Source organism: Neoarius graeffei, chromosome 12 (assembly GCF_027579695.1).
Source record: "Neoarius graeffei isolate fNeoGra1 chromosome 12, fNeoGra1.pri, whole genome shotgun sequence".
NCBI lineage: Eukaryota > Metazoa > Chordata > Actinopteri > Siluriformes > Ariidae > Neoarius > Neoarius graeffei.
In genome coordinates, this window is record NC_083580.1 from 76077676 (window position 1) to 76149764 (window position 72089).

The 72089-nt window shown below is 40.2% G+C and overlaps 3 protein-coding genes across 3 annotated transcripts in view; 2 read left to right on the forward strand and 1 right to left on the reverse strand.

The window, feature by feature from the left end:
- Nucleotides 1-13214: 13214 nt before the first annotated feature.
- Nucleotides 13215-45946, forward strand: hnf1bb (HNF1 homeobox Bb). Its single transcript, XM_060935236.1, has 9 exons — nucleotides 13215-13588; nucleotides 20454-20653; nucleotides 20898-21159; nucleotides 21460-21674; nucleotides 22850-22995; nucleotides 31051-31171; nucleotides 39672-39815; nucleotides 39954-40051; nucleotides 45926-45946. The coding sequence occupies exons 1-9, from the start codon at nucleotides 13230-13232 to the stop codon at nucleotides 45944-45946; spliced, it is 1566 nt and encodes a 521-aa protein (XP_060791219.1). The 5' UTR covers nucleotides 13215-13229.
- A 3716-nt stretch (nucleotides 45947-49662) lies between these two features.
- Nucleotides 49663-56780, reverse strand: tlr22 (toll-like receptor 22). The gene is made up of 2 exons (XM_060936429.1): nucleotides 56713-56780; nucleotides 49663-56217 (listed from the first exon to the last, which is right to left on the reverse strand). The coding sequence occupies exon 2, from the start codon at nucleotides 56187-56189 to the stop codon at nucleotides 53253-53255; it is 2937 nt and encodes a 978-aa protein (XP_060792412.1). The 5' UTR covers nucleotides 56190-56217; nucleotides 56713-56780; the 3' UTR covers nucleotides 49663-53252.
- Nucleotides 56781-60338: 3558 nt separating this feature from the next.
- ddx52 (DEAD (Asp-Glu-Ala-Asp) box polypeptide 52) overlaps nucleotides 60339-72089 on the forward strand; it is a 45113-nt gene continuing 33362 nt past the window's right edge. The window contains exons 1-4 of the mRNA XM_060936430.1: nucleotides 60339-60633; nucleotides 64253-64439; nucleotides 64581-64729; nucleotides 69576-69761. Coding sequence (XP_060792413.1) covers nucleotides 60547-60633; nucleotides 64253-64439; nucleotides 64581-64729; nucleotides 69576-69761 — 609 coding nt within the window. The 5' untranslated portion in view covers nucleotides 60339-60546. The remainder of the gene's footprint in view (nucleotides 60634-64252; nucleotides 64440-64580; nucleotides 64730-69575; nucleotides 69762-72089) is intronic.

Sequence of the window (72089 nt, forward strand, 5' to 3'; positions counted from 1 at the left end):
GTGTCACTTTTCTGGTTTTGACCCTGTTTGTGTTTTTGGACTGTGAGTATTGTATTACCTCCGATATCCTTTCTCCGTCTCACTCCACCACTGCCTGTTTTTCAACTCTGCCTTTGTATCCATTTTGTATCTGTTTGCTAGCATGATTTCAATAAAACTCTTCCTGCGACTACATCCATCTATCACCCTTACATGACAGAATCTGTCAACTGTCCGACAAGCTAATGGACTAATAAAACCGTTTTAACTAGCTTTATATGAAAATATTGTGAATATTTTCCATTAAATGTGTTCGTAAATAATCCCACATTATTTAAAAATAAGCACTGGATAAAAACCCATCTCTCTCATGTCAATAAAGATAGCAATTTCGTTGCCCGCTGGTCAAGTGTTTATGAGATATGCTGCCTTGCACTTACGATCGGGTTCCCTGTAGTGGTACACGTACGTCATTTGGTTGCAAAAGCCATAAAAAATCAGGTCAACGCATTACCACATTCTCTTAAGTGCGGATCTCTTGATGTGTTACGATATCAAAAGTCTGTAATAAACTCAAGATGCCACTTTGGCGTGTTAAATGCTACTACAGCTTGTAGAATAATGTCTAAGGGGCATCTTTACTACATAGCTAATTATGTAGCTAAAACATGAGCTAGCTAGCGAAGGAAACAAACATGCAACCGAATCCTGAACAGCTTTTGGTGAGTTATTTAGCTTGGCTAGTAACTTACTGTACTTATCCAGCTAGTATTAGCGATCTGTACAGACTGTTGATAATGGAGGTGGTGTTCATTTCAGTGTGGCTCACTTAGGTGGTGTTTACATTAGACCGTATCCGTATCGTTTTCATTGCAGATGCACTGTCCGTGCACATTAAAACGCCGGAAAACGACTCCACAGGCGGAACAGTTTGAATCCGCCAGGGCCCACGTATTCAACCCAATACATATCTGATCCGGTGCTGTGTAAACATTGAGGAACGAGGATACGCAGTGCTGAGCTCTAGCTGACGTCGTCATTGGACAACGTCACTGTGACATCCACCTTCCTGATTTGCTGGCGTTGGTCATGCCACGTTGGTCATGTGAATGAGCAATACAGGAAGTGTGTTGAGGAAGTCATTAAGTGAATGAGCAATACAGGAAGTGTGTTGGTTACCGTAGCACTAAATAGTCTTGTTGTAATCACAAAAAACGGCCGTTCTGCGAGGTGAAGAGTGTACCGAACACTGTTAGATCCTTCTAGCATAAACACGAAGGCCATACACGGTGTAAAAAAGGCGTCATTGTAGTACCAGTACCGCCGATAACAGACTGGCATACTTCATTTTTTACAACGGCATCCTTCCACTTGCAAGTGGTGAGTGACTTGCGCATGCCCGATATGCACTGGGATCATGTGACGTGCCGTCTAATTAGTCATTTGATTAGCGTATCCGTGTATTGGCGTTGCTGTGTGCACGGGGAACGGTTTTGTTGCGGGCACAGAAATTTTGTGTGTGTACGCGAATCGTTTTAAAAACGTTAATCTGATGATCCGCTGGTTCGAATTAATGTAAACAGGGCCTTACTTAGCTAACGTAGTTGTTCCTCACAGATAGAACCTTTTCGGATTAGTTGCGTCACTTGTAGACATTTCAAGAAGTCATTCGCTCATTCGACTTCTTTCGTCTGACTTGAGTCATTTGCTATTTTACTGTTTCTCAAGTGAATTACAACAGTTCTGTCAGTGCGTGTGTGTGTGTGTTTTTATTCCTTCCGCCACTGCATCCTGCCATGTTGTCTGATCATGTGAATTTTTGTTTTAAACACGATTTCTCGCTTTCCTTTATGGTCGTTTCTTTTATATGTGCCTTCTCCAAGCCAGAGAAGGAACTGCGAAATCTCACACTGTAAGCCGTAATTGTTGAGCTTTACTTCAGGTCTTTACTGTGTCGTAAAATCAGAGCACACCGTTATCACATTTTAGTATAACAGTGTTGCTTGGTGTCATTGGACTTGGACGAACAATAAATGCTCTATACATACCGACGCTGTATATATTTTCATGCCTGGTGCTTTGTGACAAGGATTTTTATTTGTATGTTGAAGAGAATGTGTGTGTGTACACTGTAGTACCACTGACCCATGTGTGTCCATTTCACTGTCAAAAATTTGTCATTTTTTCCGTCATTAGTCGAAGCATATTTCATCATTCAATACTCTCATCCGCCTGATATTCTGGGAAAATAGTTCTACTACTAAAAGATTATACTTCTTCAATGTGAATAACTGAGTAGCTACTGCTGTGAATGTACGCTATCATTCACTTTAATGTAAAACTGAGTTGCTTTTACCTGAAGCGACAAAGAAAGCTAGCAGAAAAGGCAGCTAGCTAACTGGAAGCTGAAATTCATCTAACATTTTATCATTCTAAGTTTTAATTGAAAAGAAAAAAAACAAAAACAAAACAAATAATCCATAGCGTTTTCTATTATTTTCGCAAGACTAGTTAAAAAGCAAGGAAACGCTGAGTCACCGTAGCCTAGCTAGGTAGATTTTTGCTAGCTAGCATGATGTTTTAAATATATAACTAAATTTTTTTTAATTATTATTATTGTTTGTTTCAGCTTTGACTTGATTGTTAACTTGATTGACAATATATTATCTTATGTTTATTATTATTAGAGCTGAAATGAAATGATGATAGCCGTTTTTTTAAATCAGATTCTTGAAACTTTAGCAATAAACGAAATGAAGCAGCAGCATTTACTCGAATACACCGATACCAAAGTGGAGACCTGAAAAAAAAAACAACACTTAGTTTTTTTAAATATACAATACGATGTACGATTACTGTAAACAAACAGTTCACTATGAATGCTGCAAATATTAATCACAGTAATCTGGAACTATCTGAATCTCTGCTCCCAGGAGGATACTGTACATATACAAAGCAATTTCTTTACCCTCTGATGACTGATGAATAATATACAGTACTAGTCAAAAGTTTGTACACCCCTACTCGACTCATTCATAGGTGTTTCTGTATTTGGACCATTTTCTACAACACTGAAGACATCAAAACTATGAGATAACATCTGGAACATATATATATATATATATATATATATATATATATATATATATATATATATATATATATGTGTGTGTGTGTTATTTACCAGCTGGGAGATCCGTATGGTGAAATACTGTGACCGAGATCTTGAAAGTACTGAGCGAGGCCCTCTGGGCCGAGGTCAGTATTTAAGGCCGAGGTCACAGTATTTCACCATATGGACCGATCTTAAGCTGGTAAATAATATATTTATTTTTTCTTTACCAAATTCTAACAGAAAACGAGAGCGCCCGAAAGGGAAAACTGACCCAAGCTGCCATTTTGAATCCTCATTCACAGCTGTAATGCAAATGGCTTCCTCCTCGGTATACAAGTGCACTTCCATGGCAGGAAAAAAACCTACATTTTGCCGCCTATGTAGTCCCCTATTTATACAAAATTGAGTCATTCAGGATTCAGCCATGTTTTTGCTTGGCGTTAGCAACAGTTACAGGTTTTTAGCTTTCTCCTGTACGGAAGCCGAGAGAGGCCGTTCATATAATCCTTTTTTTAATTCACCTTGTTATCCTGAGATAACGACATAATTAATTCAGGATCTCGAGAAAACAACACAACTAATTCGAGATCTCGAGAAAACAAAACCGTTATTTCGAGATCTCGAGAAAACAAAACAATTATTCCGTGATCTCGAGTAAACAGCTGAGAAATGGTTCATTCAGGTGCGCCAAGAGACTTGTGATATGCTGACTTTGGGGCTATTTCTCATTCTGTATAGACGCAACTTTGGTCATTAGAATGTCTGGAATAATCGATCACCTAATAAGGCAATATTTTGATCAGGGGTTGACACAGGGAGAGATTGCATTAAGTCTTTTAATAAGGGATGATTTCAAAATTAGTCCGCGGCACCTCCGCAGAAGACTGGCCCGGCTTCGTCTCTACCGACGGAGATACAGTGATCCAGCTGAGATCATGAAATAATTGTTTTGTTTTCTCGAGATCTCGGAATAATTGTTTTGTTTTTCCGAGATCACAGAATAATTGTTTTGTTTTCTCGCGATCTCGAAATAACGGTTTTGTTTTCTCGAGATCTCGAATTAGTTGTGTTGTTTTCTCGAGATCCTGAATTAATTATGTCGTTATCTCAGGATAACAAGGTGAATAAAAAAAGATTATATGAAGGGCTTCTCGCAGCTTCCGTACTCCTGAAATGTTTTCTTTTATTTCTTCTTCCTCAGGGTAGTAAAACTCACTTTCGCTGTGAAGACTGTCATTATTGCTATCCATGCTGTGAAATTAATGCTGTTCTCCTGAGAAATGCAAAAATAAATGTTGACAAAAATTGCTACTATGTTTGTTGTTGTTGTTGTTGTTGTGAACGAGTGAGTCGCCAGAGGTCCGTAACTGGGGTTTGTACCGTAGGATGCAGACCTGCTCGCCAGCCAATCAGAGCACAGGATTTGATGGAAACTGGACCGCGAAAAAAATAAATGGAATTATGTGTTAAACAAAAAAAAAATATTAAAAACAAAATATATTTCATGTTTTAGGTTCTTCAAAGTATCCAGCATTTACCTTGATGATGCTTTGCACATTATTGGCATTATCTTAACCAGCTTCATGAGGTAGTCACCTAGAATGCTTTTCAATTAACAGGTGTGTCTCGTCAAAAGTTAATTAGTGGACGAGTTTCTTGCCTTCTTAATGCGTTTGAGATCAAGCAGTAATTATTCTATCCACATTCACTGGATATGAGCAATCGTGCGCTCTGATTGGCTACTCTACTACTAGGATATCAGCTCATATACCGTGAGTAGAGAAAAACAAAATGGCGGATTGTATTACTGAACTAACCGAGGACGAAATAAAAACTCTACTCAAAAACAACCCCCCCCCCCCAAAAAAGCAACAAAATATTTAATAAAAGTATTTGATTATAAGAACATCTTTTTTTTTTATTTCTCAAGAATGATTATTATTGCAGTTTTTCACAAATTGCTCCTGTCATTTCGCCGGTTTGTTAACATTCTAAGTGGAAATTGTTTTGTCGGATGTTTTGTATAAAGTTTTTATTTATTGAATTTGCAAAAAAAAGCTCTTTTTCTCAAAATCCAGTGAATGTGGATAGAATAAAACAGTTATTCCACTCAATCTTGTCGTACACGGCTTATAGACAATTCGGTGCTACGAACCCCGTCGGCGATCAGCTCATGTACGACTCGATTTCATGGAATAATTAATTGTTAAATAGTAAATAATAAAAATACAGTAAATATCCCTGTTCCACACCACAACTGTAGTAATCCATGCAGTATTATATCAAGAACTGAACAACTAAGTAAAGAGAAACGACATCCATCATTACTTTAAGACATGAAGTGACTTTTAATTCATAAAAATAAAGAAAAGACATTGAATTAGAAGGTGTGTCCAAATTTTTGACCGGTACTCTGTATACAGGAAAGCCAGAACTGTTATTTGATCAGGTCACATAATGTTGTCAGATGATAGTTCTCAGAAATATTCTGCAGTCCATCTTCATTAATATGAAGTAAAAGGTAATAATAAATACACAGGCCAATAAAATCTCAGGGGGAAGAAATACTCAGGATGACAGATATACAATAAATGCACAGGACAACAAAAACATACGGACAATAATTACTCTGGAAAATAAATACACAAGAAAATAAAATATTCACGATAATAAATACTCAGAACAATGACAACACAGGGCAGTTCATACTTATTACTGATTACATTTTATAATTCTTAAAACAATAAATACACAGGACAATACACTGACCGGCCACTTTAATAGGAACTTGTTGTTGATTCCAAGATCCCTGTTCTTGGCTGCAGGACTGGAACCCAATATGTTCTTCTGTTTTCTGTTGCATGCTGAGATGCTTTTCTGCTCACCACGGTTGTAAAGAGTGATTATATGAGTTACTATATCCTTCCTGGAAAAAAGCTCGAACCACCTAGAATCTGGCCATTTTGTGATCTCTAACCTCTCTTATCAACAAGGCCATAGAACCTTTCCACCCATAGAACTGCCACTCACTCACTGAGTGTTTTTTGTTTTTCGCACCATTCTGTGTAAAAACCCCAGGAAGGAGATCAACAGTTTCTGAAATACTCAAACCACATACTCACCAACACCCATGCCACAGTGAAAGAAAGTCACACTTCACTGTGAGATCACAATTTTTCCCATTCTGATGTTTGAACATCGTGAACATTAATGAACTGAAGCTCTTGATGTGTATCTGCATGATTTGCTGCTGTACACAAGACAATAAATACACACTACTCCAATACTCAGGACGATAAACAGACAGAAGACAATTGCAAACAAATGTTTATAACTATAGACTTCTCTATTAGTGGGCGGCACGGTGGTGTAGTGGTTCGCGCTGTCGCCTCACAGCAAGAAGGTCCGGGTTCGAGCCCCGTGGCTGGCGAGGGCCTTTCTGTGCGGAGTTTGCATGTTCTCCCCGTGTCCGCGTGGGTTTCCTCCGGGTGCTCCGGTTTCCCCCACAGTCCAAAGACATGCAGGTTAGGCTAACTGGTGACTCTAAATTGACCGTAGGTGTGAATGTGAGTGTGAATGATTGTCTGTGTCTATGGCTACATCCACACGACAACGGCAACAAGATGTTATTTAAAAATATATCGCGTCCAAATGGGCAACGATCAGTAAAATATCAGGTCCATATGGCAACGCAACGCTTGCTGAAAACGATGCAATACACATGCCACACCTCTAGGGGCGCTGTAAGACGGTCCCTTCGGAGACACCAGAACAATAGAAGAAGTAAGGACGCATGCGCATAAACTATTATGCGCGAGACTTCATATTAGCCACAAAGTCAGGAAAATCTGTTCGTAAAATTAGATTATAATGACCAAATACAATGAAAAGTATTTTTCCAGTCTCACCTGTGAAAGGTAATCCCATGTGATCTCGTTTAGACGGCAAACCTGTTAGTACAGTTAAACGCAGCTAATCTTTATTCTCCGCTTTGACCTATCCAATATGGCGGCGAGGATGACGTATGATTCTTCGCGGAAGGCGGCGTCTTTAATGGTCCGGAATAAATTGAATGCTACACGTTGATGGATTAATTTGCTCCTCTACGCCCTTTTTGAAGAATGTATTGTCGGACTTAAACCAACATCTGAAGAGGTGAGATCGCTCCTTTTTTTCCCTATTTTTGCTGGCGGGATTGACTCTCTCTCTCTCTCTCTCTCTCTCTCTCTCTCACTTTGCACCATTACACAATAAATATTCACAGTGAAAATATTTTGTAAGCGCGTTTCATGAACCAAGTTATAGGATTTGTTGACAACTCGCATCGAGTTCGTTACACTTCTACCCGGCGTGAAGCACATGTGGTTGTGACGTCATCATAAACAAGTCTGTTCTACTCATCCAGATGACTTCACAACGGCAACGTTGCCAGATCTTTCCACTCTGGAACCCGTTCTCAAAAAGATTGCGTTTTGGGCACCCAAAACGCCGTGCCGTGTGGACGCCAGGCCTAAACGATAAGCAATTGTATCGGAGTCACCTGAATCCGTTGCCATGTGGACAGGGCCTATGTGTCAGCCCTGTGATGACCTGGCGACTCGTCCAGGGTGTACCCCACCTTTCGCCCGCAGTCAGCTGGGATAGGCTCCAGCTCGCCTGCGACCCTGTAGAACAGGATAAAGCGGCTAGAGCTGGATAGAAAATTAGATGAAGACAGTGGAGCAATAAGATCTGTCGTAAAAAAGAAAATGGATGTGGGAAAACAAACAGTTGAGACTTTTCTAAGGTTATCATGTGGCAGAGAATTAAATGCTCACAAAAACCTTTTGTATAAACTTTTATTCAAATACTGAGGATAAAATACTTAAGCTTGGTGTTCGGCCTTAAGTCAAGTTTATTTTTATTGCGCTTTTAACAATAGACATTGTCGCAAAGCAGCTTTACAGAATTTTAATGACTTTAAACATGAGCTAATTTGATCCCTAATCTATTCCTAGGGACCTTCAGGGATTGGTCCAGCTGAGTTTATGTACATAATGTACCAATTATTGATAACAATCGTGTATAAAATAGCCTGCGTATAGAATAAGAGAGAAGCACGCACCCTTTTTTGATTCGGTTAAATATTTCTGGCCAATTATGTCTCAACCATCATGAATGAATTACCAGTATAGCTCCATCCTGCTCGATTATGCATTAAGTGAACTGAAGTTAAATGTAATCTAACGTTTGCTCAGTATACTGTATCTATTATAGCTCGGAAAGGAAGATTTGTTTAGGGACACAAGCGTAGGATTTTGTCATTATGCCATCTTATTTACCTCATCTACCTCAAGGAAAAACAGCTTCAACGAATCATTCATCCAGCACCGTTACGCTCCACTGATCCTTTCGCAATGAGGTGAGTTTCACATCCTGGAAAAAAATATGTAATTTTGTTAAGTTTGGTATTAACTACTGTTAATCATTGAGCATCAACCTCTCGCTGCCAGAATATGTGAGAAAGGTAGACGAGCAGTTCGAAGTCGTCTATCGCAGTGCTGTATCAGTGTCAGTCGGTACGTGATGAATCCAAAAAGAGCCCCCCCCCAATAAAAAAAAAAAAAACTGTGTGGATATCATCAGAAAATATTCAGCTGTATTTGTGCATCATTAAAGCAGTAGATTTGGTTTGCTATCTCACTGCAGGACATGAGTAGTGGTCTAATAATTACTATACAGCTTGTGTTGTTAATAGTGGATCACTAACTTATTACTAAATAGAAGCGAAATTTAACATTTAAGCAGGGAATGTCGCTCAGTAACAAATGATTTCGGTTTTCTGTCGGGATTTGTTCATTTATTTATTTCCTAGAGCCGTAGGACATTAATTAACCTAAATATTGGAGGGTTTTTATAAATCATGATTGATTGATGTTCTAAGGACAGTATTATATTTTGTATATATAGTAATGTGTAACTAATTCTTTATCCATAAGTGTACGTGATCTACAGTATATACAATTAAAACTTGAATGTAAATTGAATGTTCGCATTCACATAAGCGCTAAGCTACATCATTTTTATATTATACATTAAATCAGTGATATTGTGGTTGTGGTTGTTGTTGTTGTTGTTGTTTATACAGTATAACTTTAATCATTCGAATATTAGTAATACTTTTACTGTCCTTATTTTCTTATCTATTTAATTGTAGGAGTAATTATAGGCTTATGTTATTTTATCTGAAGTTTATACATGTATGTACAGTAAAACACACTAAATGAAACAAAAGTAGAATTCAAAGAGGATTTTCAGTATGTAGAATTTTGTGCTTCCTTTTATTATTATCTGTAGTTGTAGTAGTAGTAATACTGCTGTTATTACTACTATTATTATTATTATAAATGTTACATTATTCAGCTGGTACTGTATGTATCACAGTATATTACACAGACACGAGTGTTTTACTGGGAAATACGCCACTCGTATTTTTTATCCGAGCTCCATCCGGGACATGGAGAACCAAAACCGGGACAGAAATCTCTATATGTCACTCATGAAGAAATCGATGAATTGTTTTGATAAATTTGGGTCCTTTTTGTTTGTGAATGCCTTGATATAATAAAAAGAAAATCACACGTCGGCTTGAAGATATGAAGTTTATCTTCTCGTGTTGAAAAACTCGCATTTTCATATGAAATACATCGTGGATCTGAGGGACATATTTAAATAATATTGGCTGGCGTTGAGTGGTATATCAGATAGATATATCCCATTCAGCTAGCATGGTACTGAACGAGTTGAAGACGAGTAGCTGAATGGAATATATCTGATAGACCACGAAAAAACGTCAGCCATTATTATTATTCTCATCTCATTATCTCTAGCTGCTTTATCCTTCTACAGGGTCGCAGGCAAGCTGGAGCCTATCCCAGCTGACTACGGGCGAAAGGCGGGGTACACCCTGGACAAGTCGCCAGGTCATCACAGGGCTGACACATAGACACAGACAACCATTCACACTCACATTCACACCTACGGTCAATTTAGAGTCACCAGTTAACCTAACCTGCATTTCTTTGGACTGTGGGGGAAACCGGAGCACCCGGAGGAAACCCACGCGGACAACATGCAAACTCCACACAGAAAGGCCCTCGCCGGCCCTGGAGCTCGAACCCAGGACCTTCTTGCTGTGAGGCGACAGCGCTAACCACTACACCACCGTGCCGCCTATTATTATTATTATTATTATACTACATTCCTTTCGGGTGTTCAACGCGTCTTTCTCCTTCAAAATTCTCTCAAAATCTTCCGTATTTAACAAAGCAAACCTGGCGGCCATGTTTGTTAACAAATTGTCCCAGTCGCTCGCTAGCGTGGAAGTTTTACATCTCCGACGTGTGACGTCATGTTGTCTTGACAACCATGCAATATCGTAAACCATATTCAACGCTCATTCTCCATTGGGTAAAGTGACGTAATACACGTAGGATAAGCGATACGCTAACAATATTGCATGCTATCAAACCAAATGAATGAAACCTGTTACAAGAGAATAGAACACGTTTTTATTCCATCGTAAAAGTGCCCTGTATGTATAATAATTCCTGATATTTCACTCCGATGATGTCACTCCCAGTGTTTTCTCGCTGACTGGATGCGCGTTGTCAAAATGGTGAACCGGTTCAAAATGAAACTTCTTTTGATTAACTTGCTTTTTTTTTTCATGGATGTGTCCATATAGTATAAAGAACATTACACAGTGGTGCGAAGATATGAAGTTTTTCTTGTCGTGTTGAAAATATTTTCACTTGTTCACTTTGCTCACTCGTGAAATATACATTTCCCACTCGAACATAAACTTCAAATCTTCTCGCAACCGTGTAATATCCTATATATGAGGGTAAGTCAAAAAGTTCTAAGGCAAATGAAAAAAATCTTTATTTGTGAAAATAACAAAGCTATTTCTCTACATAGCCTTCATTTAAGTCTAAACACTTCTGCAAACAATGTTTCCATCGGAGAATTCCTTCTTTGTATTCCTTTTTTGAATTCTTTTGAATTCCTTTTGAAATTATAACATCGGTCTTGGAACTTTTTGACTTACCCTCGTGTGTGTGTGTGTGTGTGTAATATATATATATATATATATATATATATATATATATATATATATATATATATATACACACACACACACATACACACACACACACTGGCCCACCCACTTTTTGGGAAAAATCTAGCACAGGATCAGCTCCATCGCAGGGTACCATGGTAATGAGTTTTAAAAATATTTTTTAAAAATAATATGGAGTATTTTCCCATGAAATTGTGTGAGAGAGAGAGAGAGACCGAGAGAGCTCATTCTTTACTCTGACAAAAGCACTGACTCGCTTTTACAGCTGTGAGCTGGAGCCGGGCCTGACAGTGAGACCCATCAGTCTGAAAACCTGCTTTGGGAGATCTGAAAAACACAAGGCAAGTATTTGCGAATTTAAGTGCTTGGTGAACAGGTACAGTAGGTCTTTCGACAGCCAATGACTTTAAATACAAAATAAATGCCCCACTGTTATCATTTTATATGAAGAAATCATATTTGTGATCAAACTTGCCTCATATACACTACATGGCCAAAAGTTTGTACACTGTAAAAAAAGAATAGTTGAGAATACTTGAAATTTCAAGGCAACAGTCTGTATTAAGAATTTTATGTTTTGCCAATGATGTGCCCATGATAATCCAAACTATGATAAAACTGTTATCTTTATTAAGAATTCTTAATTAAGTCAATTTTCAATTCCTCATTCTGCCAACATAGATTTCTCTTTTTGCTGAACAGTGGCATTCACAGTAGTACAAAAAGGCAATTGAGGTTATCAGACTTTTTTCACCTTTATTTGGATAGGACAGTGTAGAGACAGGAAACGAGCGGGAGACAGGGACAGGGAGGGATCGGGAAATGACCTCGGGTCGGAATCGAATCCGGGTCCCCGGATTTATGGTATGGCGCCTTATCCACCTGAGCCACGACACCATACCCATGATGTGGGTTTTAAAAACTTTATTTCAATATTGAAGTTTTGTAATTGTGTAGAACAATGAAAAAAGGCATGTATAGTTTAATGATAAATTGTGATAACCTCAGGGGCGTTGTGGCTCAGGTGGATAAGGTGCCATACCATAAATCCGGGAATCCGGGTTCGGTTCCGACCCGAGGTCATTTCCCGATCCCTCCCCGTCTCTCTCTCTCCTGCTCATTTCCTGTCTCTACGCTGTCCTATCCAAATAGAGGTGAAAAAAGCCCCAAAAAAATCTAAAAAAAAAAAAAATTGTGATAACCTCAATTGCCTTTTTGTACTACTGTGAATGCCACTGTTCAGCAAAAAGAGAAATCTATGTTGGCAGAATGAGGAATTGAAAATTGACTTAATTAAGAATTCTTAATAAAGATAACAGTTTTATCATAGTTTGGATTATCATGGGCACATCGTTGGCAAAACATAAAATTCTTAATGCAGACGGTTGCCTTGAAATTTCAAGTATTCTCAACTATTTTTTTTACAGTGTAGACACCTGACTGTCACAGTCATGTCCTTGTTGAGCATCCTGATCCAAATTCAGTCCTCATTTGCTCTAATAATCAGCTCCACTCTTCTGGGAAGGATTTCCACTAGATTTTGGGGCGTCGCTGTGGGGATTTGTGTTCATTCAGCCATAAGAGCGTTAGTGAGCTCAGGTACGGATGTTGAGAAGGTTCCAGTTCATCCCACAGGTGTTCAGTGGGCTTGAGTTCAGTCTGCAGGACACTCGAGTCTTCGTGGAGTAGAAAAGGGAGACTGTAATGCTACAGAATACTAAGCCATGGTGAAGAAGAGCCATTGATGGGTGTGATGGACAGGTGTCAACAAACTTTAAATAGGTCTGTTCTGCTGATGAATGCATGATCAGTAGCAACAGAGGAGAAGGCAGAGGTGTGGAATTTGCGGTTGTGCGTTAGCCCCGCCCACAGCACAAGTTGCTCCGCCCCCTCGGCAGGTGCGTTATCACACCACGCTCACGAGTCCAGAGCAGTCTCTCTCTCTCTCTCTCTCTCTCTCTCTCAGCCCCGCCGCGCGTCCCCGAGTTGCGGGATCTCCTCTGCGCCGGCTTCATGTTCGCTGACATGGTGTCGCAGTTGACGTCTCTTCAGCAGGAGTTACTGAGCGCCTTGTTGGACTCGGGACTGACCAAGGATGAGCTCGTGCGGGCGCTACACGACCTCGAGCCGCGCGCGCCCGGTTTCCCGATCAAAACCGAGAAGCCGCTATCCCCGGCCAGCGCCAACAGCGCCAGCGACACGGACTCCAAGCCGGTGTACATGACCCTGCAGGCCAGAGGGAGTAAAGTGTCCGGGGATGAAGGCTCCGAGTCCGGGGAGGATTTCGACACGCCGCCCATCCTGAGAGAGCTGCAGGCGCTCAACACCGAGGAGGCGAACGAGCAGCGCGCCATGGTGGAGCGCATGCTGGCGTGAGCGCGCATTTCACTGCAATACTTCACCACACTCAGCTCACCACAGCTCACACCAACACCGAACACACTACAAACAAACACCGAACACACTACAAACACACTACAAACACCAAACACACTACAAACACACTACAAACACCAAACACACTTCAAACACACTACAAACACCGAACACACTACAAACACCAAACACACTACAAACACCAAACACACTACAAACACACTACAAACACCAAACACACTACAAACACACTACAAACACCAAACACACTACAAATACCAAATACATTGCAAACACACTGCAAACACACTACAAACACCAAACACACTACAAATACCAAATACATTGCAAACACACTACAAACACCAAACACACTACAAACACCGAACATACTACAAACACACTACAAACACCAAACACACTGCAAACACACTACAAACACCAAACACACTACAAACACCGAACACACTGCAAACACACTACAAACACCGAACACACTGCAAACACACTACAAACACCGAACACACTGCAAACACATTACAAACACCAAACACACTACAAACACCAAACACACTACAAACACTGAACACACTACAAACACACTACAAACACCGAACACACTGCAAACACACTACAAACACCAAACACACTACAAACACACTGCAAACACCAAACACACTACAAATACCAAATACATTGCAAACACACTACAAACACCAAACACACTACAAACACACTAGAAACACACTACAAACACCGAACACACTGCAAACACACTACAAACACCAAACACACTACAAACACACTAAACACACCAAACACACTACAAACACTGAACACACTACAAACACCAAACATACTACAAATGCCAAATACATTACAAACACAGACACACTTCAAACTACAAACACGTGACAAACACCAAACACACTACAAGCACCAAATACATTACAAACACAAACACACAACAAACACCAACTACATTAAACACCAAATGCACTACAAACACAAGCACACTACAAACACCAAATGCATTACAAACACCACACACACTACAAATACAGAATACACTACAAACACCAAATATACTATATACACAAACACGAACACAAAACACACTACAAACACGAAACACCAGACACACTACAAATATGAAACCCACTACGAACATCAACACCACACATACTACAAACACCAAATACACTACATACACCAAACACACAGGGATAAATAACTTCATTCAGGATAAATGTTTGTTTCTTCACCTGTTTAAAGTCTTTCTTTTTCTGTAAAGCTGCTTTGTGACAGTGTCTGTTGTTAAAAGTGTTCTACAAATAAACTGACTTGACTACAAACACCAATGCCAAACACACTACAAACACTAAATAATGTCTTCTCTCCTACTTACCTACTCACTTACTTACCTGAGTAACACTTTACCTTCAAGAACACACATCCATGACGTCCTAAAGTCTGGATCCATAGGCAATTATTTATGTGCCTTCATTACTTATGTGATGCAACAAGATCAGTTCTGATGCATTAAGAACCGTTCAGCGTTTTCATATTCAGCTTATACACACGCAGGTGTTGTGAAATCTAAGGCCATCCATCAATTTGAGCATTTGTTGTAATATCTGCATTTAAATAAATAAATAACTGCCTATGGATCCAGACTTTTGGGACAGCCAATATAGCGGTTAATTAATGTCCATTTCTTTGCGTAAATCCTTATTCACTATGTATTTGCTCCATAATTACACATCTGTTAGATAACAGTGATTAATTATTGCGTTATTAGTTGATAATACACTTGTACAGTACAATCGATTCATTCCTTATTGTTCTACAAACTACAGAGTATGAATTAATAGCTGGAATATTTAGTTAAGCCCTAATAAAAGTTGAATAAATGCAGTATAATACTGTATACTAATAAATATTATATTCTGAAGTAGAATTGTAGTTATCAGTAAGATATTTTTAATAAATGCCAGTCACTTGATGCTGAATGTAAAAGAAATAAGATGTGAATTTAGATTATTGATTCGTTCTCAGTAGCGTCGAAGTTTTAGGAAAGTGTTTGAGAATGATCACAGCTAATAATGTAGTTCTTCGTCACTAGTGCAGGTCGTTATGAATAAAAAGTAATACACAGTGAATAAACGGGTTACTAGTGTCCAATAACAAGTAGCATGATCATAAATAACCCGTCATTTGAAGAAGTGTTACTTAAAATAAAGTATTACTCAAACATAGCCTTTTTAAAAACACATCTCTGTTTGAATACACAGTAAGAACTTTATTTTGAAGAATGTCGACCTGTCATTGAATAAAAACCTTTTTTTTTTTTTTTACACATAACATAATTCTTAATCTAACTTTATACAGACACAAAGGTGTGACGAGCTTAGTTCCTTCAGAAGAGTAGACGTAGTAAAAACCTGGGCTAGTAGCGGGCCTATCGTGATTGAATATGTAATAAATATAAACCATGTAATAAACATGGTACATCCAGTACCATAGTAAAGTCACGGTAGTATCCTGGTTCAGACACTGAGACCCGTGTCTGTGTCATAAAGTAAAATCATAGTAACACAATAAAGCAATAGAGAAAAGTGTGTTTTTGTCAGAACCTCTAATGCTGAATTAAGTTTTTTATTTGTTATTTTATATAGTGTTGAATTAAAGTTGATTCAATCTTACGGTGTTGAACGAGCACTGATACCAAATTCACCAAAATGCATTAAACTGACACATACAGGGTATATTTATTACTTTAACAATATTAATTTATTATTCTTTTTTTTTTATAACTTTAATTAACTCTTACAGCATTGACTCGTCTCCAAACTTCACATATCACCTATTTTCTGTTTAATATCTACATTAGTACATTGGGAATATTTTAATATTTATTTTTATCAACTGTTTTTTTTTTCTTCTTCTCCTTTTTGCTTGTTGTAGAAAAAAAAATCATATCGCGATTCGTTAACGGGTTTCTGCGATACGAGACGTGTCACGATGTATAGGTTTGCTTACAAAGTTATATAAGTGGTGTTGCGTTTTCAAGAAAACTTTTATAAATAATAATAAATGACTGATTATTAATATTCTGAATAGACACATTTCCAATGCATTTTATTTTTATTTTAAAATTTAAAATAAGCATTTTTATTTATTAAAAAAAATGATTAAAAATGTTGAACACTGAAAAGAGTTATTTTTTTACAATTTAAAATTTTTACAGTTTTAAAGATGAGGTACATCATTTTAACATCAGCTGCTTCAAGTCAGTTTATCGTTATAAATTATATAAAATTGTTCAATTTAATAGAAAAAAACAAACATGCATATCACGGTATGCATGATCTCTCAGAAAAGTGTACCGTAACATAGTTTATGATGACATCGATATCGGATCTTTTTTACTCCCACTCCTGCTTTCTCTCGAAGGAGTTCTGGACAATTCCCGCACGCTCCTGCAGTTTTTATTTATTTATTTATTTTTCTGTTGTTATTTGATTCTGCTTCTTAAAATATAATCAGATTACTAGTTGAGACCAAAGCGAACGCAAAATAAATCATCGACCAAAGATGATTTAAAGATGAACGAGCGTGTTCAATGCATCACGAACGCCCCGCTGCGTCCAGTTCGCGCCCGTGTTCATCACCGTGGCCTTTTTTTCGTCGTCTGAGTTTCAGACCTGAAACTGTCACATGCTCCTGATTGTATGAAATTAAAGACCCTGGGTTTTTTTTTTTCTTTTTAATTTTGGTTTTCAGTCTCGATCCATGTCTCTGGTGAAGACTGTGAGTGTTTCTGCACTCGGCGCGCCACCACGTGCAGCTGTGTTTGTTAATTTATTTCTATAAATCGTAAACGGAAGGATACACAGTCTCTTGATTGGAGAGAAAGGACGTCTGTTATTCATTGTCTAAAGCTGTGTACATTAATCAACACGCTTTTGAGATCTTGTTTCTTCAAACAAACATCAGTTGTCCATACTGAGCCGCTGTAATACAGATTCTATTATTATTATTATTATTATTATTATTATTATTATTATTATTACCACCACCACAATACCTCCCTCACACACACTGTAGTGTTCTGAGGTGCGTTTTTCAGTAGCGGTGAAAAGTAACACCAGGAAAAACTGTTTTCCAGAAAATGTACTGAATAACCAGGAAACCAGATGGATTTAACCTAACGATTTCGAAAAGCTTTTTGTTTGTTTGTTTGTTTCCTTGTTTGTTTTTAAAATGATATCCATTCCTGTTCTTTTTTAATACTACTGTATTTTTATTAAATATTCCTAATTCTACAGATTTATTAAATAATTCCTGCGTACATAAGAATACATTCACTGTGGCTAACGGCCTGCTTTGGACGACAAAACACAGTGATCGTATTCAAGTGAGAACATTTAGCTGTACGCTGTAAATGAATATTTCATATTACAGACTAAATCTTATGTATGTAAACATTACGTAATAATGTAACACATGCGTATGTATACATATATTGTCAATTAAGTTTATTATTGTAGCCTAAAGACACGACAAAGAAATATTTTCTGTAATAATAACAATAGTAATAATAAAAGAATGATCGCTTGATGAACATGATTGATGCTGAAAGAATAATTCACGGTGTGTAGAATGTAATCTGAAATAAACGACCTGTAGGTTTATACAGTATATTATAATACATCTTATATCACCTGATAGAGTATTGTTATTACCGAAGTGTAGATTTACAATATTATTTGCGGTAATACTAATAAATATGTAATAATACTTAAAGTACTTATTGAAGGTTTAGGTAATACGTGTATGTTGGTATATGTTAATATTTTCACAAGAAAAGAAAAATGAATAGATTTTATGCAGTTGTGGGTGACAGATGATTGGATATTACATTTATTAAGCAAAGCATCAAAGCAAAGCGTCATAATAAACTGTTTACTGTACACGGATCTTAGTTGTTTTTTTTTGTAGTGTATAACATCTAGTATGTACAGTATATATACAGTACTGTGCAAAAGTCTTAGGCCCCCTATTGTTATACCTCCGCTCCGAAGGAAAGGGGGTATACTGGTTTACCTCTGTCCGTCCGAAACACCAAATCATAGCCACTTGGTACAGAGCTTCAGCTTGGGGTTCTATACCGTGTGTACCATTTTCAGGTCTGTCGCACATCGACTTCCTGTTTGCCGACTGAATGTATTTACAAAACCTATAGCGTGGATTTAGAAAATTTTCCTAACAGTTTTCTCAGCAACTACAAGTCACAACTGCTTGATATTTGGTATTGAGCTTCAGCTTGGGGTTCTATACCGTGTATACCATTTTCAGGTCTGTCGCACATCGACTTCCTGTTTACCGACTGAATGTATTTACAAAACCTATAGCGTGGATTTACAAAATTTTCCTAACAGTTTTCTCAGCAACTAGAAATCGCAACTGCTTGATATTTGGTATTGAGCTTCAGCTTGGGGTTCTATACCGTGTGTACCGTTTTCAGGTCTGTCGCACATCGACTTCCTGTTTACCGACTGAATGTATTTACAAAACATATAGCGTGGATTTACAAAATTTTCCTAACAGTTTTCTCAGCAACTACAAATCACAACTGCTTGATATTTGGTATTGCGCTTCAGCTTGGGGTTCTATACCGTGTATACCATTTTCAGGTCTGTCGCACATCGACTTCCTGTTTACCGACTGAATGTATTTACAAAACCTATAGCGTGGATTTACAAAATTTTCCTAACACTTTTCTCAGCAACTAGAAATCACAACTGCTTGATATTTGGTAGCGAGCTCCAGCTTGGGGTTCTATACCGTGTATACCATTTTCAGGTCTGTCGCACATCGACTTCCTGTTTACCGACTGAATGTATTTACAAAACATATAGCGTGGATTTACAAAATTTTCCTAACAGTTTTCTCAGCAACTACAAGTCACAACTGCTTGATATTTGGTATTGAGCTCCAGCTTGGGGTTCTATACCGTGTATACCATTTTCAGGCCTGTCGCACATCGACTTCCTGTTTACCGACTGAATGTATTTACGAAACATCTAGCGTGGATTTTGACGCTACTTCAAGAAGCAAAATGCTATTTCAGAATGACGGTTTACCAGGATGCTGTTTGAAATCCCTGGGGAGAGACGCTGCTCTTTACTGACTCATCTCAGGGTTCATTATTGGTTGAAGTCAACATTCATAATAAGTGTCCTATTCCTTCGATTGCTCCGCGTGGGTTTCCTCCGGGTGCTCCGGTTTCCCCCACAGTCCAAAGACATGCAGGTTAGGTTAACTGGTGACTCTAAATTGAGCGTAGGTGTGAATGTGAGTGTGAATGGTTGTCTGTGTCTATGTGTCAGCCCTGTGATGACCTGGCGACTTGTCCAGGGTGTACCCCGCCTTTCGCCCGTAGTCAGCTGGGATAGGCTCCAGCTTGCCTGCGACCCTGTAGAACAGGATAAAGCGGCTAGAGACAATGAGATGAGATGAGATGAGATTCCTTCGATTGCTTGCGTTCTGATATAAGCGAGGGGGGGGGGGGGGGCGATACGTAAGTGACCAGTAGCTCACGGTTGAACTTGTTTTTAAAGCAATGCAGAATTGGTCTCACACTACATATTGACTTTGTTTCATTTATTATGGCTTGCTGCTTACTACTTATAGTATTTTTTTAATGTTGAAACATTTAATTTCATTATTTAAGTCATTTTTGGTCCACAGTATTTCTTTACATGTACCTAAGACTTTTAGACTAGTAGTAGTGGTAGAAGTAGTAATTGTATCCCTATGATCCCTGATTATTGTTTGTTCTGTGTTCGATGGTAGTGAGGACCCATGGCGCGCAGCTCGCACTATTAAAAGCTACATGCAGCAGCACAACATTCCTCAGCGCGAGGTGGTGGACGTGACAGGTTTGAATCAGTCTCACCTCTCGCAGCACCTGAACAAAGGAACGCCCATGAAAACTACCAAACGAGCCTCGCTGTACGCCTGGTATGTCCAGAAACAACGAGAGATTGACCGGCGTAAGTCAGCCATTATCCTTATCATGCTCTAAAATGGTGGGGTTATGGATCAAGTTTCATAAACTAGCTTTTGTCTGTTTTTTATATATTATTATACTATGTCATATGAATAATTCCCCAATAACATATAATAATGTAATGATCCTAGAACGTACTGTATTATTTCTTGTCGTTTGATCCAAAGCACGTTGCAACGCTTACATTCTCGGTATACCTTGTGATATATCATGTCTTATTTTCACAGAGTTTGACCGTGTTCAGGGCTCCAGTGACTCAGGCAGTCAGGATCAGGTCCTGTTTTTTTTCCCAGAATTCCACCACGGTGGGCAGAACACGAGCTCTGCGTCAGGGACCGTCACGGACGAAGGCATTCCGGGCTCCAAAAGACTGCGGCGGAACCGCTTCAAATGGGGACCGGCGTCTCAGGAGATCCTGTACAAGGCTTACGAGAGGCAGAAGAACCCCAGCAAGGAGGAGAGAGAAGCGCTGGTGGAGGAATGCAACAGGTACGCTGCAGTACGTCACACAATCCCGAAACACAGTCCAAGAGCGTGTAATAATTGCCTGCGAGGATTACTGTCTCCTTGATGATTGTCTGAGGTCATGTCTGTGTCACGGAGGTGTTTAGAATGGCAGCATACGTCTCTGTGGAAACCAGACTCCATCCTCTGCATTTAGTCGGTGTCTTGTGATGGAGAACTAGCCTTATTGGGTGGAATAAAATAAATACAGACTAAGAAATTAGAAAAATATTTATCAGGAATGTGATGAGATTTTGTGTGTGTGTGTTTTTTTTAATTTCTCAGAGCTGAGTGTGTACAGAGAGGTGTGTCACCGTCTAAAGCTCATGGTCTCGGCTCTAACCTGGTCACAGAAGTTCGCGTCTATAACTGGTTCGCTAACCGGCGTAAAGAAGAGGCTTTCCGACAGAAGCTGGCGATGGACACGTATCCTGTTCACAGCTTGAACCCGTTACTTCCTCCGGCACACAGCCAGCACCATCACAGCAGCCCAGATACAAGTGAGAGTCACTACCAGGCCTGTGTTTGTGTTTTTTATAGATTTATCACAGTCAAAATGTTTTTTTTTAACACGTTTACATCTTGAAAAACAGAATAAAAGGAAAGGCTGAGAAAGAAAAAGGAATGCGCTTAAAAAAAGCACGTTTCTGTTGAATATTTACTCAACTGCAGCTTTACTAGAATTATCGGCACCCTTGTAGACACTGTATACACGCTAGATGGGATATACATGATTCACGCATGCAGACGGACAACGTAACATAGCGAGCCTACCTACTAACGTGTTTGTGTGTGTGTGTGCCTGGAAGTGGAGTGTTTCTAAATGCAGTGTTTCTAGATTTTTCAGTGTGAGCTTGAGTTAAGTAGCCACAAAGACATTTTTACCCTTTTAACAAGGGTGCAAATATTTTTGGAGCTGAATGTATTCGAAAGGGGAAGGCAAATGAGCCAGAGAGCACACTGAACAGTGTGTGTGTGTGTGTGTGTGTGTGTGTGTGTGTGTTTTCTTTCAAAATTCCTCTCTTGGTTAACACACAAAGCCACACCTTTGGACACCTTTAACAGCGGAGCACATAAAAGTCTTGGGGTCAGACTTCGGTTAACTCGGGAATCAGGGCTTGGCAGATACGAGTCAACGCGCTCGCACACACACACACACACACACACACACACACACACAAATCACTCACTTTAAGAATCAGTTTTAGGAACTTTTCAACTCTCAATGAGTTCTTATATGTCTACAAAGCGTTATTTATCCCTTGAACGTCTCCACCGCTGTATAATATGGCCGATTTCATTGAATGTTTGCAGTCGGATTGCGTGTTACGTCAGAGGACTGTGTGTTTACTTGTACTGTGTATTCTGCAGCCGTCCATGATCTTAGATGGTGTGCTTGTGTGGTCAACTGATTAGAGAAACGGAAATGACGTTTGTCAGGGTTGATTTATTTAGAAATATCACGGGATAGAGAGAGAGGGAATGTTTAGAAGAAAGAAACTGAAAGTACACTGAAGAAAGGTTGGAACTGACAGGTAGGTGTGTTTTTGTTTTTTAGTACTGACTCATTAAGCTGATAGTAAGGTATGTACAGGTACATTGGACCATGACTCCGTCTGCGAAGCAAAAACACTTCCTCGTGCTCTCGGTGACTAACGTTTCTTTCTCAACGCAGAACTCAGATACAGCCAACAGGGATCCAGCGATGTCACATCCTCGACGAGCATCGGTCACCATGGCAACAGCCAGTCGGTGTTACAGCAGGTGTCTCCGCCCAGCCTGGACCCCTGTCACAGCCTGTTGTCCCCGGAAGCCAAGATGGTGAGTCAAGATGGAGGGATTGTACAAATTCATATGAAGCCTCGGTCTCGCTCGTGTTTACTGTCCACATCTGGCCACAGCTGTCAGTCTCATCACCTACAGGTGATCGCGCATCCGTGTGACGGTTTTTATCAGGCTGAAGTTTTAGACACCGTGACATCCTTTTATTCAGAGTAACATATTTAACAGTTATTCCACGAAATCGAGTCGTACATGAGCTGATAGCCGACGAGGCGCGTAGCACCGAGTTATCTATAATCCATGTACGACGAGATTGAGTGGAATAACTGTTTTGTTCTATTCACATTCACTGGATTTTGAAAAACAGAGCATTTTTATTTCATCTTTTGCAAATTTGATATATACTACTCTACTTTATACAAAATGCCCAACAAAATCTTTTCCGCTTAGGACGTAAACCAACTGGCGAAACGTCAGTAGCAATTTGTGAAAAATGCTATAATAATAATTCTTGAAAAATAAAAAAGATATGTTCTTACCATCAAATACTTTCATTCCATATTTTGTTGCTCTTTTTTTTATTTTTTGAGGTTTTGTTTTTGAGTAGTTTTTATTTCGTCCTCGGTTGGTTCAGCAACACGTTCCGCCATTTTGTTTTTCTCTATTCACAGTATATGAGCTGATAGCCTAGTAGTAGAGTAGCCAATCAGAGCGCACGATCGCTCCTATCCAGTGAATGTGGGTAGAATAATGCTGTATATAGTCACTGAATTGAAAAATCACAGCATTTCCTATTTTTTAATTTGCTGTTATAACAAAACCCGATTTGGTGACAAATCAACACAACGTTAATAATTATACATGGACCAGAAAACTATAATGAATTGTTCTTTAGTAAAAACTAATTATAGCTGGCAAATTTTCAAAGTATAAATGGAATAAAATTCATCAGTACATGCTGTCATTGGAAAATAGTCCACTTTGCGACAGTGGTAACGATAACTCCGCTTCTGATCCATCCTGTCATTGATTGTTTTCCTAAAGCAAACAACGATTCAGTCGGCGTGCAGGATCACACACTTGGCGATTGTACAGAAATGTTTTTTCTTGCATGAGCAAATGTGACTCCAGAGCCAAACAAACCTCAAGGTGGACCAGCGTCATCAAAAAAGAAAACAAAGATAGTTTTGCAGAAAGTTTGAGAAGAAAGTCCTGCAAAACGTATACAGTACCAGTTAAAAATTTGGACACAGCTTCAAATTCAGTGTTTTTTCTTTATTTTTATGAATTAAAAGTCACTTCATGTCTTAAAGTAATGATAGATGTTGTTTCTCTTTACTTAGTTGAGCGTTTTTTTTTTTTTTCGAGTAGAGTTTTTATTTCGTCTTTGGTTGGTTCAGCAGCACGCTCTCATGGATTAAAGTTTTCCGTCGTGTGACCGATTTCCGTCAACTGAACTCTCCCAAGGCCAAATGTGAGGTCGGTGCTGATCCGAGGAGCATTAAAATGACGGGTGGTTGGGTAGACATTGGGTTATAACACTGATGTGTTGCAACACCATCAACTATCAGCAGGGTTTATTTAACTTTTTTGTTTTTGAGCCATGCTTTGTGTCGTTCATTTCCTATGTTTGATCATGTTTAAACGTTCACTGTCTACGGTGCGGCATTAAAAAAACACGCGCTGTCAAAATTGGCAAAATACATTCCCATGTGCTTGGCGTGCTTGTGTCTGACCATTTCTGTTTTGTATTAAATTAAATCTTGCCAAAATGACTTAGTTCAAACTTGGACATAGAGAAATAGAGCATGTTAAAAAAAAAAAAAGAAAAAATAAACCCCGGAAAGCCTGCTCCTCTGCTTCAGCCAGACTTGAAGACCCGACGGTGCAATATCTGTGAAGATACTCAGTCGTCCAGGTACATAGTAATCTGTGGTTGGTAGAAGAGAGCAACTGGACTTGCTTGAAAAGTCTTGAAGACGTTTCGCCTCTCGTCCGAAAGGCATCATCAGTTCTGTCTGTCTAATAGGGAGTATCAAGTATTTATCCTCTCATGGATCATAATAGAATCCAAATCAGAATGCTGATGGCTGCATTGAAGGTGGCTGATAGATGTCATAGACCCCACCTCTGCCTTTCGGACGAGAGGCGAAACGTCTTCAAGACTTTTCAAGCAAGTCCAGTTGCTCTCTTCTACCAACCACCGACGGTGCAATGCTTGCAGACTGTCAGAAGTAATTAGACCTAAATTTATAACTAACAAATCAGCAGACGCCCCAACAATTATTATTTTCGTTAGGCCAGTGTGTAAGGTATGTTAGAACCGTGCCTTATAGCCTACGTTATATCACAATTTAAAGGACGTTTGAGGAGTTGGAGGCTGCGAGCGCAATGATGTTCCGACATGCGCTAAACTTTATTCCCTGAAAATCATACACCAGCGTTCAATGCCCCAAACAGTCAAAATGTCTAGAAGACTACGGTTAAATAATAATCATAGCCTACTAAGTTAAATTACGTCAAAACATCTGTTTCTGGCCGATGAAATGATGGAGGAAAATGAGAACGAACGCAAAGTATATAGCAGCCAACTTCACGCGATCTTTTAGGTAACTTAACACTCGTGTTGGCCACAATATTTCTCTTAATAAAATCTTGAATTGTTTTTGAAGTCGTATTCAACACAAAGTAAGGTCAAACCCCAATTTTAATTTAAGTGAAGATCCAAACTTTTTTCTATATTGACGTCGAGCATAGAGGAGCACGTCATTCTGCTTTCGGTTTCGGCAGCATGGATGCACTTTACATGAAAGAAGGCACTGATGTGTCTGCCATCGATAAAGGTGTAAAAAACAAGTGGAGGTGGGCTCGGCTGTACGAAATAGGTGAAAACGGAAAGCAATTTAGTTCATAGTGCAAAAAACTAAACATTCCAGGCGCTTGCATTTGTGTGGTTTGCCACAAAAAAAAAAAATATATACAGAAGCAATGGAAAGAAAGTGCAATAAATTGAATATATTAATCCATTAATTAATTGATAATAAAGTTATCAGTTCTAAGTTAACCATTCTCAGAATTTCATCGAAACCCACCCATAACCTAGTCTGGTTAACACCAGACCATATCACAAGTGAAATATGGTCTGGAATCCGCCTATTGAATTTCTCGTAGGGGAGGTGTGGTTTATGATTGTCAACGGCCGTTTATTGGACGTTGCGAATGTCTATCATTTGGCGTATACGTAGCCCATGGCCAATCATGGCAGTTGTACCCGGGTTAGAGCGACGAAGAAGACGAAGAGGTGAAGAAGAGAAGGAAAGAGAAAGAGAAGGCAAAACAAAAACAGGAAAACAATGGCACCGAACGATTACTGCCGTTTGTGCAAGACAAATATGAGAGAAGCTGGACCCTCCGTATTTGGACATCCGTAAACAGTCCCAAATAAACTACAAGCTTCCGTTTGTCGAGTAGTACGCGTCACCGTCTTTCCACCCCTCCCCACTCTCTGATTGGCTCCCTAACTCAGGCGAGCCTTTAGACCATAGTTTCCATGCTGTCTTTTCAGATCGGAACGATTGTGCAAAGCAGCATGGGATTTCACAGGCTACCCATAACCCCCCCTGTAAATTTTCTCTTCTCATCTCATTATCTCTAGCCGCTTTATCCTTCTACAGGGTCGCAGGCGAGCTGGAGCCTATCCCAACTGACTACGGGCGAAAGGCGGGGTACACCCTGGACAAGTCGCCAGGTCATCACAGGGCTGACACATAGACACAGACAACCATTCACACTCACATTCACACCTACGCTCAATTTAGAGTCACCAGTTAACCTAACCTGCATGTCTTTGGACTGTGGGGGAAACCGGAGCACCCGGAGGAAACCCACGCGGACACGGGGAGAACATGCAAACTCTGCACAGAAAGGCCCTCGCCGGCCACGGGGCTCGAACCCGGACCTTCTTGCTGTGAGGCGACAGCGCTAACCACTACACCACCGTGCCGCCCCCCGTAAATTTTCAGTCAAATAATTTTTTTTTGCTTTAATCCATGCGCTCTGCCATTTTGTTTTTCTCTACTCACGGTATATGAGCTGATATCTGAGTAGTAGAGTAGCCAATCAGAGCGTGCGATTGCTCATATTCAGTGAACGTGAATAGAATAATATGAAGTACTAGATTTGTCGAATAGGGCTATTAACTGATTTATTTCGTATATTTACTATTTACTATTTGATCTCAAACACATTAAGAAGGCAAGAAACTCATCCACTAATTAACTTTTGATGAGACATACCTGTTAATTGGAAAGCATTCCAGGTGACATCATGAAGCTGGTTAAGATAATGCTAATAATGTGCAAAATGTCATCAGGGTAAACGCTGGATACTTTGAAGAATCTAAAATATCAAACTTTTTTTAACACTTTTTTAATTTACCACATAATTGCATATATGTTCCAAATGTTATTTCATAGTTTTGATGTCTTCAGTATTGTTTTACAATGTAGAAAATACAAAATACAGATCAATCTATGAATGACTAGAGTAGGGGTATACAAACTTTTGACTGGTACTGAATATCTTTTTTTTTTTCCCCCTCAGTCACATCTCTTCTGTTTTGCACGTTTGATATTTAGGCTCGGATCGAGTCAGTGTTGTTACGTCTGTAAACCTCTCACACTCCAGGATTATTTGGGCAGAGGATAATAGGTTCAGCTTCGAATCTGGAACGCCTTTTCGATTTTCAGAAGGCACGAATCGGACCCAAAATCCCAATCCTGTCCAAATATACACAAGGTTTTCTCATCACTAACCGTAATACATGGAACAGCGTTATGTAATTAAGATAGAAAAAGGTAACTGTATTCCGTTAAACACCTCTCTGGTCTCGAGTGAAATCAGAGCTAATCTTAGAGTTGCTAATTCATTCTCATGGCCTCTCACGGAAAAAATTCTTTCACTGGGTGGAAATTTCACCATTATTTTGCCTTTAAAGCAGAAAAGTGACCGAGCATGACATTTATTACAGTGTAAGTTACGCCTTCCAGCTGTGTAAACGCCGTCATCGTCCAAGGACATCTGATTTAATCCAAAAGCAACAAATTGATCAAGTCGCATTACTTTAATATAGGGATGTTGAACTTGGATTAGATTACTGACTGCATTTTTTAACAGGCAATTAGTAATTATTTAACAGTTATTCCACGAAATCGAGGCATACATGAGCCGATAACCGATGAAGCGCCGAGGAGTTGTCTATAAGCCGTGTACGACAAGATTGAGTGGAATTACTGTTTCGTTCTATCCACATTCACGGGATTTTGAGAAACAACATTTTTACTTTTTGCAAATTCGATCAATAAAAACTTTATACAAAACGTCCGACAAAATAATTTCCTCTTCGAATGTAAACAAACCGGCGAAATGACAGGAGCAATTTGTGAAAAATGCGATGATGATGATAATAATAATTCTTGAAAAATAAAAAAATTACGAGCTTACCATCAAATACTTTCGTTCCATATTTTGTGGCGCTTTTTTTTGTAAATTTTTTGGGTTTTGTTTTCGAGTAGAGTTTATATTTCATCCTCGGTTGGTTCAGCAACACGCTCCGCCAGTTTGTTTTTCTCTGCTCACGGTATATGAGCTGATATCTGAGTAGTAGAGTAGCCAATCAGAGCGCACGATTGCTCATATCCAGTGAATGTGGATAGAATAATATTGGAATATATTTTTAAAGGGATTCTCCGAACCCTAACAGTTTGATAGCGAAGTTAGTTTCGCATGTTGGTTCTTTTAGCTTTAGAAGCTAGCTAGCTGACGAATATCACTCGTGACTGGTCTAAATCAGTACAAATATTGTGACATCACTACTCATATTTTACACTTTTTCAATAAAATGCAAGTGCTCAGTAAAAGCAGATGGTCAGTTAAGACAGTCGGACAGGAAAAAAACATTTCTTCAGGATATACACTACCGTTCAAAAGTTTGGGGTCACTTTGAAATGTCCTTATGTTTGAAAGAAAAGCACTGTTCTTTTCAATGAAGATCACTTTAAACTAATCAGAAATACCCTCTATACATTGCTAATGTGGTAAATGACTATTCTAGCTGCAAATGTCTGGTTTTTGGTGCAATATCTACATAGGTGTATAGAGATCTTGCAGTCACGTGACCGGAAAGTTAACAGCTGCCATCTTGTCGGTAAAAAACACCGCTGAATACTGCTGCACTCGTGTACAGAATGGATCAATTTCAACTGACGGACTACACGGCTCATTTTTCTAATGAACAGATAACTAGATATATGTCTAAAATAAACGACCTACAGATTAGTGACCCTTATGGCTTACCGGACGGAGTTTTCACCTCTGGCAGTTCCATATCAGTGGATATGGAACTGCCAGAGGTGGAACACCCAGACGTGTATAATTACCTCATTAACTTTCCCTTGCTGTTCAGTGGTGAAGCATTGCATGCTTATAAATCTCTGGACAGTTATCTTTACAGAAATTCAGGATTTGTCAGCGACTTAGATGTGGCATCTTGTAGACAAGAAAATAACAATCCTCATTGGACGGGTAAGTCACTTAAGTATTGAGTATAGCACTGACCAGCCGATTATAGAATAGAATAAGGTAATTCCAGCTGTAATTCCAAATCGTCCGTCTTGTTTACCATGGATCTGGTGTTGGAGAGATAGAGGCTTGGCAGTGGAGGTTTGAGTGGCTGTTTTCTGAGCTTAGTCAACAGGCCGGCTCTGCCTGCAGCCTCGCTTTTGCTTCCGCTCCCGGCGCCGCCTCCTTCGCCTGCCAGACCTGATAACAATCCACGGAGACCCCGCTGGTCTCGCTATCTCGTCCGGAATGTTGTGCATGCGATGGAAATCGCTACAAACCGTCATTTTCTGCTGGAAACCAATGTCCAGTAAGTCCATACGGTTGTAGTGGATATTGAAGTCCGGTACAGACGAACAACACGCAAAAATGCACACAAAAAACATAAAAAACGTGCACAGGTAGGGAGAGCTTGTAGCCGCAGCCGTTGTAGTAGAATTGTATATAGGGTTTTCTAGAAGTAGAAGCAGAAGTAGAACCAGAAGTAGAAGGCGGAATATGGCGTTTGACCGACAAGACGGTGTCTGTCACAATCTGGATCGGCTGTGGCGTCACATGCAAGTGCTCCATAGAGGCCCATTTCCAGCAACTCTCACTCCAGTGTTCTAATGGTACAATGTGTTTGCTCATTGCCTCAGAAGGCTAATGGATGATTAGAAAACCCTTGTACAATCATGTTAGCACAGCTGAAAACAGTTGAGCTCTTTAGAGAAGCTATAAAACTGACCTTCCTTTGAGCAGATTGAGTTTCTGGAGCGTCACATTTGTGGGGTCGATTAAATGCTCAAAATGGCCAGAGAAATGTCTCGACTATATTTTCTATTCATTTTACAACTTATGGTGGTAAATAAAAGTGTGACTTTTCATGGAAAACACAAAATTGTCTGGGTGACCCCAAACTTTTGAACGGTAGTGTACGTTAAATATCAACATTGTGTCGCAAGCATGTGATGCACATCACTGTGTCCTTCATTTGACCTTCATTCGACCTTCACTCGAATGCTCTGTATGCCACATTCTGCAGTCATTAAACCACGCCTGCTTCTAACACCATGCTATTTGAATAGAATAGGATTGACATGTAATAAATGATTCGACTTCTTTCGAAAAATTGATCCGATCCCAGTTCACTCATGAAGTTTGTGCTTTTTGGGTTCTTCGATCGGACTTCCGAGTGGTACGAGCATTTTCAACTTTAGGCCAGTTGCTTGTATTTGGTGTTATAAAAGTTATTTCTCAGACAACGCCGTGCGTCTTGTTTTGTGTGAACTGGAGAATGTGTGGGCAGAGAACATAGCACCATAATATCATTACTGAGCTTTATGGCTGGTGAATGAGCCTCTAATAAACATGACTCACTGCTGTGTTTCCTCACCTCAGGCTGCTCTTCCTCAGTGCTCGAAGGTACACAGGGTATTTTTTCTATAAGGAGTAAAGAACCCAAGCATTATTCTTGTCTACTTTGTGTGTGTCCAGATTTCAGCCTCGGGTGGGGTCTTGCCCCCTGTGAGCACCCTGACTAACATCCACAGCCTGTCCCAGGCGTCTCACCATCACCAGCAGGCTCAGAGTCTCATCATGACCCTCGCTGCTCAGAGTCAGTGTTGCACCATTTCACCCCTCATTCATTACCACATTTATTGACTCATCACTGCGGCACTGGTTGAGTTAATGCAATCATATGTAATGCGTAATAGGCAGTAGGAATATGTCAATAGTGTTCAGGTTCTTTAGCCCTATTTGTCCTATAGATTAATAAGAAGAGCTAAATGTGTCTACAGTGGATATAAAAAGTGTGCACACCCCGTTAAAATCATCGGTTGTTCTGATGTAAAAAAAATGAGACCACGATAAATAATTTCAAACCCCCCCCCTTTAATGTGACCTATAACCTGTACAATTCATTTGAAAAACAAACAAATCTGTTAGGGGGAAAAAAAACGTACAATAAACTGGTTGCGTAAGTGTGCACACCTTTAAACTAATACTTTGTTGAAGCACCTTTTGATTTAATCACAGCATTCAGTCTTTTTGGGTTCACACCTGCCATCAATTAAAACTAGACTGCATTTCCGCAGAGAAAATGCAAAGTGTGCTTGCTGAGCTGTAGCAGAACAGCTATCATGCTAGCATGCTAGAAGCTAGCATGCCAACATGCTAATGCTAACAGTCAGCATACTAACATGCTAACAGTCAGCATACTAACATGCTAACAGCTAGCATACTTGAGTGGAGGAGCTCCTTATGACATCATCACTCCAAAGTTCTACCCATTCATTTCAATGGCACGGAATTTTGCCGAAAAACGGGAATACCGAACGAACGACAAGGGGTAGTGCAACCATTTTAAAAAGTGCGCCATTCCAGATCGGGCCCTACGTTTCAGTGTTGGAACGGTGTCTCTATCTCGAAAGCCCTAGGAGGAGTAGTGGATCCAAAAAATGGGTGAAATGGAATAATAATAATAACTAGACTGCATTTCCGCAGAGAAAATGCAAAGTGCGCTTGCTGAGCTGTAGCAGAACAGCTATCATGCTAGCATGCTAACAAGCTAGCATGCTAACAGCTAGCATATTAACACTCCATTTGAATGGGGCCAAAAATCAATGGAAGCCTATGGAGGGAAAAAAGGATGTGTGAAAACCAAGAAAAAGACGAGTGCAGGTCTCAGATGAGGGGACGGGTATGTGTGGGGACTTGCCCTGAGGCATCATATGAAGTCTCTTGAAGTTTGGTCACTCAGTTAAAAAATTTGACGGAGACTGAAAGCTTTTTTCCCGAAACGCCATTCATTTTCAATGGGGCCAAAAATGAATGGAAGTGAATGGATGAAAAAGTGGTGCATGAAAAGAAAGCAACAAATGAGTGCGGGTCAGAACCGAATGCATATAATGTGTCTGGGGAGTTGGCCTGAGGTATCACACGAGGTTTGGTGCGTCTGCGATGAAGCGTGTCCAAGCAGGACGATTCGATTCGTGAGCCTTATTCATTCTCTATGGGAAAAAAATGACAGAAAAACGGCAATAACGAGAGAACAGGTGTGTCGATCCAAAAGCTGAAAACAAGCACGCCATTCCAGATCGGGCCCTACGTTTCAGCGTTGGAACGGTGTCTCTATCTCAAAAGCCCTAGGAGGAGTAGTGGATCCAAACAACGGGTGAAAATGAATAATAATAATAAAAATAAAACCTAAGAAGAACAATAGTGTGCTTTTGCAAGCACACTAATGACTCTGATTAACTCCAAATAAAGTTCAGACATTTCCTCAGTTGCATCCTCCAGCAAAAGCCAGGGTTCACAGAGAGCTTACAAAGCGTCAGAGGGATCTCATTGTTGAAAGGTATCAGTCAGGAGAAGGGGACAAAAACATTTCCATGGCATTAGATATACCATGGAGCACAGTGAAGACCGTCATCAAGAAGTGGAGAAAATATGGGACAACAGTGACATAACCGAGAACTGGACGTCCCTCCAAAATTGATGAAAAGACGAGACGAAAACTGTTCAGGGAGGCTGCCGAGAGGCCTACAGCAACACTGAAGGAGCTGCAGGAATTTCTGGCAAGTACTGGTTCTGTACTACATGTGACAACAATCTCCCATATTCTCCATATGTCTGGACTATGAGGTAGGGTCAAAGAAAAACATCCAGGCCTGGATAAATTTAGAAAAAAAAAAATACATCAACTCTCCCAAAAGCATGTGGGAAAATGTGTTCTGGTCTGATGAAACCAAGATTGAACTTTTTGGCCACAATTCCAAAAGGTATGTTTGGCGCAAAAACAACTCTGCGCATCACCAAAAGAACACCATACCCACGGTGAAGCATGGTGGTGGCAGCATCATGTTTTGGGGTTGATTTTCTTCAGCTGGAACAGGGGCTTTAGTCAAGGTGGAGGGAATTATGAACAGTTCTAAACACCAGTCAATTTTGGCCCAAAACCTTCAGGTGTCTGCTAGAAAGCTGAAGATGAAGAGGAATTTCATCTTTCAGCACGACAATGACCCCAAAAAGTTTTGGAACGGCCCAGCCAGAGCCCAGACCTAAATCCAACTGAAAATCTGTGGGGTGACCTGAAGAGGGCTGTGCACAAGTGATGCCCTCGCAGTCTGACAGATTTGGAGCGCTTTTACAAGCAAGAATGGGAAAATAATGCCAAGTCTAGATGTGGCAGGCTGATAGACTCCGACCCAAAAAGACTGAACGCTGTAATTAAATCAAAAAGGGCTTCAACAAAGTATTAGTTTAAGGGTGTGCACACTTATGCAACCAGCTTATTGTACGTTTTTTATTTTTTATGTTTTTCTCCCTAACAGATTTGTTTGCTTTTCAACTGAATTGTACAGATTATAAGTCGCATTAAAGGTGGGAAAAGTTTTTAAATTATTTATCATGAGCTTATTTTTTTAACATCAGAAAAACCTATCATTTTAACAGGGTGTGTACGCTTTTTATATCCACTGTATATCTTACCATAAAGTTCAAGAAACTACTAAAACATCTCTACTAGTACAACAAGAACCAGACATAACCTTCCTCTATATCATAACCTCCTGTTAAAAATAATGCGAATGATCTATGAATGAATATATGCATGGATATTCAATTTAGAAATGCTGCACGTCAATTTCAAATTCTGTCACTACCACAATGGTATTTAAAGATAGAGGATATTACAAGGTTGTGCGAAGATATGAAGTTTATAAACTTCATATCTTTGTGCCACCGTGTAATGTTTTTTTTATATTATATGGTCACATCCACAAAAAAAGCAACTTAATCAAAAGAAATTTATTCTTGAACCGGTTCGCCATTTTGACAACACGCATCTAGTCAGCGGGAAAACACTGGGAGTGACGTCATTGGAGTGAAATATCGGTGATTATTATCCATACAGGAAACGTTTTCCATGCAGTAAAAACGTGTTCTAGTCCCTTCTAGCGGGTTTCATTCATTTGGTTTGATAGCATGCAATATTGTTAGCATATCGCTTATCCTACGTGTATTACGTCACTCTACCCAATGGAGAATGAGCGTTGAATATGGTTTACAATATTGCATGGTTGTCAAGACAACATGACGTCACACGTCAGTGACGTAAAACTTCCACGCTAGCGAGCGACCGGGACAATTTGTAAACAAACATGGCCGCCAGGTTTGCTTTGTTACAAAATACGGAAGATTTTGAGAGAATTTTGAAAGAGAAAGACGCGTTGAACACCTGAAAGGAATGTATAATAATAATAATAATAATAATAATAATAATATTGGCTGGCTTTTTTCATGGTATATCAGATATATTCCATTCAGCATCTCGTCTTCGACTCGTTTAGTATCATGCTAGCTGAATGGAATATATCTGATATACCATGAAAAACAGCCAGCCAGTATTATTTAAATATGTCCCTCAGATCCACGATGTATTTCGTATGAAAAATGTGAGTTTTTCAACACGAGAAGATAAACTTCATATCTTCAAACCAACGTGTGATTTTCTTTATATTAAATCGACACATTCACAAACAAAAAGTCCCCAAATTTATCAAAACAATTCATCAATTTAATCACAACTGACATATATATATATATATATATATATATATATATATATATATATATATATATATATGTTATTTCCCAGCTGGGAGGTCCTTATCGTGAAATACCGTGACCGAGGTCTTGAAAGTACTGAGCGAGGCCCTCTGGGCCGAGGTCAGTATTCAAGGCCGAGGTCACGGTATTTCACTATACAGACCGACCTTAAGCTGGTAAATAATTTTTTTTTTTTTTCTTGTGAGTTGTGAGTCGGGAACTGAAGAAATGTCGGAGAGTCGTAATTATTCGAGCCAGTCGTTTGGATTTGCTGTTTTACTGTCATAACTAATTTGCATAGAGTTGAGAAAATCTCAGTCACTTGTTGCGCTGTTGCTTTGTGACTTCCCATTCTTACTGAAATCTCGACTCGGTGTCCTGCATGCACATAGACAATCCCTGTGTCCAAAATCACTCCCTCGTTCACTACTCCCTACCCCCTATATAGGGAATTACTGTATAGAGGACTATATAGTGAGCTCATTGGTAAAATGAAAAAAACACTTTCGGACACTAGTCCGTCGCGCTGGTATTTACATCATTACTGTCGCACAATTAAAATGTGCCAGGTCAGTCGGCTGGTGGGTTTTCAAAATAATAAATACATGTATGTTATTTCCCAGGTGGGAGGTCTGTGTCGTGAAATACCGTGACCGAGGTCTTGAAAGTACTGACTGAGGCCCTCTGGGCCAAGGTCAGTATTCAAGGTCACGGTATTTCACCATACGGACCGACCTTAAGCTGGTAAATAATATATTTATTTTTTTCTTTACCAAATTCTAACAGAAAACGAGAGCGCCCGAAAGGGAAAACTGAGCCAAGCCGCCATTTTGAATCCTCATTCACGGCTATAATGCAAATTGCTTCCTCCTCGGTATACAAGTGCACTTCCATGGCAGGAAAAAAACTACATTTTGCCGTCTGTGTCGTCCCCTATTTATACAAAATTGAGTCATTCAGGATTCAGCCATGTTTTTGCTCGGCGTTAGCAACAGTTACAGGTTTTTGGCTTTCTCCTGAAATGTTTTCTTTTATTTCTTCTTCTTCAGGGTAGTAAAACTCGCTTTTGCTGTGAAGACTGTCGTCATCGCTATCCATGCTGTAAAATTAATGCTATTCTCCTGAGAAATGCTGGCAAACATTTTAAGATTTTTGATAATCTTATAAATAAATCGTATAAAAAAAGATAAATGTTGACAAAAAATGCTACTATGTTTGTTGTTGTTGTGAACGAGCGAGTCGCCAGAGGTCCGTAACCGGGGTCCGTAACTGGGGTCCGTGTCGTAGGATACGGACCCGCTCGCCAGCCAATCAGAGTGCAGGATTTGATGGAAACCGGACCGCGAAAAAAATAAAGAGATTTATGTCACGGTTTTGGTTCTCCGTGTCCCGCATGGAGGTTGGATGAAAAATTTGAGCGTTGTATTTCCCAGTAAAACGCTCATGTCTATATAATGTATAGTTTTACCTTCTTTTTAAACATATTGAGCATCTCCCACAAGTTTGTACTTCTCACAACGTATGATTAAACTTTCCCAGGTCATAAAATAAGCCTATTCTCCTCTTCAAACACAAGCCATGCATGTGGTCATGCGATAAGGTGACCTGGGTGTTTTCAAACCATCAAAACTTTGTGTATTTTCAGGAGCTGAAAGAATACTCCAGTCCTCCATTACAAATTATTTAGGAGGATTCTTTAGGCTATACAGACTTTCAACGTTTTGAAAAGACCCACGTAACTGTAGCATGTTCCAACATTCCAACATCTCTCCATCTTCCTTCCCGAACAGCTAAAACGTATGATGTTTGCTCACATTTGTCTCTATAGACATAAATCCTCGAGAGGATTTCAGTCTCGTTATACTTCTCAGTGGTTTATTTATTTCACAGTATATCTCATCTCATCTCATCTCATTATCTGTAGCCGCTTTATCCTGTTCTACAGGGTCGCAGGCAAGCTGGAGCCTATCCCAGCTGACTACGGGCGAAAGGCTGGGTACACCCTGGACAAGTCGCCAGGTCATCACAGGGCTGACACATAGACACAGACAACCATTCACACTCACATTCACACCTACGCTCAATTTAGAGTCACCAGTTAACCTAACCTGCATGTCTTTGGACTGTGGGGGAAACCGGAGCACCCGGAGGAAACCCACGCGGACACGGGGAGAACATGCAAACTCCACACAGAAAGGCCCTCGCCGGCCACGGGGCTCGAACCCAGGACCTTCTTGCTGTGAGGCGACAGCGCTAACCACTACACCACCGATTTCACAGTATATGATCATGCTAATGTTGAATTCTCGATTTCTGATTGGTCAGAGTTTTCTACAACAGAACCTTCGGCTGCAAGACAGATCACAGGTTTATATTAATGCACTCACAATGGTGCGTTGTTATTTATTTATTTCAGTGTAATTTAGCAGTTATTCCATGAAATCGAGTCGTACATGAGCTGATAGCTATAAGCCATGTACGATGAGATTGAGTGGAATAACTGTTTTATTCTATCCACGTTCACTAGATTTTGAGAAACGGAGCATTTTTATTTTTATTTTTTGCAAATTTGATAAATAAAAACTTTATACAAACTGTCCGACAAAATCATTTCCGCTTAGAATGTAAACAAACCGGCGAAATGTGAAAAAATGCAATAATAATATCATCTCATCTCATTATCTGTAGCCGCTTTATCCTGTTCTACAGGGTCGCAGGCAAGCTGGAGCCTATCCCAGCTGACTACGGGCGAAAGGCGGGGTACACCCTGGACAAGTCGCCAGGTCATCACAGGGCTGACACATAGACACAGACAACCATTCACACTCACATTCACACCTACGCTCAATTTAGAGTCACCAGTTAACCTAACCTGCATGTCTTTGGACTGTGGGGGAAACCGGAGCACCCGGAGGAAACCCACACGGACACGGGGAGAACATGCAAACTCCACACAGAAAGGCCATCGCCGGCCACGGGGCTCGAACCCGGACCTTCTTGCTGTGAGGCGACAGCGCTAACCACTACACCACCGTGCCGCCCCGCAATAATAATAATTCTTGAAAAATAAAAAGATACGTTCTTACCATCAAATACTTTCATTCCATGTTTTGTTGCTTTTTTGTGTGTATTTTTTGGGGCTTTGTTTTCGAGTAGTTTTTATTTCATCCTCGGTTGGTTTAGTAACACGCGCCGCCATTTTGTTTTTCTCTACTCACGGTATATGAGCTGATATCCTAGTAGTAGAGTAGCCAATCAGAGTGCGCGATTGCTCATATCTAGTGAACGTGGATAGAATAAATAATACTGATATGATAAGGAGATGTTTAGTTTCCATTTATGGAAGGAGTCTCCAGTGTCAGTGCTGTTTTTTTTTCAGGACAAAAGAAGTAGCCTTTTTTTTTTTTTGCAAAGAAACGACTGATTACAGCTGGTGTAATGAAACGATAACAGGAACTAACTTGTTTTGTGAATGTTCTACAAGATTAAACGCAACCGTAAACAGATAAATGTTAGCATGTGTCATTCTTTAACAAAGAGTGTTCTTTATGTTCTAAACCCCACACACACTAGTCTGGCTAACGCGACTGCAAAGCTCTACGAGCTATTGGTCTGGCCAAGATATTAAGCCCAACCGTTTCCCAGAGCCTGTGGTTGACCCGCCTCCCTGAAATGCCTCAGTTTGCTACTGGTCGAAGCCAGAAAAGGCTGTGACGAAGCTTAAACCAATCACATCACTCTTTCCTCTGACGTATGTGACGCGACGGGGCTAACTGGTAGATTAAACTCTTACCGAAGCCGGTCGGGAGCAAGGCGAAAACGTCCTTCCTTTCAATAAATACCTCCAGGGCTGCTCTTTGCTCCGTTTTCAATGAGAACTCGCTCCATGTTCGTAATGTTTCTAGTGAATGAAGCGCTTCCGGCATAGATTCTGTAAACAATCTATGGCTTCCGATCGCAGTTCTACTACGTCACTGCCTTGAACACGCCTCTACCCAGGGCCGTTGGAGATGCTCAAAGTTGATTGGTTCCTGATTTTTCGGGAGCTTGGAAGAGCTGTAGATAGCTTGCCTGGCCAGACTAAGCTTGCAACAGGCCCTCATGTTGCGTCACGCTTAGGATGGGTGGGCCCAGGCTACACACACACACTCTTCAGTAATAGCACACAGTATTATGGGATTTTCAACTCCAGTCACATGTTACTTACAGTAAATTAGCCGAGTTAGTTAGCTGGCTAGCTTTAGCAATCATGTTAATTTCAGTAATCACAAGCCAAACTACCATGCTCATGCGATCATGCTCATTCTATTAGCTTCAGAAGCTATTTAGCAGAGTGATATCACATGTGATTGGTCCCAATCTATATTATCTCATGACATCGCTACTCATACAACCAGACAAGGAGTTTTTGTCTTTAAGGATATTTGAAAGAGCACAGTGTGCAGCCTGATGCTACGTATGCATACGTAGCATCAGTGTTGTTAGAGTACGTGTCTTTCCCTCAGGCCTGAGTGCTCCTCCGTCTCAGAACGTGCCCATCATTAACAGTGTGTCCGGACTGACGGCGTTGCAGCCCATGCAGTTCCCACACAGCCCCAGTCTCACACCACTTACGAGTGCACACTCGTCTCAGCAGGCCTACACACACAGTAAGTACACTGCACAGACGAGCTATCATTCACTGCCATTATATCCCTCGAACCACTAATCAGGCAATAATGCTCATGAATTCCTGTTCAGTTTTGAGTTAATGATGATAATGACTCGTTTTTTGGTGCCTTCCCAAGTGTATTCGCCCAAGCAGGAGCCTCCTCAGTACTCTCACCCGTCCCGATTCTCCTCCATGGACGCCAGCGCCATCTCTCATCTGGGTTCCAGCAAGCAGGTAACACTTTATACACTTACTGCTAAAAACCGTACCGCTCCGAACTTCCAACAGAGGATACAGTATACACATACAGTACCAATCAAAAGTTTGTACACCCCTACTCTACTCATTCATAGTTTTTTTTTCTGTATTTTGTATTTTCTACATTGTGCGATGTATGGTGTACATTCTACACTGGCGAGTGGCCTAGTGGTTAGCGTGTCCGCTTCTCGATCAGGAAATTGCGAGTTCAACTCGCCGTCGGGTCATACCAAAGACCATCATAAAAATGGTGCCTACTGCCATCTGGCAAGGCACGCTGCAATACAGATGTGAGTGGGGAGTCAAACTCTCGCGGTTACCAGAGGACACGCCCCCCGAGGGCTATGAAACGGAGATCGGCGCCGCCAAATGCGCTATGAATGGTGCATAAGGACTTTGACATTGTAGAACAATACTGAAGATATCAAAACTATGAAATAACATCTGGAATATATATGGAATTATGTGGCAAATTAAAAAAAAAAAACTAAATATGTTTGATATTTTAGATTCTTCAAAGTATCCACTGTTTACCTTGATGACGCTTTGCACACTATTAGCATAATCTTAACCAGCTTCATGAGGTCGTCACCTGGAATGCTTTTCAATTAACAGGTGTGTCTCGTCAAAAGGTAATTAGTGGACGAGTTTCTTGCCTTATTAAAGCTAGACGGCCTTTCGAGTTCATAAAATCGGTGAAATTTAGTTCCCTCTGAAATCTGGCGATTGTGATATATGTTTATTTCTGTAATATCGCACAAAATATCAGGCCATTCTGTGGCTGGGAAGTTATTTAATTTGAGGGGATTAAAGCAAATAATGTGCATGAAATCGCTCGCTTGGCGCAGTCAAGCAGACATAGGAAGTCCGTGTGTGTGCGCATGCGCAGGTTTACCTTTGAGCGTGCACTGACAGTTCCATCATTCTGTCGCTAAACGAACAGCTGATCACACCGAGGTGCTCGCTGACCGCTGATATTTATTAGTTTGATATTTCCTGCGTTTCCTTTCCTTCATATATAACATAATGTCTTTTCTTCTCGTTTTCTTTCCGTTACTGTAGTCGGTCTTTCACGGTTCTTTCGCACACTCACGTCCTCCATTTTTCTCTCCTGTTTCTAATTTGTATCCCACAATGCCTTGCGCGAACGGGGAAAGCCCACCACGTGACGTGATGCATGACGTCGTATCTTGAATTGGGTCACGGTGAAGCAGGAAAAAATAGCGGAGAATTTAGGGTCACATGGCCTTAAATTCATTAATTGTTCCATTTTTAAAAAAACTAATGAAATTGGAAGTCTGTGATTCGAATTCAGTAGCTTTCAGTCCACTAAACAAAAATAATTGGGTGTCGGGGAAAATTCTTTTTTTATGACCTAAACTTGAAAAATCTGAAAGGCGGTCTACCTTTAATGTGTTTGAGATCAAACAGTAAATAATTAAAATCCTAAATATAATAAATAGCCCCATTCCACCCCACCCCAACTGTAGTAATTCATACATATTATATCAAGAACCGCTCAACTAAGTAAAGAAATTACATCCATCATTACTTTAAGACATGAAATGACTTTTTTAATTAATAAAAATAAACAAAAAACATTGAGTTAGAAGGTGTACAAACTTTTGACTGGTACTGTATGAGAAAGATAATACAACTGAGCAGCTGAAGGTTAAGGATTTTGCTCCATGTCAGCGTTGGGGTTTAAAGTGCAAATCCTGGACTAATTTTGTTTTTTTTTAATATGAAAGTATGTCCCTCTACACACTCATCCAGAAGGGTAATTTTGCAGAAGGCCATCTGTCTACAGCAGAAAAAAATAAAATAACAAAACGCGTCTGGAAAAATCCCAAGGGAGTCTGGAGCCAGATTTGTGACGTCACCTGCGGAAGCGCCAGCAGGCTGCGCGAGCTTGCACGGTTTCAGTGCACAGCCTGTGTAGACCAAGTTTAGCAGCTAACGATTTTGCACTGAAATATGGAATTGTCACCTGAGCGCGATGTTACTTCACCTTTGGATGAAGAATATAATGAGATGTCAGAATTATTTCTTACCCTGATAACAGTCAACTTATGAATTGCCGATTTTCTTGGTCTTTTTCTCGGCTCTGCTTGGTCCTCGGCTTTGAGGTCCTCAGTGGATGCGGCACTTCGCCTTCTGTCAGGGGAGACGAACACGGCTGGCTCCTTTGGTGACGCTGACGCAGATGGTGTTGCTTTGGGCGTTCTGACAGATGGAACTGTGTCTTTTTTCAGATCAAGTTGCCTCGCGAAGCCCATTTCCCACTGCAAATAGTTCTCAAAGTCGTCGGGCCTTGTGAAGTGAGCACCGCAAATAATGCTGTAGTCTGTACGGTAGCTTGTAGCCAATTTTTCCGGGTGCCTCGCACAAAGCGCTCCCATTTCTCTCTCATTTGCCTCTTTTCCACCAAAGCAGTTCCAGGGCTGGTTCGGGACCAGTGTTTAGTTTGGAACCGGGTTTTCTGTTTCCACTGACAAAGAACTGGCTCTGGGGCCAGAAAAACCGGTTCCAGGCTAGCACCAACTCTTTGCTGGGCCAGAGGAAAGAACCGCTTACGTCAGCGGGGGGGCGGAGTTGTTAAGACCAACAACAATAACAAGACCACGAAAGATCGCCATTTTTAAGCGACGAGAAGCAGCAGCTGTACAAACGTGAAGTCATCCATTATTATTATTGTTGTTGTTGTTGCTGCTGCTTCTTCCGTGTTGTTTTTGCTTCGATATTCGCGCCAAGGTTTATGCAAACGTAGCGACATAACTGACGTATACTGCGACGTAACTGACATATACAGCGACGTAATGACGTGGCTTCCCTTAGCACCGTGAGCTATGGAAAAGCAAACTGGTTCTCAGCTGGCTCGCAAGTTGAACGAGTTGTGAACCAGCACCAGCACTGGCCCCGAACCAGCCCTGGAACTGATTTGGTGGAAAAGGGGTGACTGTCCGGTCTTTTGGAAAACGATGAGTACTAATCCCATCAAGACTGGTGTTGCTACACCCTCCAACGATACATCTGTTAACCATTTTAATAATTACGCGATAACGTTGAAGAAATTTGCAGAAAACCACCAGTTCGTTTTCTCATAAACAAACGAGCGCTGACGTAGGATTCAGAAGGAGGCGTCCCGTACGTGACGTCACGAAAATCAAATGTTTGCTGGGAAATCCAAATGCCAAGTTTTTTCAGAGGCGGACCAATTCGCCTCAAATGGCTTGACTTCAACTGAATTTTTCTGGTATTGCGCAAGGGAAAAAACCTGCACAAAATGCAAAATGTGACAGATAGTTGACCAAAGTTTAATATAAAACAGGAGAATTACATTGATCTTGCTCCTGAATTTACCCGTGATATGCACTTTAAACTCATGACCTTCTGATCTGAAGTCTGCAACTTACTCGCACTGATTCAACCATCTCTAATTACCATTAAATTAACTCTCATTAAAGGACAGATTTCAGTGTTTGACGAAACCAAAGGTTAAATGGGGGGAAGCCATGGCCTAGTGGTTAGAGAAGCAGCTTTGAGACCTGAAGGTTGCTGGTTTGATTCCCTGGACCAGCAGGAATGGCTTATCTATAGTTTTACCAAAAATTACATTTGGTTCATCCGTCTATGCCGCTTCTCCTCCAGATCTTAGTACCGTCTAGAATTTCCTGACATGCTGCTACAAACGCAAGCACGTTTCCCAACCAATCACTATCTCTGACCTTGTAGAAAAATCAGATCTTTCTCTTTTCAATAGAATCTCAAGTAAGCATTGCCGTCCTCTTTTTCACCTTTTAAAGACAGTTCCTAGCACCTTAGATAAATCCGGGAAGTCTACTAACATATGTTAATACTGAACGTTTTAAGTCTCACATTTTTTTTTTTTAACAGATTGCATTTTCAATATAAGTTAGCTTTGTAAAAGTTTCAATATTTTTAATGTTTTATTTTAATTATTGAATAATAATATAATAATAATCAGTTCAAGTTGTATAGCGCCTTTCTCACACCCAAGGTTGCTTTACAATCGGGGGGGAGAGAGCGAGAGAGAGTCCACTAAAAGAGGGTCAGGATGTAATTCCAATGGAGTAGCCACCACCACAGTCCCACCAGGTGCGTGAAGATAAATCCCATGCCGCCTACATCGCTCAGAACACCGCGCCAAGCACAGACGCACCGCCGCACAGAGCGCTGGACAACCCTGATGTTAAAAAGAGCAACGAGCTCACTGCAGTCCATAGCGAGGAGCGCAGGCATCACCCACGGCGCACCAAGGCCTGAAGGGAACGGACGCTAAAACTGGGTCTGGAGCTACACCAGAACTAGCGGACAAAACACTCAAACAAAAAACAAACATCAAGCTATACAAACACAACAAAGAAAAAGAAAAATGACAAGCTAAGGTGAGAAGCGGCAGTCGAAATGCATACGGCGTACTCTCAACTGGAAACGGAAACAGAAAAAAAAGATATTTATGCATTTATTGCTACTTATTGTTTTATATTTCATTGTAAATATTTTCATGATTTGACTAGCATTTTTTTTTTTTTTGCAAAGTCGTAAGAAAGACAATCATTCATACATTCATAGCACTGAAATGCCATTAATGTCGTGTAATGTGATGTAAACTGGCCATGCTTTCTTGGTGAGAGGGACGGTGTACTCTCTCTCCGCTGTCAATCAGAGAATCACACTGAGGCTACATCCACACGACAACGGCAACGAGATTTTTTTTTTAAATATCGCGTCCACATGGGCAACGGATCAGTAAAATATCAGGTTCATATGGCAACGCAACGCTTGCTGAAAACGATGCAATACACATGCCGCACCTCTACGTGCGCTGTAAGACGGTCCCATCGGAGACACCCGAACAATAGAAGAAGTAGACGCATGCGCATAAACCCCTTCTTCTGTAGCATCAGCCACATAAAGTTTTGATTATTAATCAGTAGCGTAAAACGAAAGACGCGGAAAGAGGAATGAACGGGGGTAGATGGAAGCCGGTACGCCAACATTCTGATATCCTCCAGAATTCTTTAATGGTCCGCCCTTTTTGAGGAATGTATTGTTGGACTTAAACCAACATCTGAAGAGGTGAGATCGCTCCTTTTTTTTTTTCCTATTTTTGCTGGCGGGATTGTTTTTGTTTTTGGAAAGCGCACGGGCGGTGCGCGGTTTTGGTTATACTGCTTACGCATTGTTTGGACTAAAGACTCTGCCCTAAGGGCTATTCTCTCACTCTCTCTCTCTCTCTCACTTTGCACCATTACACAATAAATATTCACAGTGAAAATATTTTGTAAGCGCGTTTCATGAACCAAGTTATAGGATTTGTTGACAACTCGCATCGAGTTCGTTACACTTCTACCCGGCGTGAAGCACTGACAGTCATGTGGTTGTGACGTCATCGTAAACAAATCCGTTCTACTCATCCAGATGACTTTGCAACGGTGCCGTTGCCAGATTTTTCCACTCTGGAACCCGTTCTCAAAAGATTTCGTTTTGGGGCACCCAAAACGCCGGTGCCGTGTGGACACCAGGCCGAAACGATAAACAATTTTATCAGATTCACCTGAATCCGTTGCCGTGTGAACAGGGCCTGACACAAGTGAGCTGGTGGATGCGAGTCGGTAGGTGGGAGAACAAAACATGAAATAAAAATAGGCCCAACTAGTTACTAAAATTAAGCCACAAAAATAAGCCAGTAATTTCCATGACTGGATGTTAAATATCCTACTGCTGTAAAAGCAATTAAAAAATGCCTGTATTTCTGGACGCGTAATTTTAAACGAGCACGTTCATTCCCCGGACTGTTTTAATATGTTCTTTTCTTTGCTTCAGTGCCCTTTGCAGGCTTGGTGACATTATCCAGGTGTGAAAATACTTCCTCAGCGGCTAAGCCTTACCGCAGTAGCCTTGACGACCTCTCAAGCCAAAGAACCATTACGAAGAGCACTGTGATCACAATAAAGCACTAAAGAACTCTGAATCGGTATTTCACACACCCAGACAAGAGGGTGATGCTGGAAGAAAGCACTGGGATGTTTGGATGACGGACTCTGCAGCATAAAACATGCTTGTTACGGGCTCCGACGCCATTTCCTGTCCAAAACGTAAACATCAGAGCGAGCGAGCGAGCGAGTGATCTCTGGACTGATTGAACTCTCGAACGTAGCATGTGTACACTATAAACCTACACTAGGGTTCAAGGACTCCCTGAAAGTGCGTGAATAAGTTTTACTCAGTGAAATCGATTGCGTCAGTGTAAATAGTCCAAAATGTCTGTTTAATTTCAGGTAGAATGTGGATTGAGATCAAGCTTGAGGTCAAGCAAGAAAAGAAAATAACGGTGGTAGTAGCCTACAATACTGATATCGCCGAGACAATGAGTTCTGTATAATTAAATTTCTTTCTTGTAGTTTTTCTTTCTTTCTTTTTTTTTCCACGTTTTCCCTTAGTCCTTTTCTCAGGGACTGATTTATGCTTCCATCCGAGCGGGGGGAAAAAAAAAGTTGCTTCAAAAATCCGTTCTGTAAAACTGTGTAAATTAAATTGCAATTTCTTTCAAGAATATGATCATTATATCATCACTGATTTGTCAGTGTACGTCTTATATCTGTATCATCATACATCTATCTATCTATATTATCTATATCTGTAGCTTAGAGGTTGATATATATGTGTGTGTGTGTGTGTGTGTGTGTGTGTGTGTGTGTGTGTGTGTGTGTGTATATTATGCTTTACCTGCCGTACTGGAGTGATGATATTTCCCAGGATGCCCAGCTTGCTAATTGCTTGAGGGACATTGTGAGAAAGTGCGCTCTGTAGGGAGGGATGTTTATTTTCGATTCAGTCCATTAGGTCTATTTCCTCTGACTCGGACCTGGTCCTGTGCTCAAAGGGTGTGAGAAATCATTGAGCAAGCACTCCAAGGAAGTGAGCAAATTAAGTCATTGTGCTTTTTTTTTTCCTTTTATTGTTGACTTTTCCAGACTGTGATTAAAATAGATGCATTTCCCAAGAGAAAACCACATGTCACTGATATAACCTGGAAAAAAACACCACCAGCACCGCCACCACAGCTGGTATGAGAGCATATGGACTGGATATTATGACTAGAAATGCTGATTATGTAAAAAAAAAAAGTGTCACGTTTTATTTGTCTTATATTGTCTTCACTGAACCACTTGTAGGATGTACATTAGACACAAAGATAAGATAATAATGTATGGAATACTGTATAAAAGCTGTAATAAGATAATTACATTCCTGTTTTGTTGTTTTTTTCCCCCTTTTCCTTTTTTTACGAATTATTTTCCAAGAGGTACAGTACTGCGCAAACGTCTCAGGCACCTTATTTATTTTTTTTTAATTTCTATTTTATGATGTCTACATTATCAAATCAAAACATTACAAAAACATTTTAGAAAAGTTTGTATCTGAGCAGCATGTTCCATAAGAGAGCACTTTTATTTTCATGATTAAAAAAGAAAACATAATGAAGGCTACTGGGTTTCGGTGCAAAATGAAGACGCGAGTGTGACGGTCAACGTGTCCAGAAGAACTGGGGCTGGTTCTGTAAGACGCTCAGTAAAACCTGCAGCTCATTTCCGCATAAAACTGCCCTCACTGGACCTCAGACTACTATTGTTTTTTGTTTTTTTTTAAAGCAAAGGGTCGTCTCACATCAAATATTGACTTTGCATTTATTCATTTATTATGGCTTACTGTTTATATTAATGTTGAAACATTTCATTTTATTATTTTTTAAGCTATTTTTGGTCTACGGCATTTCTTTACGTGTGCCAAAACTTTTGCACAGTGCTGCACGTCTACCAAATATTGCACAGTATGTTTTAAACTGCCTTAGGTTATTATTATTATTATTTTTTAAATATGAATTATCCTTTTTTAATTCACATCATTTATTAATCACTGACATTTTAAAATATATTTTAATAAGAAAATTGAGCGTTCATACAGTCACCAACAGGGGACGCTGTCTGTATGAGAGAGAGAGTGTGTGAGATAGATATATGCCAATAGACATATTCACAGACCTTTTTTAGATTATCTCCTTGTATCGACTCCATCTCTTTCTGTCAAATGTGGAATTATTATTATTATTATTATTGTAGATTAGAGAGAAGAGAAAAGCAAGTTAACGCTTAGACTTTAACTCTAGTTATTAACTTTATTCCCAACTCAGATTGGTCAGAAGGTGTTGATTAATTTTCTATCACAGCAGCATTATCACTTCTATAATGACAGCTCTTTCACATCAATGGATTAAAAAAAAAAGAAAATAGTTGATACGTTGAAGTTTTCTGAAAAGAAAATATTTATTTAACATTTACGAACGGAGTCTTGAGCATCAGGAATGGTTTTGTAACAGTCAGAGGTGAAATTTTAACTTTTTTTTTTTAGTTTTCCACCGTGGGAAAGTCTTCAGGGTTGTTGATGCGTATTTCTGGGTGGTAAAAGTAGCTCTGCTTCACATCGGGTCATGTTGCACGCTGTTGTTGGTTAGTTTCCCATGAAAGCGCACCTCACCTCAAGTGTTTTATCTAACCGTCTGTTCTCATTTAACTGCCATAGTAGTTTTGGGTCATGTACATTCATGAAGATTTGTTCATAGTGAATGATAAAGTTGTACACACACATATCATGATCTGAACTTCTTTCGACAATTACCGTTGAATTTGGATGAGCAATAATAACTTGATTTGCGGGATCTGCTGGTTGTGTAGCCCTGATTCTGATTCTGCCATATTCTATTAACTGCAGCGTTGTAGTCGAGTCACTAAACCTCGAGTCCGAGTCCAGTCTCGAGTCCCCAGTGTTCACATACATGTCAACCTATACGGAATGTCCGTATTTTATACAGATTTGATTCAATAAACGTAGTATACGGGTGTATAAATAAAGTTATACGGATTCTTTAAAAAAACTTCAATATTTATTTAGAGCTATAATCAATTCCCACGATGATAAAAGAACGCATAACATTTACAAACGTACTGTACGCCACAGACAGCCAGTAAAGAGTCTTATGAAATCGCGCGTTATCTTGTGGTAGCGAGACTTCGTTCCACTTTTGATCATGCGCACACCGCATTGCGAGAATCCCGCCAACCGGGAAGTCATAGACATATAAACATAGACGCCGCCTTCTGCGTAGAATCATACGTCATCCTCGCCGCCATATTGGATGTGGTAAAGTGGAGATTCTTCAACCGTCTCTGGCCGAGAATAAAGACGCCTCATTCATGTGCTGCGTTTAACTGTACCAGCAGGTTTACCGTCCAAACGAGATCACATGGGATTACCTTTCACAGGTGAGACTGGAAAAATACTTTTCATTGTATTTGGTCATTATAACGTAATTTTACGAACAGATTTTCCTGACTAATATGAAGTCTCGCGCATTATAGCCGCTCGGTGAAACCTGTCTCCGAACAACGAAGTATTTCCTTCGTAACTACGCTGATAACACTTTGTGTTTTTGTCAAACATTGGAGCTTTGTATTCATTCTGAAGGTTTATTGTTATTAATATTGAATAAAAAGTAACTGGGATATATCATTGTTAATATTATCATTCAAATTTTAGGTAAATGATTTTAATTTGCATCTTATACGGATTTTATAAGGGAAATACGGATTTTGGAGGTTGGTTATACAGGTTTGATTGACCAAAGGTTGACATGTATGTGTTCAAGTCCAAGCCATTAAAGAAAATTTCGAGTCGAGTCCGAGAACAAGACTCCAACCGCACCATTTGACGGTGTCTGTCGCTGCCTTTATGTGAAAGCGTCTCTGCTGCTGTCTTGGACTAACGTTCCTGCTCGACTGCACCGTTTTAGTTAACAGGCTACAGACATAAAGCTTGTTCATCGCTCAGCAAGCCCCACCCACTATCAACAGGGCAAATAACATGAGAGAGGGTTAACACTAGCTAGTTCATCGCTCAGCAAGCAAACCCCGCCCACCATCAAGCATGTCACTTCCTTCTCTGGGTGGAGTCTTACCAAATGACTATTGAAGTTCGAGGTCGTCCCCGTCGTCTCCTCGATAGTTCTTCTACATATAGAACACATACTGTAGCAGTGCATTTTTTTCCCCACTGCACGAGAAATCTGTAGAAGCAAAGCGGACAATCCTAGCGGCGTTCTCTCCAGGCATTTTAACGCCATTAACGTCAGTTTGTTCCTGAACATGACGTCTGAATTCTCTTTCACGAAATTAGTATTAAAATTAATGTAGATATAAATATCTTATGCCAAATTATTATGTCATGTTACAAAAAAATAAAGAAAAAATCTGAGTCCTTGTGTCCAATTTACGAGTCCGAATGCAGTTAATGCACAAGTCCGAGTCACAAGTCCTTAAAATTAGGGTACGAGTCAGACTCGAGTACGACAAGCCTAATTAACTGTGAACTTTTTTGTAAGATGTAAGCAGCGATAAACAGGAGACAAACAGGAAAATTCACAAGTGTTTGCTAGTTCATAATTTATATAAACCTTCGTAATTTACTTCCTAAATATTTGAGCAATTATTTTACTCGGAATTCAGGTATTCATGGTTATAACACTCAACATTAATCTGACCTGCATTTACTGAAACCTAAGCTTATGCTAGGTCAACAAACTTTTAGATATTCAGGTTCAGTACTTTTTAATTCATTGCCAGCAAATATTAAATCAACTGTGTCTCTAAATCAATTTAAAAGGCTCGTTAGGTTGTATTTTTCATAGTCTTATTTATATTCTAGAATTATAATGATGTTTTTGTTAGTTTCATATATCTTTTTTCTTGAGGTTTTCGTTGTATTTTTCTTTTGAGACCATGGTGGGAGTTTTAATTGAATTTTGGATTAATCATGTTAATGAGATTTTTAAAAATTGTTGTAATGTATTTTTGAAATCGTACATGAGTGTAGTTTTGTATTGTATTTTTGAAGTTGATATGGAAGTTGGATCGGAATGGTTTTGCAGGGCCCCTATGGATACCAGCTGTGCTGAATGGGTCCCCCTGTTGAAATGAAGTCTGTCTATCTATCTATCTATCTATCTATCTATCTATCTATCTATCTATCTATCTATCTATCTATCTATCTATCTATCTATCTATCAAGAACATTTCGAAATAAAGAGAACATTTTTCCCCTGTATGCTAATCAGCTTTGCGGAGTATGTGGTCATTATAGCCTCCTATGTAGAGGATAGGTCTCCTGCTGGGGGGAACAAAGTGGAGACGAAACCCACAGAGATGTGCCGTTCAGCACTATGAATAACAACTACTAAGTCAGCACATACTGCGCTCACTTTAGTTTCAACAGTCGGCAAATTTAGACGAAGTGAAGCTGCTGACACGGCTCCTGTATCTCCTCACCACTCTAACCATAACTTTATATCTGAAACAGTGAGACAGTGTTTGACAGTGGAACACAATGAAAAAGTTTATACATTGATTAAAGCTAGACTGCCTTTCAGATTTTTCAAGTGTAGGTCATCTCATCTCATTATCTGTAGCCGCTTTATCCTGTCCTACAGGGTCGCAGGCAAGCCGGAGCCTATCCCAGCTGACTACGGGCGAAAGGCGGGGTACACCCTGGACAAGTCGCCAGGTCATCACAGGGCTGACACATAGACACAGACAACCATTCACACTCACATTCACACCTACGGTCAATTTAGAGTCACCGGTTAACCTAACCTGCATGTCTTTGGACTGTGGGGGAAACCGGAGCACCCGGAGGAAACCCACGCGGACAACATGCAAACTCCGCACAGAAAGGTCCTCGCCGGCCACGGGGCTCGAACCCGGACCTTCTTGCTGTGAAGGTGATGATACACGGGGCAACTTTTTGGGCAATGTTGCCGAGCAATGTTGCTGGCAACGGGCAACTAGGTGAGACACAGGGCAACTTTTCAGGGCAACTAACAATGGGCAACAACAGTTAGCAACGGCAGTTTACAGTTAGCTAAAAAAAAAATCGATGTCTTAATTTTTGCTGTGACCATTTAATCAAGCTGTCTGTTGTTTTTGAGAGCTTTGGTGAGGTAAATTCCTCCATATAGAATATTAAAATAACTTACCGGCGTAAAAACAGATGAGGAATCTCTCCATCTCTTCACTCCACTGACACTGAGCGGCCGCCATATTTGTTTGAAATTTCTGATCCGAACCTCACCGGAGGTCACATGACTCGATACTCGCGTTCTGATTGGCTTATCTCAAAAAGTTGCCAGAGATTATCAAAACCATTCAGAAAGAAACAATGTTGCCCAATCTCAATAGAAAAGAGTCAAAACGCAATTGCCCAGCAACATTGCTCGGCAACATTGCCCAAAAAGTTGCCCCATGTATCATCACCATGAGGCGACAGCGCTAACCACTACACCACCGTGCCGCCAGTGTAGGTCATAAAAAGAATTTTCCCCGACACCCAGTTATTTTTGTTTAGTGGACCAAAAGCTACTGAATTCGAATCACAGACTTCCAATTTTATTAGTTTAAAAAAAAATAGAACAATTAATGAATTTAAGGCCATGTGGCCCTAAATTCTTCGCTATTTTTTCCTGCTTCACCATGACCCAATTCAAGATACTACGTCATGCGTCACGTGGTGGGCTTTCCCCGTTCACGCAAGGCATTGTGGGATACAAATTTGAAACAGGAGAGAAAAATGAAGGACGCGAGTGTGCGAATGAAACGTCAAAGACTGACTACAGTAACGGAAAGAAAGTGAGAAGAAAAGGAAACGCAGGAAATATCAAACTAATAAATATCGGCGCTCAGCGAGCGCCTCAGTGTGATCAGCTGTTCGTTTAGCGACAGAATGATGGAACTGTCAGAGCACGCTCAAAGGTAAACCTGCGCATGCGTGCACACACACGGACTTCCTCTGTCTGCTCGACTGCGCGAAGCAAGCGATTTCATGCACATTATTTGCTTTAATCCCCTCAAATTAAATAACTTCCCAGCCACAGAATGGCCTGATATTTTGTGAGATATTACAGAAATAAACATATATCACAATGACCACATTTCAGAGGGAACTAAATTTCACCGATTTTATGAAATCAAAAGGCCGTCTAGCTTTAAAAAACAACCAACCAAAAAAAACCAGACATTGCATAAATAATAACCTTTACAGAACTTTAAATAAGGCTTGTTTGATTATTGCATTCCCTATGTCCACTGAGAAGAGGTTTCTCCTCTTCAGGGCCTTCCTTGGTCTCTAAAGCCATTCTCAGTTTCTGCCAGAAGACCCTCGTGTCTTCTCCATGTTTGGGCCATTTGAGGTAAGTCTTCTTCTTCACTAGCTTACGCATCCGATAGTATGGAGAGAGCTGGTAGGTTTGAATGTCCTCCAGGAATATCAGGATTAATACATCTTTCTGCTCGTCAAACAGTCTGAAGTTGGCCATCTGGATTTCTTTGGAACACCATACACTCCTCAAATAATTGTGCGTGATCAAGCAAATGGTCTTCCGACTGCTGTATATCCCGTCCATGATGTTGTTTATGATGGGTCTTCCTGGCTCGAAGTCTCGATGATGCAGACAGAGTCTCCAACCCTGCTCACCTTCCAAATTAGGAAGCAGCTCCTCGACAACCCAAGGTTCATCTTGGACATTGTAGGAAATAAAGGCATCGTATTTGAATCCATGTTGCTGGTGCATCTGTTTCCTTTTGCTGTCATATAGGAAGGCGATGAATAGGTAGTATGCATATAAAACCTGCCAGTACAAGAACTGATAAACGAATGAAGCCAGAAGGGTAAGTGTAACAATGACAGAGCTGCACACAAACATGACAAAGTTGATATTCACATTACACAACTCTGTATTGAGGTCTAAAATGCTCTTGCCTCTCAGTGACACTGGGTATCTACAAGTATATCTATTCAGGTAAATCACCTGGGTGTAATTACTTTTCAAAGCCCAGTCAATAAAAAAAGCATTGTTACAGTCACAAGTGAAGGTGTTTTTGGTCAAGTCAAGGAGTCTGAGATGAGGCAGTGACTGAATCACTGTTTGGTTGATGACATCTAACACATTGTCGGTAGCTCTCAAGACCCACAGCCTGGAGAGGTTTGCTTTGATTAAGAAATTCAGAGAATGAATTTGAGCTCTTGAGATGATAAGCTTCATCAGATTTGGAATTGGGTGGAAAACTGATGCGGTTATGGATCCGTCATCTTCGAAGGCGTTCTTTGAGAGGTCCATAAACCAAAGTTGAGGAGTGGAGTTAAATGTATCAGGATGGAGATAATTCAGATTCATGTTTCCTCCGTAGAACCGCTTCAAAGAGTTTAAACCTTGAAGCAGGTTTGAGGGTATTTTACCAATACCTCGTCTTTGACTATAAATTCTCAAAACCTCCAGCGAACTTAAGTTTCTGAAAGGAGGACTCTGCAACGAATCGTTGACGTAGGAAATAATATTGCTAAATAGTTCTAGTGTTTTCAGGTTAGGCATGCCCGAGAACACGTTTGGGGTTCCTATAGTTTTATCCGTTATCCTGTTTGAGGAAAGTAATAATTCGGTTAGACTTTGCAGTCCTGAAAATGCATCTGCGTCAATCTCAGAAATCTGATTGTCCTGAAGGTTGAGGCTTGTAAGATTAGACAAACCCTTAAAGCTCTCCCTGCAAATTGTGCTCAACTTATTAAATGTCAATTGCAGCACCTTCAAAGAAGGCAGGCCACTTGCAAAAACATCATTAATTGTCAATAATTTATTCGACCCCAGCCATAAAATTTCAAGATTATTCAAATCTTTAAACACGCATGGAGAAAGTTTAGAAAGACTGTTGCTGTACAAATATAGTTTATTCAATTGTGTTAAATTGGAAAAGTCTGAACAGGTTAACGTATTAATCCTGTTTCGACTGAGGTCTATAAATTCAAGCTTTGGAAGATACTGAAATAAATTTTTGGCCGAGGTCAGTTTATTAATTTGCAGACGGAGTACCTTCAGCTGTGTTAGATTTTTGAATGCGGACGCAGAAATATGAGAAATTTCATTGTCTCCAAAGTCGAGCTCTTCCAAGTTAGAGCAGGGGTCAAGCATATGATCAGTCAGATTTGCAATTTTGTTGCGCTGCAGGCGTATGACCCGAAGTCCAGGCAAGCATGCATACTGTAAAAGAGTCTCGACCTTCTTCGAGTTCAATTCACTTAATCTGAGTTTGGACAAGGAAGCCCAGGAGGTGTTCTGAAATACAGCAGCGATGGTCTTGTCTGGATTCTGCACTGCAGTCAAGTTCAGTGCTTTTACTGAATTCAGAAAAGCCTTATCAGTAATATTCCATAGCATTGTCTTGTTCTGACCACAGTATGATATATCAAGGTAATCTAGATTTGGGAATATATCCTCAGTTATTTGGAACTTGGTCAAGGGATTGTGAGAAAAAACAAGTTTTTTCAGCGACAAAGCCACACTCGACAGGTTATATGAGTCGAAAACATCGAAATTGTTACTTCCGATGGACAATTCCTCCAACCTTAGTGCCAAAAGCACTGGTTTGACGTTGGCAATCTGTTGGAGGTTATTTTTTGTGAGGTTCAGCACTGTCATATTCTGAAGAGTGCTAAAAGCTTGTTCGTCAATGCTTGTAATTACATTCCCATCGAGACGCAACACTTGCAGTTTGGTGAGACCGTGCAGTAGATATTCTGGCACTGTTTGCAACTTGTTGTAGGCCAGGTTAAGTTTGATCAAGTTGGGAAAATGTTCTGTAGTATGTTCTTGTATCCATGAGATCTTATTGTGAGATACATTTAGCTCTCTCAAGTTCCAAAGGTCCTCAAATTCTCCAACGCTGATTCTTGAAATGGAATTGAAGCTGATGTCGAGAACGCTAGCCTTCCTGGGTATGGCTGAAGGAACCGTACTGAAGCCCATATTGTAGCAAAGAACTTTCAACTCCCAAGGGTCATTTAGGGCACCGGCGACTGTGCAGTTATTTAATGAAAATGCACCGACCTGGAAACTGAAGCTGCATATGCAGAGAACAGCAAGTGAAACGGTTGCCTTTGAATATATCATTTCCGGATTAGTAGTCATCCTTAAATAGATTGGGTTAGTCATCAGCGTATGGCTTCTTCTTGCACAAGACCTGTAATGAAAAATCAGACCAATCCATCAGATTTATTTTGTGGAAGAGATTCTACCTAGTTTTAACACCATACACAACCATATACTACATCTGGATAACAGAGCAGCAATTAAGTTGATAATAAAGCATTTTGACTGATGTGGAGTCATAAAATACCGACTTTTTCTCAAATAGAAAAGAGGAAATTTGAGGAACAAAGGTCAGGTTGTCATGAGTTGACCGAATTGTGCCAATATTCTATGAAAGACAAATTATAGAAAATTAGAAACTGGTTCAAATCATGGTATGTTTCACCTAAACAGTGATTTAAATGTTTCATTTACTCCTCAATTCATTTTGAATAAAACAGATAATCTAATAAAAATAATACAGGTCCCAAAACTTCTTAAAGCTCTTTTCTCCCAGAAAATTATAATCCCAGATAGACTTATGATGATAAAAATATTACTCTTGTCCATGGTAGTAGAAAAAAATATGAAAAAAAAATCCACATACCTTTTGTTATGCTAAATTTCTCTGCTTGGTAGTTCTCCCATGAGGTGTGATTAACAATCCCATAAAGAAGTGTGTCATCTGACAAAAGTAGGAAGTATGAGAACTTTTACCACAGATGGGTGATGATGATGTCAGCTGCTCTCCTGCCTCATATTCATATATATATATATATATATATATATATATATATATATATATATATATATATGTGTGTGTGTGTAGACACGAGTGTTTTACTGGGAAATTCGAGACTCGTATTTTTCATCTGAGCTCCATCCGGGACACGGAGAACCAAAACCATGACATAAATCTCTATATGTTACTCGTGAAGAAATTGATGAATTGTTTGGATAAATTGGGGAGCTTTTTTTGTGAATGTGTCAGTATAATAAAAAGAAAATCACACATTGGATTGAAGATATAAAGTTTATCTTTTCATGTTGAAAAACTCGCATTTTTCATACGAAATACATCACGGATCTGAGTGACCTACTGTATTTAAATAATATTGGCTGGCTTTGAGTGGTATATCAGATATATTCCATTCAGCTAGCATGATACTGAACGAGTCGAAGACGAGTAGCTGAATGGAATATATCTGATAGACCACGAAAAAATGCCAGCCAATATTATTATTATTATTATTATTATTATACACATTCCTTTTGGGTGTTCAACGCGTCTTTCTCTTTCAAAATTCTGTCAAAATCCGTATTTAATGAAGCAAACCTGGTGGCCATGTTTGTTTAAAAATTGTCACAGTCGCTCGCTAGTGTGGAAGTTTTACATCTCCAATGTGTGACATCATGTTGTCTTGACAACCATGCAATATCGTAAACCATATTCAACGCTCATTCTCCATTGGGTAGAGTGATGTAATACACGTAGGATAAACGATATGCTAACAATATTGCATGCTATTAAACCAAATGAACGAAACCCGCTAGAAGGGACTAGAACACGTTTTTATTCCATGAAAAACATGTCCTGTATGTATAATAATCACCGATATTTCACTCTGTTGACATTACTGCAGCTGTTGTGATATGATTGTCCCAATAAGAACTCAATAAAAAAGTTCCAGGGAAAGACGACTGCATGACAGTGGTATTTATGACAAATTCCAAAATACTTCACTCTTTGACTTGTTCAAGATTACTCATTCGCTTTACTCACTCATGAATATGTTCACCACTTGAAGATAAACTTCCTGTCTTTGCGCCACCATGTAATATCCTCTCTCTCTCTCTCTCTCTCTCTCTATATATATATATATATATATATACACACACAGTCCTTCACCAGACTCTTGGGAAATTATGGCAGATGGTGGTGACCCATCTCATCTCATTATCTTTAGCCGCTTTATCCTGTTCTACAGGGTCGCAGGCAAGCTGGAGCCTATCCCAGCTGACTACGGGCGAAAGGCGGGGTACACCCTGGACAAGTCGCCAGGTCATCACAGGGCTGACACATAGACACAGACAACCATTCACACTCACATTCACACCTACGGTCAATTTAGAGTCACCAGTTAACCTAACCTGCATGTCTTTGGACTGTGGGGGAAACCGGAGCACCCGGAGGAAACCCACACGGACACGGGGAAAACATACAAACTCCACACAGAAAGGCCCTCGCCGGCCACGGGGCTCGAACCCGGACCTTCTTGCTGTGAGGCGACAGCGCTAACCACTACACCACCATGCTGCCCCAAATCTAAACATAAAACAAATTTTGACAAAGGGGGGAAATCATATACTCGAGGTTTTACTTCAACATGGTACTAGCGCAAATCCTGGCGAGCTGGCTGCAAGGACGCCTCAGCGGTTTTCTGCTACCCCTGCTTACTTTTCCACCCTGGAGGTGGCTCCACGGACAACACTGCTGGGACGGTCACTGGAGTTTCGGACATGCATCATTTGTCGGAGAAAATAAAAAAACATGAGTCATCAAAGATTCACATGGGCAGCTGCCTGAAATTTTTGGCTTTTGGGAGAGTGAACATCGCTACACAACTGGATGAGGGCTACAGGCTAGCAGTTCGCCACCACAACGATGAGGTGAGCAAGAACAGGCACATATTAAACCAGCTCATCCAATGCGTGAAATTTTGTGGAGTGTTCGAGTTAGCTCTACGAGGCAAAGACGAAACTGAGGGCTCCAGTCACTGTGGTGTTTTTCTGGGTTTGGTTGACTTCGTCTCTCACACACACACACACACACACACAGTCACAGAATCAGTTCACTTTTGATGTTTTCAATGTGCATTTTTATATTTGCCACACTTTGCTCTGAGAGTTAGCACTTTGGTAATATCCTTGGTAAATACCAGTAATTGCAAGATCTAAAGATCCACTCATCTATTTATTCAACTGCTATTGTTATGTTAGCCAACTATTTACAATGTTTTGTTATAGTAAGTGCACTTTCCTGTTTGTCCTTAAGTTGCACAGTCTGTAAAATTCTTGCTGGTCATGGAGTTTGAAGTACAAAATCTATTTACAGAACATTTTGTAGAACAGTACTTTCAAGATTGGCAAATAAATATGTATTATTTTTTTTAAAATATGGTTTCCTTTCTTATTTAGTTGTTGGACATATATTTTATAAAGATATCATTCACATCATACATTATTGAAATAATGTGAATAGTGAATAGGGCATAATTGGAATTGGTCATTGTGGAGCCAAAGTATTCTTCGATTGTGAATGTTGCAACTTTACACCACAGCTTAGGTAGCTACAGGGAAAAGATTTCTGTAATGTACTGCCATCTAGTGGACAGAAGTAGCATGGAACTGTGATATGCAGAGAGAAAACAAAAAAAGAGTCAATAATGTCTGGCTACCTATAATGTACCTGTTGAATGAGTCACCTTATGACATTACTGGATAATTTGCCCCTCCTGAGAAAATTTTCAGGACCCGCTACTGTCCATCCATTATCTGTAGCTTCTTATCCTGTTCTACAGGGTCGCAGGCAAGCTGGAGCCTATCCCAGCTGACTATGGGCGAGAGGCGGGGTACACCCTGGACAAGTCGCCAGGTCATCAGTTGTTTGACACAGAGACAAACAACCATTCACATTCACACCTACGATCAATTTAGAGCCCCCAGTTAGCCTAACCTGCATGTCTTTGGACTGTGGGGGAAACCGGAGCACCCGGAGGAAACCCACGCGGACAAGGGGAGAACATGCAAACTCCGCACAGAAAGGCCCTCACCGGCCGCTGGGCTCTAACCCAGAACCTTCTTGCTATGAGGCGATAGCGCTAACCACTACACCACCGTGCCACCCCTAATAATTATCCATTGTATTTATTCTATAATCCATTGTATGTAATGCAATGTAATGATGGAATTTGTCAACCGAGGTGAATGTAGGACATTTTTGTTATAAGTATGTAGTGTTTTAACAAACTGGAGAGATTTTTTCTTAAAAATATTAGTTAAATGAAATAAATTTTAATTTTACGTCAAAACAGTTATCTGCATGACAGGACTAATTCATTAGCTCAGGATTCAAAATGGCCGCGTAGGTACAAACGCGTTGCATTGTGGGTAACTACGCGGCTGTAGTGACGTCATGAATACAATTGAATTGTTCCTGTCAGAGCTGACGGTATCGAAAGTTAATCAATATTTGACAGTTCAACAGCGGTGAGGAATAAAAGTAAACGCACGATTTTTAAAAATGATCTGAAATTGTAATATTTTATATTTGAATATATATATATATATTCTTCAGTCGATTGCCGAACTGTGAATCATCGAAAGCTCTGAAATCGATTAGTCTAGCCTGGCCTCCATTTTTCTGCGCGCGACCCTTTCAATGGACGCTGTGGAGTTGTTCAAGAGGCTCGGATCCGGCGCAAAGTTTGATTTTAAAAGATTTAGCAGAGATGCAGAAAGGTTTAAGGTGATGTTTGGATATATTTCGGATTTGCTTTTTATGTAGTAGTCGTATTTTACATATGCGCTGGTATTCTGTGGCTAGTCTTGTTAGCATATTCGTTCAGGCATGGCTAACAAGCATGCGCGTGGTGTTTACATGCCGAGTTAGCTAGCCTGCTAATACAGCTGTACCAGAGAGAACTGATTAGTTTTGTAACTAGTTTTTAATTTTACGTAACTCGTATAAATCTGAAATGTTTGTCAAACATTGTGTATTATTATTATAACCTTTATTTAACCAGGTTTGTCCCATTGAAATCGAAGATCTCTTTTACAAGAGAGACCTGGGCAAGAATGGCAGCACAAACAACAACAGTTTCAGCACAGTGTCACATTGACATAAACATAAAACATACAAATAAACAATTGAATTTACAAAATCAGGTCAAGATCAAATAAGACATTTCCATTCAAATAAAACATTTGCACTCATGAAGCCTCGATACAATGGGATTTATCATGGACTTAGACTACCATTCAAAAGTTTGGGGTCACTCTGAAATGCCCTTATTTTTGAAAGAAAAGCACTGTTCTTTTCAACGAAGATCACTTTAAACTAATCAGAAATCCACTCTATACATTGCTAATGTGGTAAATGACTATTCTAGCTGCAAATGTCTGGTTTTTGGTGCAATATCTCCATAGGTGTATAGAGGCCCATTTCCAGCAACTCTCACTCCAGTGTTCTAATGGTACAATGTGTTTGCTCATTGCCTCAGAAGGCTAATGGAGGATTAGAAACCCCTTGTACAATCATGTTAGCACAGCTGAAAACAGTTGAGCTCTTTAGAGAAGCTATAAAACTGACCTTCCAGGGGCTTCAAAGTTTGGGAGAATAGCAGGGTACAAATAATTTACAGCAGGGTGCAAAATGGTAAAATGTCTGCCAGCGGCAGACGTAATGCATGCAAAGCGTGCAGGGATATAGATATAGAGAGAGATATGCAAGTACGAATTTTTCATGGGGTGGGATGGTTTGGAACAGGCCATCTAAAATTGGGATAACATTTACCCGGGACGGGTATTTGAGGCGGGTCGTCTAGCTTAAGCTTGATTAGCGTTGTTACGCACGCCAGTGTTTCCCACAGAAGTTTTGGAGACTATGGTGGTGGCGTGGGGGTTGTTTAAAATTGAGTGATATGTTAAATATTAAGTTATTACTGAAAAACTATTGATTAAAAAAACAGACACTGAGAAATGGTCCTATAAACAACTTTACCAATATAAAAGATTACCAGGACTACAAAAATGCAGAAAAATAGGCTTTACTTATCCAAATGCTCCTGTTGGTTCAAAAGTTAAAGTGCATAGAACCTCACAGCACAACATGAAGTTACCTTAAAATATAATATAAATGCCTCAGCTTTCATGTAAGAAAAAAAACTATTAATACTAGTGCTGTGTGCAGGCAGTCTCTCCTGAAGACTAAATTAAACAATAATTATAAACTAATAAAATAAATGGCTCAGGCTTCATAGAAGAAAAAAACAATTTGAACAGAATCTCACAGTATGATGCTGAAGCTGCCTAAACAATGGAAAATAAAATACCATTTTGGCAAAAACGTTGGCATCCATTAATTTCTTGTATTAAGTAAAAAAAATATGTTGCCAGATACTGCTGATGTTTTACAGCCCAAAATATGTTCAAAACCCTCCAAAATGCACTTAAAACTGCCCAAATTGGGTGGGAAAACGCGCAATCTGGCAACACAGGCGGCAGTAATGGCTGCACTCGTGTCGAGGATGTAAACACAGTTGACGCGGCAACGGACATACATGACATAGTGGATGTAATTTACGTTCACAACTTTTTTTGCTGTCAGAAATATTTAATATTAAATTTTGTGACTCGACTGACAATAGCCGGCGGCATAACAAGCCATAGCCGCCGGTTTGCCGCCGGTGACCGGCTACTTTTGAGACCGCTGCCTTCCTTTGAGCAGATTGAGTTTCTGGAGCATCACATTTGTGGGGTCGATTAAATGCTCAAAATGACCAGAAAAATGTCTCGACTATATTTTCTATTCATTTTACAACTTATGGTGGTAAATAAAAGTGTGACCTTTCATGGAAAACACAAAATTGTCTGGGTGACCCCAAACTTTTGAACGGTAGTGTAAATACATTCAGAGATACCAGATTTTGGAGTCTGAGCTCTGACTGCAAATTATTCCATGTAGTTGGAGCAGAAAACCTAAAAGCTTTCTTCCCCATTTCTGTTCTAACCCTAGGAACAGTAAAATGTAAAAAGTCCAGAGAACAAAGGCTGTATTATTCAGGATTAAAAGAGATAAATAAGATGGAATCATCTCAAGGATATCCTTGTAGATAAAGACATGCCAATGGCCGAGCCGGCGTGCATATAAAGACGGAAGGAAGTATAAGGAAGTATAGCCTCCTCTTGCCTCCTAAGGAAGTATAGCCTGCTCTGTCCCTTCCTGTATAAATGATTGGTGTTGCCAGTCCAGCCACAGCCCGCGGTACTTGTAGGAATCCACAGCCTCCACCTCGACTCCCTCGATCAGAACTGGTCGTGACCTTGGTCTGGACCTCCCAAAGTCAATGACCAGCTCCTTGGTCTTCGAGGTGTTGAGCTGCAGATGGTTCCTGTTGCACCACACAGCAAAGTCCCTCACCAGGCTCCTATACTCCTCCTCTCTGTCATCACACTATCCAGCACGTGGAGGCATTGAGCGCAGGCATTCATATATAACACATCACCATAATCAATTATCGGAAAAAAGGTCAGCTCCACCAGTTTCCGTTTCATCCCAGAGGAAAAACGACTTATTTCGAAAATAAAATCCAAGTAAAACCTTCAGCGTCTTAGCAGTATGCAGAATATGTGCCTTAAAAGACAAATGGTCGTCAATCAAGAACCCCAGATATTTAAAAGTAGATACAAGTTCAATTTGTTGACCATTACTGGTGACGATGATGAACTGATTTGACCTTGCTGATTTTGAATTAGTGAAAAACACAAGTTTTGTTTTATCAGCATTTAGAACAAGTTGCAATTGGCAGAGTTGTTCTTGCACTCTGTTAAACGCATTCTGCATATATTCAAACACTTCTGAGGCCGTGGGTGCAAAGCGATACATGACTGTGTCGTCAGCATAAAAATGAAAGGCTGCATTTGGGATATTCACTCCAATATTGTGTATATACAAGGTAAATATCACAGAGCAGAAAGCCCATTTAAAAAAAAAAAAGCCTGTGTAAATATCACAGAGCAGAAAGTCCGTTAAAAAAAAAAGCTAGCTTCCTGGTTTGCTTGGATAGAGCTGATTTGAGCTGAGCTGAATAATCACATTATAAAATCCTTTTTTTTTTTAATTATTTGTTAAATTACCATAAATTAAAACCTCACACATGGATTCTTAGGACCTTAAATATCTTCATTTCTATCTAGCTAAGTTTGTAGAAGTAAATAAACACCTCAGTTTCCCAGCTCCTCCTCCTCAGCTTGACCTGGCTGTAATGTTCCTGTATCGGAGTACTTTTTAACACGTAAATACACCTAACAGTATTTATTTAATCTCTTCTCAACATTCTCTCCTTTTTCCCATCTGGATGAAACAGGTGGTGAGGTCTCGGCACCACGAGATCTCCAACCCTTTGAATGAAATCAGCTTCTTTGGCAAAACCAGAGAAGAACCCGCTGAACATCATGAAGATGAAGAGTACAAGTCAGAGGAAGATCATCCAACCGTTACGGATGAACCTCTGAGCAAGCCGAAGAAGAAAAGGATTAAAAGAAAAATTCAGGGTAAAAGACAAACATTGACAGTTTATATAGAGCTGGTTATGCATTGTGAATACTGTGTCTGTAATCCTGCTGTAGAAACATAAAATGACGTGAAGACGTTACAGTTGTCCTCTTCGCTCCTTGCTTTCTATTAATGCACAGGTTCAGAAGATGAGAGCGATGATGATGATGATTTGGAGCAGACGGGGATTCGGTGGATGTCTTCACAAGACAAGAAGGAGAAAGGACAGAAGAAAAAGACCACAGAAGGACCATCAATAAAGAGATTAAAGCAGCTTCACAAAGAGAAGGTAGGAAAAGTGTCTATTGTTCTCCTTAACCCTGTGACCAAAAACTATCCGAGGTGTTGTTTCATTACAATGTAATGATAAATCAGAAGTGTTAAAATCTACAGTTTAGCTGCAGTATTTGAGCTAAAGCAGCACCAGTCCGAGCTCGGATCAGATTTGCATGGCAGAAAGCTTGTTCACTGAAGGGTAAAGGAAAGAACGCAGGATGGGAAAAGGTGCTTAGTTTCTCTTTGCACTAATTTTATCTCGATAACTGTTGGCCTATTGGTGCACAAACCTCAAGCTTGTGAGCTGATAGAAAACAAAGCGGTGAGGATTATGCATGCTTGTTTCGATAAATGTTTAAAAAAAAATTACCTGGTTGGTTTTTTTGGTCAGTAATAAGTGTAAAGATGAGTGCTTTATTCAAAGTATAAATTCATACATTTATGTTTATTATGCACATCATATTTTAGTATAAATGTACAGGTGATTTATAGAAAATTGCGCATGCTGATTGGTCGAGAAATTCAGACTATTTCTCGATAATCACCTTGAGCGACTCGGCAGAATGGCGGCCGATCACTTTGTCACCGTAAGTGAGGAAGAATTACACATGATGAAAAAAAATGCTGTTCCTAAAAGCACTAAAGATGCTATGAAGTTTGGTCTAAAACCAGGGCTTTGAACCGGTTCAAGGAACGAAAACTGGGAACTTTTTCTATTTCACATGGAACAGAAACGAAACCAGAAACTTTATTATTTATGTTCCGGAACAGAAACGCTTATTAAAAATAATGGAAACCGGTTAATACCGGTTTTTATTTCGTTCCTCAAAGTTTCCGTAGCCTACAAATAAAAAAGCCATTCTTCTCCTGCGCAAGTTTCTATGACCCGCTGGGGTTCACTTCCTGTGTGACGGTCGCTGACTGAATGGAGAGAGCGGGAGGGTGGACTACTATCACGTCTCCATGTGATAATAAGTGAATTACTGAGTGTCTGAGCAAAGAAGAGCCTGAACGATGCAACCTCCCTATTGGCTGTTTGTAAAAATGTATCAGTTGTTGCCCTTCCCACGGGAATCATCGCGGGCTCGAGAGACGAGACCTGACGAGTTAGTTCGTTGGTAGCAGAACAAAATGTCTGGACACAAATCGGGTTTTCAGAAAAGGAAAGAAAATAAACGGAGGGTCGAAAATACAAAAAAGGAGGCAGAAAATGCAAAACAAGTTTTAAGGTAGGACAAATGGTTACTTTTCTGAGGCAGCCCGCCGTGGCTGCCTGCAGGCTTATTTATTATAGCCCATTTAGTTAAAATAGTTGATATAAAATGTTTATAGTTATGTGATGGTTGTCCTGATTTAGACTGATGTTTTTTTTTTTTTTGGGGGGGGGGTTGCGCGATGTTGCACCCGGGTCCAGATTAGGGCAGAACCGGCCCTGGCTACATTTCAGGTGTAGTTTGTTTTATGTATGTATGTACTTGCATAGATGTGTACTTGGTCTTCCAATATGGCGCCCAACAAAATCTCGCGGCGCGGTGACGTCATGCGGTAGCCCTCTATAGGGCCTGACTAGCCTTTGGTAACACACTAAACGAATTATCTTTTTCATTTTTGGCACTTTTTCTGTTTGTGTAGATGGGAAGACATACTGAGAATCCAAATCGCCAGCATTTGAAATAATAATTGTTTTGAATTATTTCTTGTCTTATTTAATGAAGGTTGTAATAGAATTAGCCTACATTTGGCTTAAGCTGGATGAGACAGAGACATAATTTTATAGCCATTTGTTAAACAGCTGACAAGGAACGTAATTAACCGTTCCGGGAACGAAATTTTTTTGTTCTAACCGGTTCGGGAACGTCTATTTAATGGTGGAACCCCAAACCGGAAACGTTAAAATTCCGTTTCTGTTCGGAACGAGCCAATAGGAAAAAAATTCTGGTTCAAAGCCCTGTCTAAAACTATTCAAAGGTAAGGTGGAATTGTGATTTTATTTTATTGATTTCAAAACAAAGTATTTAATGTGACTCAGCATAGATAAGTGACACAAGTCTGTGCTGCGCCGTTATTATATTTGCGTGCTGCTTTTGAAGTTTGAAATGAATATATATATATAATTTTTTTTTTTTTAAACAATTATCCACCTCAGACTTGGTGAATAAGAACCTTGACTTTGGTGAAAATGTTTTAATTATATATATATTTATGCATGTTATTAAATTCCATTATTCACAAGCAGGTGTTGTGCTGTTTTTCCTGAAAGCGAGTCATAACAAATGACCAAAGGTTCCTCTCAAATCTTCTACTTTCACGTTTCCAATACTTTTCTCAAACTTCTGGCTGTCTCTAAGGGCGTATTCACACCTACGTTGTTTGGTCCGGACCAAACGAACCAAATTTCCCTTGGTCCGGACCTTTTGGGTTGGTCTGAATACAAACCACCGAACTCTGGTCCGGACCAAACAAGCGGACCGAGACCGAGCTGCAAGGTCGGACTCGGTCTGGACCAAAGGAACCCTGGTGCGGATCTTTTGGAGGTGTGAAAGCAGACCGGACCTAATCCGACAGTTTTGCTTTTTTGTACCTCGGGAGCTTCCGTCGTTTGTCGAGCATTATGGGAAACAGAGTCTTGACACTCCACCGCAAAGTGCAAACACTGTTTCGGTTGTCAAGGGAACCTTACAACAGTCGTTCAGTCATTCAGACCAGTGGTAGGCTAGACTACAGAGTACAAAAAATGAGTAGGGGGCAAACGTGGGCCGAGGAAGAAGCGCGTACCCTTGTGGATATATGGGCAGATGTCCACATATCTGAGCTTTTGGAGAGAACACACAAAAATGCCGACGTGTTTGCTGTATTCAGTGAGAAAATGAAGGAGAAGGGGTTCACGCGCTCCCCAGAACAATGTCGGCTAAAAGTGAAGAAACTCCGTCAGACCTACATTAAAATCAGGGACATTCTTTCAAAAAGTGGCGGTACTAGCGACTTGCGTGAAGAGCCAGAACTGTCACAACATGATGTGCGCTCATCAGCGCTATCCTCCGTGACTACTTTTGAACTTAACGCTTTGTGCGCGTGTCGTCTCTGACCAATAGCTGAACGACCTCAGGGTGCGTGGCTTTGTTGACAGATTTTGGTCCGCTTACTAAAATGTACAGTGTGAAAGCGAACCGCACCAAAATGAAAAAATAAAAAAAACATTTGGTTCAGACCAAAGCAAGTGAACTATCGAACTATCCTGGTCTGAATACACCCTAAGAGCGCCGTCTCATGCGGCAATTCCGTTCTAATCTCTGTTCCCAGCTTTTCCACCACTGATTCAGTTTCTTCGTCACTGTGCCTAAGGTGCCAACAACAATTGAAACTATCTACACTACCGTTCAAAAGTTTGGGGTCACTTTGAAATGTCCTTATTTTTGAAAGAAAAGCACTGTTCTTTTCAATGAAGATGACTTTAAACTAATCAGAAATCCACTCTATACATTGCTAATGTGGTAAATGACTATTCTAGCTGCAAATGTCTGGTTTTTGGTGCAATATCTCCATAGGTGTATAGAGGCCCATTTCCAGCAACTCTCACTCCAGTGTTCTAATGGTACAATGTGTTTGCTCATTGCCTCAGAAGGCTAATGGATGATTAGAAAACCCTTGTACAATCATGTTAGCACAGCTGAAAACAGTTTAGCTCGTTAGAGAAGCTATAAAACTGACCTTCCTTTGAGCAGATTGAGTTTCTGGAGCATCACATTTGTGGGGTCGATTAAATGCTCAAAATGGCCAGAAAAATGTCTCGACTATATTTTCTATTCATTTTACAACTTATGGTGGTAAATAAAAGTGTGACTTTTCATGGAAAACACAAAATTGTCTGGGTGACCCCAAACTTTTGAACGGTACTGTATATATTTTTTATACTATTATCGTGAACTGGATGGCTGAATGGTCATGCGCAAAAATGATGTTGCAAAATTAATAACTACACATCTTATTATGCTCCCCTACTTTCTTGTAAATCCAATGTCTCTGTTGTTTACAGTTAAATATCAGTTACACTTTCACCTTAAAGTGCATATCCTGGACCACTTTCGTTTTTTTTTTTTTTTAAATATGAAAGAATGTCCCTTTACACACTCATCCAGAAGGGTAATTTTGCACAAGGCCATCTGTCTACAGCAGAAAAAACTAAAATAACAAAACGCGTCTGGAAAAATCCCAAGGGAGTCTGGAGCCAGATTCGTGACGTTACCTGCGGAAGCGCCAGCAGGCTGCGCGAGCTTTGCACGGTTTCAGTGCACAGCCTGTGTAGACCAAGCGCTCCCATTTCTTTCTCATTGTCCGCTCTTTTGGAAAACGATGAGTACTGATCCCATCAAGATTGGTGTTGCTACACCCTCCTACGATACGTCTGTTAACCATTTTAATAATTACGTGATAATGTTGAAGAAATTTGCAGAAAAACACCAGGTCGTTTTTTTCATAAACAAATTAGCGCTGACGTAGGATTCAGAAGGAGGCGTCCCGCACGCGACGTCACTAAAATCAATGTTTGCCGGGAAATCCAAATGCCAAGTTTTTTCAGAGGCGGACCAATTCGCCTCAAATGGCTTGATTTCAACTGAATATTTCTGGTATTGTGTAAGGTAAAAAAAATTGCACAAAATGTGACAGATAGTTGACCAAAGTTTAATATAAAATAGGAGGATTACATTGATCTTGCTCCTGAATTTACCCGTGATATGCACTTTAATGCCGTTAGCATGGAACTACTCTGTGTGTTTCTCTCTGTCTGCTGTGATTTTTCTTTTTAGCACCACGTCTGCGTTAGAAACTGATGCACTTGTTGTTTTGTCTGAAAATTTCAGCTCAATCAGATCCGGCATCAGAACAGGATTAACGTGCACGGCACCGACGTCCCAGACCCTCTCAGCACGTTCGAGGAGCTTCAGCAGGAATATGAGCTAGATTCTCGGATAATTCAGAACATCAGAGCAGCTGGATTTCAGACCCCCACGCCCATTCAGATGCAGGCCATCCCTCTGATGATGCATGTAAGTTGATATCTGTCTGTCTGTCTGTCTGTCTGTTGGTCAGATTACTCAGGACGCATTAACAGCAGAACAGTAAATCGACAGAGGATTTAAACTTATACAGTCCTTGTACTTCTGTTGTATTTGAGGCACAAATCTTACCATATATATGTTTGGATATAAAAGGTCAAGCACTTACAGCTCCTTAACGTACATACTGAGGGTCCTATAAGAATTTTGGAATGAAATTTGTGTCTCGTCTGCCCAGTTACAGAACCACATCCCTCCCCTCTAACCCTGTTCAAATGTATTCCGTCTCAAAGTCACATTCCTTAGCCATTAAACTCGTGTGATATTTTTTCCTCCCCATGATTTACCATTTATTCGTCGAGGAAAACACGAAAGTGATTTAAGGAGAGCAGGAGAGGGTGTAGCAATATTACCAGCTGTGCAGTCACTTGCTGGCAGTGTCGATCACAAAAAGTCTAGGATTTTTATAGAGTAAGCGATATTCCTTTTATAGTCCGACTCTCAGTATGTCCATTAGACTTGGGGCGATGAAATTTGATTGCGATTATGATTACTTCTAAAGTTTAGCTTACGATTACAGTAAATACTATGCCAAATTCAATTCTGTTATGGACAAGTGCTTTTGACCTGTTTGGGGACATGTTTGGGCACTTCTGAGCAATACTATTCAATGAATCAAATGATGAAAATAAAGAAAAAAAAACCCAAGAATGTTAGTTTTACTTGCAATATTTTATTATAATTTTTCATTATGTATGTTTTCACATGGGCGGCACGGTGGTGTAGTGGTTAGCGCTGTTACCTCACAGCAAGAAGGTCCTGGGTTCGAGCCCCGTGGCCGGCGAGGGCCTTTCTGTGCGGAGTTTGCATGTTCTCCCCGTGTCCGCGTGGGTTTCCTCCGGGTGCTCCGGTTTCCCCCACAGTCCAAAGACATGCAGGTTAGGTTAACTGGTGACTCTAAATTGAGCGTAGGTGTGAATGTGAGTGTGAATGGTTGTCTGTGTCTATGTGTCAGCCCTGTGATGACCTGGCGACTTGTCCAGGGTGTACCCCGCCTTTCGCCCGTAGTCAGCTGGGATAGGCTCCAGCTTGCCTGCGACCCTGTAGAAGGATAAAGCGGCTAGAGATAATGAGATGAGATGTTTTCACATATCCTGTCATCTCTATTATTGACGTAAAATGTAATGTAAAACTGGCCAGTGTACATTAAAATGCAAGAGACTATATCTGAAAGCATACATAATTTCTTTCTTCTATTTCTGATGAGCAGATCGGTTGATGTGCGTGAGCTGTAGTGCATACACAGAAAAAATGACCGAGCAGCTTTTTTTCAGGGTTAAAAGTATTTTGCGGAAAGTACTTTTAATTTTGCTCTATTTTGAGTTTAGAGAGTAAAATTTAGAGTTTGAGTGGGAGCAAAATTACAGAGTTGGTTGTGGCTCTGAACTGAGTAAAATAGTACAAGAGTTAATTTCAAGACACACTGAATAGAGTCAAATACCAGATAAATGAAGCTGTTGTAAAAGAAAAAAATAGTTTTAGAACTGTGTTGGAATGTGTAGAAAGAAAAAAAAAAAAAACGTGACCCATTGTGATTTGACCTGATGGGATTAAAGGCCAATTTATGCTGACAACGCAGTCCTCGCAGATGGCGTCTGCGTAGCCCCCCCCCCCCCCGCAGACGCTCTGCGCGCACCTCCCAAAAATTGTGACCACCGCAGAAGCCTCACAGACAGCGTCGCAGACAAGAGGGCTCTGATCGGTCCACTCTACATCCGCTGTACACGCACTTCTGCTTCCCTACTTTCCCGGTTTGTTTTGTTTTCACTACCGCCATTTTTAAAAACACGAGCGAAGATGGAGCAGCATGAAGAGCGGTTGATCGAGGGAGTGAGGAAGTACGTACATCTATACGACTCCAGTTCTAGTCATTATAAGTAACCGGAGGATAAGCACTCCATTAACCACACCCACCAACTACTCCTAGCGATTTCGCAACTTCACGCCCCCTTGCGTTGTGGCAGTGAATAACATCGCGCACGCCTATTACTCCCCGCTCAACAATAAATTACAACTGTCTGCGAAAAGCTACCGTATTTTTCGGACTATAAGTCGCACTTTTTTTCATGGTTCGGCTGGCAATGCGACTTATACTCCGGTGCGACGTATATATGTTTTTTTTTTTTTTTTCACCGCGGAATAACTGGAGCTGATGCTGAGTCTGACGACAGCCACGCAGAAGAGGAAACGGCGCTTCATCTGCCGCTGGAGGCAGAGTTGTTCAGAAGCGACACCGAGGATGAGGAATTCAATGGATTT

What these genes read in the sequence shown, in the direction of transcription:
- hnf1bb (XM_060935236.1), top strand. Translation starts at nt 13,230, where the DNA reads ATGTTCGCTGACATGGTGTCGCAGTTGACGTCTCTTCAGCAGGAGTTA. An exon ending in CTGGTGGAGGAATGCAACAG is followed by an intron (nt 21,160 to 21,459) that starts GTACGCTGCAGT and finishes TTAATTTCTCAG; the next exon opens with AGCTGAGTGTGTACAGAGAG. An exon ending in TGTCCCCGGAAGCCAAGATG is followed by an intron (nt 22,996 to 31,050) that starts GTGAGTCAAGAT and finishes GTGTGTGTCCAG; the next exon opens with ATTTCAGCCTCGGGTGGGGT.
- tlr22 (XM_060936429.1), bottom strand. Translation starts at nt 56,189, where the DNA reads ATGACTAACCCAATCTATTTAAGGATGACTACTAATCCGGAAATGATA.